The 72,089-nt window shown below is 44.5% G+C and overlaps 1 protein-coding gene and 1 long non-coding RNA gene across 2 annotated transcripts in view; one reads left to right on the top strand and one right to left on the bottom strand.

Annotated features, from left to right (window-relative positions):
- LOC116985126 overlaps positions 1-12,193 on the bottom strand; it is a 13,256-nt gene extending 1,063 nt beyond the window's left edge. Inside the window, exons 1-2 of the long non-coding RNA XR_004415209.1 lie at positions 12,166-12,193; positions 11,548-11,549 (exon numbers count right to left, since the gene is read on the bottom strand). This is a non-coding gene — a long non-coding RNA (uncharacterized LOC116985126). The remainder of the gene's footprint in view (positions 1-11,547; positions 11,550-12,165) is intronic.
- Positions 12,194-23,381: 11,188 nt separating this feature from the next.
- Positions 23,382-62,788, top strand: cd9 (CD9 molecule). The gene is made up of 8 exons (XM_033039590.1): positions 23,382-23,668; positions 45,298-45,400; positions 51,081-51,178; positions 52,909-52,983; positions 54,073-54,177; positions 56,203-56,292; positions 62,008-62,091; positions 62,197-62,788. The coding sequence occupies exons 1-8, from the start codon at positions 23,606-23,608 to the stop codon at positions 62,260-62,262; spliced, it is 684 nt and encodes a 227-aa protein (XP_032895481.1). The 5' UTR covers positions 23,382-23,605; the 3' UTR covers positions 62,263-62,788.
- The last annotated feature ends 9,301 nt before the right edge of the window (positions 62,789-72,089 follow it).

Here is a 72,089-nt window from a genome sequence, read left to right as displayed (position 1 = left end):
ATTCTTCCCATGACCGGATGAGTTTTCCCCCACATTCTAAAGACATACGAGGTTCATTGACTAGTAAAAAATTGTGAATTGTCCCTATTGTGTAGGATAGTGTTAGTTTACAGGGTGATTGCTGGTCGGCACAGACTCGGTGGGCCGACAGACCTGTTTCTGCGCTGTATCTCTAAAGCCTAAAGTAAAGACAGTGTCAGCCTGGATTTTGTGGAAGGAATGCAAAGTAGGACTGTCAACCATATTGGACAAAGTCTTGCTAGTTACTGTATCTGACGGGGGGCTGCAACAGGGACCATTGCTTAAATGGTCATATAACTCAATGAAATCACACCTCTTTTATGGGAAAGGTCTACTGCGGTAAAACAAAATACTTTTAGTTTATTTTAGAAATGCAGCATGAAACAAGCCCTTTGATCCAGAGTCCACGCCGACCATTGATCAAAATATATGCCAATATATAGGAAGGTGTCTGAAGAAGGGTCTCGTCCCAAAATGTTACCTACTCCTTTTCTTCACAGATGCTGACTGACCCACCGTTACTCCAGCATTTTATGTCTATATACCATTGATACTGTTTAATTCTCATATGAAACTGAGATACCAGTGAAGCCAGTATTTAACATTTGTAGAAACAAAGAACTACAGATGGTGGTTTACAAGAAAGGACACAGAGTGCTGGAGTAACTCAGCGGGTCAGGCAGCATCTGTGGAGAACTTGGATAGGTGACATTTTTGGTCGGAATCCTTCTTCAGACATTGGTATTGTTTTTACAGAGCATAAGTGATGCAAATGTGTATTTACAAATTTTAACGAGACAAACATTCTCAACTATTAACTTTGCACCGAATCACAAACTTGTAGTTACGAAATGTTGCATCCTTTGTTTAGATTGTGTTTTAAGACCAAGTTTGAAAATGTCACGTGTGTGACATATTCCAAATGAGCTTACAGCTGGTTGCTATCCCTACAGTCAAACAGACCAGACATCCTGAAACTGTCTGCGCCCAAAACATACAGTGTTAGTGAATATAAGCAAGATTTTATAAGAAAGAATTCTATAATGGTGGCACCATACTGTATATCCCAGAAAACACAGGAATAAACAAACACTTCATGCCATGAGACTGTTCAGTCATTCAATGTGACTGTGGTTGAACTGGTTATGCTGAGCCACAAACGGGCTGCATATAAGGATTGCCCAATAGGAAATTGTGACATATATTTAGATTGCAACCGTTAGGATCTTTGTTGATTCATCCAATGTCTTCAATTCACAGTTTAGTTTAGATATCCAGTGTTCAACCCCTCAAATCACTCTCATCATCAATCAATCACTTAAAATAAAGGGGAGGCCATTTAAGACTGAGGTGAGAAAGAACTTTTTCACCCAGAGAGTTGTGAATTTGTGGAATTCCCTGCCACAGAGGGCAGTGGAGGCAAAATCACTGGATGGATTTAAGAGAGAGTTAGAGCGGCTAGTGGAATCTAGGGATATGGGAGAAGGCAGGCGCGGGTTATTGATTGGGGACGATCAGCCATGATCACAATGAATGGTGGTACTGGCTCGAAGGACCGAATGGCCTACTCCTGCCCCTGTTGTCTATTGAAAGATTTCAAAGAGGCATCTACAGTAATGTATAGAGCTTATCTTAGAAATAGCAGGGAAACAGGCCATTTCACCCGCTGTCCATGTCAACCATCACTCACCCATTCACACCAGTTCTCTGTTATCCCAATTTCTCGCCCACTCCCTACACATTGGGGGCAATTTACAGAGGACCAATCAACCTATAAACCCGCATGTCTTTGTGATGTGGGAGAAAACTAACTGGAGAAAACCAACACGGTTAGAGAGAGAACATGCAAACTCCACACGCAGAGAGCATCTGAATCCGGGATTGGACCCGGGTTTCTGGCACTGTGCGACAGCAGCTCCACCAGTTGTGCCACCGTGCCGGCCTATATGGAATTATTATTCTAATTTTTAATGCACATCAGATTATCAAAATCATAATATCAAAATATCTGCAGATGCTGAAAATCTGCAAGGCCAAACCACAAAAAATGTTGGAAACAGGAGAGGTAGCATCTGCAGGAAGGGAAACAGTTAACGTTTAAGATCAAGAACTTGAACAGAGAGAAAACAAGTTGTTTTTTGGAGCAGAGAAGGTAATGGGGTTACCTTCGCACAGTGGTGCAGTGCCCGAGACCTGGGTTCAATCCGTCACCTATTCATGTTCTGCACAGATGCTGCCTGACCCGCTGAGTTACTCCAGCACTTTGTGTCTTTTCTTCGTTTACTCACCTGCCTTGTCTGCTACTAAAAAATAAAGTGTTTACTCTCTTTAGATGAAAGGCCCTGGTCATAAAACTGCAAGTATTTCCCTTTCTGCTAGTGCTGCATGGTTGGCAGCATTTTCTGCTCTCGTTTTGCATTAAAATCAGAATTCGAGTTCAACTTCATGTCCTCACATCTGCAACAAAAAAAGCACTTGTTTAGCACAAAAGGCCGTGTCAAGATCATGATAACTATTTCACTCTCAAGTGAGAAAAGGGATTCCAGGAATACTTTGCGGTGTAAGTTCTGCCCATACACACACCCAGCTGCTCCTGTCTTTGTGTGCGGTATCTATTGTGCTAATCACAAAACTCTGGCGTTGTATAAAATCCTAACAACCCACAACAGACCAGGAGACCCAATCACTTTAACGCCTACTCATCCACAGCATGGTGGCGCAGCGGTAGAGCTGCTGCCTTACGCCACCAGAGACCCGAGTTCGAACCCGACTATGGATGCCGTCTGTACAGAGTTTGTACGTTCTCCCTGTGACCGCGCGGGTTTTCTCTGGGTGTTCCAGTTTCCTCCGACACTCCAAAGATGTGTAGGTTTGTAGGTTAATTGGCCTTAGAGGTCTTAGGTTAAACCGTCTCTAGAGTGTAGGACAGATCTAGTGTATGGGGTAACCGTTGGTCCGCATGGATTAGATGGGTCGAAGGGCCTGTTTCCTTACTGCATCTCTAAAACTAAAACTAAATATAAATGTAGCTACTTGACTGTAACAGAAAGTAAATTACTGCCGGCCGTAAATATAACATGCATCTAGAATGCGAATAACACATCCTGTTTTGATTCAAGGCAGAACATGTTCACTTCGACTCCGAAAATAAACAAGAGGATGAAATTTATGTCCTGGATTCTCTGGGGAAACCGGGTGTAACCTGCTGGTTGAGTTTGTTTTGCAATAAATAAATATTTTATAATAATTAAATGCATAATTTTACAATAGGGCGGCACAGTGGCACAACAGGTAGAGCCGCCGCCTCACAGCGCCAGAGGCCTGGGTTCGATGCTGACCTCGGGTGCTGTATGTGTGGAATTTGCACGTTCTCCCAGTGACCACGTGGGTTTCTCCTGGTGCTCCGGTTTCCTCCCGCATCCCAAATTCGTGCAGGTTCGTAGTTTGATTGGCCTCCGTAAATTGCTTCCAATGGATGAGAAAGTGGGATGTGATAGAACTAGTGTGAATGGCTGATCAATGGTTGGCATGGATACAGTGGGCTAAAGGCCCTGTTTCCATGTATCTAAACGAAACTGAACTGATTAAATTTTGCAATATTAATAAAAAGGCAGTTAAATATGTTGTTCTATTCCACTGCTTTGGTTGGCTTCATTTAACTCCTTATCACCAGGATCAGTTCCCACATAGAAAAGACAAGAATGCTAGTATTTATGGCAAGGGTTTCCCAGCCTCAGGGTGTGTCTGAGTGATTAACAGGCAATGATGTGTTGTTGAATAGCCATCATCGTTGCATTCGGACAACACGGCAGTCAACTTGCATGCAGCAAGTACCCACAAATAGCAATCCGATAATATTTACACTGATTGTTTTCAGGGGGGACAGGAAAGAGCAGATACTGTAAAATTTAGTTTGGAATTTTGTTCAGTTTAGAGATACAGCGTAAAAAACATCTCCCTTCGGCCCACCAAGGCCATGCCGAGCTTTGATCACCCGTTCACACTAGATGTTATCCCACTTTCTCATCCACTCCCTACACATTTGGATCAATGTACACAGGGCCAGTTAACCTACAAACCCGCACGTCTTTGGGATGTGGGAGGAAAACGGGAAACGGAAAACAGACAAACTTCACAAAGACAGCACCCGAGGTCAGGTTTGAACCTGGGTCCCTGGCTTCCATCTTTGCCCCATCCCTTGCCTCTACCTCTATTTTCCAGCTTTCTCAGGCAACTGAACCATTCTAACACCAACTAAAGAGTGGTCCTGTCCTATCATCCACCGTTGGAGACTATTTAACTATTTTTAATGGGACTTTACCTTGCACTACATGCTATTCTCTGTATCCTGTATCTGTACACTGTGGGTGGCTTGATTGTAATCAAATGTCGTTTTTTAGCTGACTGGATAGCACACAACAAAAAGCTTTTCACTGTACCTCTGTGCACGTGACAATTAAATAAACCAAACAAATAAGTGTCCAAACCCGATTCATCATCTATTCATTCCCTCCACGGACACTGCCTGATGCATAGAGTTTCTCCAGCAATTAGCATTTTGTTCAACATTCCAGCATCTGCTGTTCCTCATGTCCCCATTGTAAAAGTTACATCTACTGTAACTCTTCTGATCTGCAATTTCTTTGAACTTGGTTGGCAAGATGCTTAAAATCTACATTTTACTTCCTGTGAAGGATGTCCATACAGGATTTTTCAAGCTATCTCTGCAAAACCACTGCATAGGAAAGAACTGCAGATGCTGGTTTAAATCAAAGTTCGACACAAAATGCTGGAGTAATTCAGCGGCACAGGCATCATCTCTGGAGGGAAGGAATGAGTGACGTTTTTGGTCGAGATCCTTCTTCAGACTGATGTCAGGGGAGCGTGCGGGACAGAGATAGAATGTAGTCGGAAACTGGTGGGAGAACTGGGAAGGGGGAGGGGATGGAGAGAGAGGGAAAGCAAGGGCTATTTGAAGTTAGTGAAGTCAATGATCATACCGCTGGGGTGAGTGAGGCCCAGTGCAAATTGGAGGAACAGCACCTCATATTTTGTTTGGGTAACTTACACCCCAGCGGTATGAACATTGACTTCTCTAGCTTCAAATAGCCCTTGCTTTCCCTCTCTATCCATCCCCTCTCCCCTTCCCAGTTGTAGCTTTTGAACGATTTAACGTAGTGGATTTTTAAAATTAATTGCGTTGCCCGAGCACCAAATCCCTTCAGCTGTACCTGCAACTGAAGCTATGGGTGGAATAGTAGACCTTGAAGAGGCATTGACACTTTGTTTTTATGTAGAGGAGTAATAGAGAAAGGCTCTGGACCGCAAGCTCACTGACTGAATGATACAGACGTCCTGACTGAAAATCACACCCTTCCGATCAATTATTTTAGGATAAACCTTTCTAGAGAACATGCTACTTTTTGCTTTGCCCATTTTCAAAATATAGAATTTTGAATTTGGCGTTTGATTGGGACAAGGAGACTACAAAGCTCGTAATATATTTTTTTACACACTGTAACTTTCTACATTTCTACTTTTGGGTACGTATGTGGCAATTATAGTTCATGGAATTTTCTCCCACACTACTAGTTATATTCATAACAACATATTTAAATACGTGATGTTTTCGATCTTTCCCAACCCCTTAAAAAATGCCTGAAGAAGGGACCCGACCCTAAACGTCACCTAGCCATTCCCTCCAAAGATAGACATAAAATGATGGTGTAACTCAGCGGGTAAGGCAGCATCTCTGGAGGGAAGGAATAGCTGACATTTTGGGTCGAGACCCTTCTTCGGACCCTCCATAGATCCAGCCTGCCCTGCTGAGTACTCCAGCACTTTGTTTTGCTCTTTAAATAAATCAGTGGTCCGTTGAAGAAACAACACGGAAGTGCAAGTTTTGCTGTACACTTCATACTGTAGAACACATCATAATACACCTTGAGTGAATTAATAGGGGTAGATTATTTTTTTAAATCTGTTTTCTAGAATTAATTGATACCCAACCTATGTACCTTATATCAGATTTAAATCGGAATTCCGATTTATTTGTTTTCCTATTTGTCCATTTTTTGTGCCCGATTATTTGGCGGCCAATTAACCGCTGTCTCTAAGGGGGTTGCATCCAATTACCGACCAGCTACCCTTAAAATTCCCGTCCAATCAACAAATCGGTCTCCTCCCGTCCAATCAGCCCATGTCTCCAAGGACATTGTGTCCAATCATATAATGCAGTTTAATGGTAATCAGCTACGGTAAAGGTTGGAAGCCAGCAGAGGTACTGACAGTCAGACGAGAGCAGGAGAGATTCACACAGTGTATAATCCATAGCTTCTTAGTGTACAATTTCATAATATATACCAAATAACAGGGCTGACAGGCCTTGGCTGGGAACCTGGGGCTCACCAAAATTGTTCCCAATTGGGCCCCGCACCTCCTAAGGCCGGCCCTGCATGGGTAAGATCTGGCACTAATTCCTGCTGATTGAATGAGACATTCTAAAACCACATAAGTGAATGTTGCTGATAGGCTGTTTTCGTAAACCTCAGCCTGGTGCTATCTGGATAAATGAATACGTAATCTAAATTGCACTTCAATTTTTGAAATTTGAACTTGCTTTATTAAATAAATCTCTTGAGAGTTGAAATTAGCCTAATGTCGTCACTTTCCCGTAAATAATACTTATTATCTTTTTGTGTAGGAAGGAACCACAGATGCTGGTTTAAACCGAAGACATACACCAAAAGCTGGAGTAACTCAGCGGGTCAGGCAGCATCTCCAGAGAAAAAGGATCTCCAGACGAGGAAGGATCTCGACCTGTTGTTACTCCAGCTTTTTGTGTCTATCGTCTGATAATCTGTTTCCCCAGCTCCCAATGTAAATGCAGAAAATGAGAAAGATATATGACGATCTGTAAATATGTAAATGGTCTTTGCTCCAGTCAATAACATCTGATTAATTAGTGGGCAATTCGTGGGTCTTGACTAACAGAAGGGAAAATCAACACATTAACATTAAATGTTGCCCCTTGTACTTTTATCTCAATATTCTTTGAATTGTTTGACAGTTATGAGAAATACCAGACACGAAAGAAATCCTTGTCAGATGGTCCGTCTGTTTTGAAGTGTGTGTAGACTACACTTTGAAATATGACACACTTCAATGACATTTTGTAAATTAGTCCCCCGACTTCAATGTTCAATTGGAAGTTTTTTTTTAAAACTTAAACAAGGCAGGCTGCCTCAGAGAGAAACAGTTACAGACAGGGAGAACTAGATACCAGAGTGGACGCACGACTTATCTGCACCAACAGTCAAATGCCATTTACTGCTCTCCTGATGGAGCTAGGGGACTAGGAATGTTCTTCATGGCCTTTGATCACAACCTCTCTCCAGCTCCTGCGTGGTAAGTGTCTGTTCCAATTCCCAAGCCCTCTCCTTTGGCCAGTCTAGTCCAGCGCTGCTCTCAACCTGGTAGATGCAGCCTGCTTCAAGTTCACAATTACTCCAGCATGTTCTCAAATGTCTTCATCTGCTGTTTCCTGCCACCGGATTTATCATCCCATGTCTGAGTAGCCCGTGACTCTACCCCACCCCTGGTTGGGCAAGGGAAGAGAAAGATTATCACAAGACCTTGCCAGGCTGCCCATATGTTCACCCAGCTGTTTGTTAAGGCCTGTGGTTCCACAGCCTGCAAACCAGTCCAATGGTGTTGGGTTTGGCATTGAGGGCTAGGCTCCAGAGTTTGCTTTCCATCAATCCAAGATTGAATGTCAATAAACTAAGTGATTTGAGTTTAGCAAACCTTGGAACCATAGGGGCAGCACAGTGGCGCATGCGGTAGAGTTGCTGCCTTACACACCAGAGAACCGGGTTTAATCCCGACTATGGATGCCGTCTGCATGGAGTTTGTACGTTCTCCCCGTGACCACATGGGTTTCCGTGCTGTATCTCTAAAGTAAACTAAACTAAGAATAGTGAGCATCTTCAGGGACTGTGTGCTCCATGTTTAACCTACAGAATTACATGGATAGAAGATATTAATTAAAACAAGTATCAATCTTCAACAGGGAAAAACACCGTTTTTAATTCGACTTGCAAGGATACTTTAAGGCTTTTGACACCATGTACTGATAGTCTACCACTGAGGACAACAGATGAATATTCCTGATAATTACCCCTCAATTAAACCTTCATGGTGAGACCAGGAGATATTAGTCCATCGGGTGGCGCCACTGCAGTGGCTGCCTCACCAGCAGCTGTTAGTCCTTTCACTCTTTTTGTTATTTTGAATGTGCCTAAATATATGTTTTAAATGTTTCTCAGTATGTCTTATGTGGGGTGTGGTGGGGGGGTAATAGGGGGAAACTGTTTTTCACTCACGTTACCTGGACGGAGATGCGTCTTTTCTCTGTGTCTCATCTTCGCCCCCCACCTCGTGGCCTACTGACTGGATTTGCACGGCCTTTCCAGAGCTTCAGCAGCGGTATCAGAGCTTCAGCAGTGGAGGCCTGATATCTTTTGCCGAGGATCACCAGTGTTGGAGCTCCGTCTAGCTCAGACTGTGGACTTCGGAAGCCGCGGTCTCCGGTAGGAAGCGGCCGATTCGGAAAATCCAAGCCGCAGAGTGTGTTCCTCCGTTCCGACGTCGGAGTTCCGATCATCCTGACGAGCGGGCTGTACATCGGGCCGTCCATAGCAGCGATTGCAGAGGGTTCAAAGGCCCTGACCACGGGTGAACAAAGAGGAAGATGACTGAACCTTATTGCCTTCCATCACAGTGGGAAACGTTGATTCCGCTGTGCTGGATGTCTATGTTAAACTCTATTGTGTATTGTGTTCTTTTTATTTGTATGGCTGTATGGTAACTCAAATTTCACTGCACCAATTGGTGCATCTGGCAATTGATAAGTGGCCATCTCATGTTCGGCATGAATATAGTGGGCCGAAGGGCCTGTCCCTATGATGCACTGTTCTAGGCTCCAGGCTTGGCTTGGGGCATAAATATCATTGAGAAAAACTCACCATATTGATTGTTCTAGTCGTCTTCCGACGCAGTGTGTTTACATTAACACGTTTCTCTGGGGTGCCTTCCCTATGGAACTTTAGCAGTGAGACTCTGGCCCACTTTGTAGAGGAACATCCATCGATGAGTGGGATTGGGTTAGCTCAGCCTGTGTTGCGCAGTCATAGTGTTGTATGGCACTGAAACAGGCCTGTTTGGCTCACCTTGTCCATGCCGATCAAGTTGGCATATTGAGCCAGTACCATTTGCCTGCTGTTAGCCCATAGGCCTCTAAACCCTTTAAAAGACAGCAAAGTCAACCACCTTTACCAATCTTTGAAGCTCCGAATGACTTGAGGTCCTGCTGTTGCAACAATCCAGAAAGCAGAGTAGACAATGCAATGAGTGACCTTACATATATTATGCTTCAATGGCCTCCCCTGTTGCTGCTGTCAAAACCTTCCCACTGTTTCCCAATGCGTAAAGACGTTTGGAAGCACTTGGAAAAATGTCAAAGTATATTTTACAAATGCATTAAACTTCTGTTGCTTAATTAGAAACAGACATGTGCAGTCAAATAAAGAAAACAAAAACCTGATCATTATTACTATTTCAGTGAAGGTTGAGGGCCTATTTCAAGGAATGGAGCTGCACTGTATGCATGGGTGGAAATCTGAGGAGCCAGATGTGAAGTGAATCCTGCCCCTTGGTACAGTGACTTAATGGACGCAGCCCAGGCAATCACACAAACTAACCTCCCACCCCATGACTCCATCTACACTTCATGCTGCCTCGGCAGGGCCACCAGCATAATCAAAGATCAGTCTCACCCCGGTCACTCCCTCTTCCCCCTTCTCCCATCAGGCAAGATGTACAAAAGTGTGAAAACACTCACCTCCAAATTCAGGGACAGTTTCTTCCCAGCTGCTATCAGGCAACTGAACCATTCTATCAACAAATAGAGGCGGTCCCGAGCTACCATTAACCTCACAGGAGATCTTCGGACGATCTTTAATCGTACTTTACTGGACTTTATCTTGCACTATACATTATTCCCTTTATCCTGCATCTGAACACTGTGGCCGACTCGATTGTAATCATGCATAGTCTCTTCATCTCTTCACCTCTGCATACCCTTAGTCCCATGTCCCCCTCCCCTTTGCATCTCTGTCTTACTGCTCTATTTTGTTTTGTTCTTGACTCACCATGTAAAGCGACTTTGAGTCCTTGAAAAGCGCTATACAAATAAAATGTATTTTTATTATTATAGTCTTTCCGCTGACTGGATAGCACACAACAGAAAGCTTTTCACTGTATCTTGGTACACGTGGCAATAAACTAGATTAAAACTAAAACAGTTCATCTGACTACTAGTATTGCTGACTACCATGCTGCATCATTCCCAAACCTGTTGTCTTGCCCACAGCAACTCCCATTGAGTTTACCCATCAGATAACCATACGCTCCAGCCCAATATTTGACACACATGGTGTGAAGAATTAATAGCATGAACACCAGCGCTAAAATCTGCAAAAGTTACCCGAATGCTTCAAGGAAGCAATGTGCAGGAAGGAACTACAGATACTGGCTAACGGCTAAGATAGACTCGGTGCTGGAGCAACTCAGCTGGACGGGCAGCATCCCTGATGAAAAGGAATGGGTGACGTTTTGGGTCGAGACCCTTCTTCAGACTGAAGAAAGGTCTCGACCCAAAACGCCACCCAATCCTTCTCTCCAGAGATGCTGCCCGAGTTACTCCAGCATTTTGTATCTATCGATGCATCAAGGAAGCAAAGTGGTCTTGAAAATATGTCAGCCCCCAAGCTGGTACTGATCACAGAAAGAGAGATTGCATTAAGAACGTGATGAGTCAATAATCAACAGCTGTTACTGTGGGGAGATTTACAAATAATTTAAAACCTTAGAGATTAATCTAATCAGAAAGCTTATTACCTTCCAGACACCCCAGAGATTTTATTGTGAAACATTTTCTCTGGTAATTTGAGGTTCCTGGTATCATGGTTTGTATTTATCACAGATGTCTACAAAAGGATCACAGATATTTAAATATAAAATTAAAATGGTTCTTCAAAACTTCTATTGCTAGGTTTTGGTCCTTTCATTTTGAATGATAACCATTGCTATATAATGCCAACTAAACCTTTACAAATAGATATCTATAACATGCTTAGCAGACTGCGTGTTTGATAAAACAAGCTCATTGCAACAAATATCTCTGTCAAGAGTCCATTGGAACTTTAAACCTGGATGATGACTAGGAGCCATTCATGCTTAGGCTAGTTACTGTTAGCATATTATGTTATTTTGTCTAGATATTTCTTGCTGAATTATTTTGTACGCTTGGGGGTGGGCTTTTGATGATAGGGGGAGAGGGACCAACCAGATCAGACCAGCCACGGGATTTGGAGAGAAAACAGTTTTTACCAAATAGTAAGAACGGAAAGCTACAATTTGTAAAAGAATAAAGAGGATCTGGTATGTCCACTTTTTTGTCTGTACATCTACTTCAATAAAGAACTACTTAAGCTGGAAATAAAGACTGGAAGATCCGTTTTTGCTTTGCTGCGTACGATCACTCCCACCTGCCCGTGGAGTAATGGCAACGGAAAGCTGAAGATTGGAAAAGGTTAACATTGCCATTACATTAAATATCTAAATCCAAGGTGCACTGATTTCACTACCCAGTCCAATAAATACTTACCTTAATTAGTTTCAGCCAGAATGACAGCAAATGCTGGAACCTTGAGGAAAACACAAGGTGTTAGAGGAAATCAGCAGGTCAGGCAGCATCTGTGGAGGGAACGTTTAGGGTCGACATTCTTCTTCGGTCTGATTGTAGTAGGGGGAGAAAGGTGGAAGAGAGGTGGGGGCAGGACAAAGATCGACAAGAGATAGTTGGATACAGGTAAGGTGGGGTTTGATTGGCAGATGGAGTTGGGGGGGAAGAATTAACCCAACCCCATTTTGTGTCTGAAAAAGCTGAACCCAAAACGGCATCTGTCCGCTCCTTCCATAAGTCCATAATATCTATACAGTAGGAGCATAGCTAGGCCATTCAGCCCATCAAGTCTGTTCTGCCATTCAACCGTGTCTGATCTATTTTGTCCTCATCCCCACTCTCCTGCCTTCTCCCCATAACCTTTGACGCCCTTACTTAACAAGAACCTAACAGTCTCCATTTAAAAAAATACCCAATTACTTGACTTCCACAGCCATCTGCAGCAATGAATTCCACAGAATCACCAACCTCCGGCTAAATAAATTCCTCCTCATCTCCATTCAAAAGGTACGTCTGAGGCTGTGAGGCCTCCACAGATGCTGCCTGACCTGCTGAGTCCCTCCAGCAATGCATGTTTTGCTCAGGTAGAGAATTGCTTCACTTTCACAAACAACAATGCAGAGCATTCTTTTGTTGACTTTGCACAAGCCATGACTGGATTTTTGTGATTTAATTACTGTTATCCACTATTTTCGAACCCTTCCAATACTTCCCTATTCTGACTCGGACTTTGCACAGCTGCTGCCTGCTTCTTCATTTAAAGATTTACATCTATCTACTCTGTAGCGTTTTCTATATTAAACTGATCGGTGACCTCTAAACTCAATGAACGCGGCTGATCTTTCTTGTGAAACATAAACGAATTTGCCACGCGGAGGTGATTTATGCCGGAGGGTTAGATTTAAGTCATTAGCAAAGTTCATTTTTTACTAATTACAACATTGTCAGAGGGGAGAGGGTCATATAGCAGCTCATTCAACACGAGAATACTCCGCTTACTAATTTCCCACTCAAAAGTCCAACTATTGCCACACTTACTGGGTCAATGCTGGCTTGTGTTTTACTGACTGCTAAAACCTGGCTTCACAATGGAATTTTCACTCGAAACATTGGGACATGTTAATATTACATAGAGTGGGCGGTGGGCATATGGAACAAGGTAGTTGAGACAGAAACTATAACAACATTTAAATCCTAGCAACCCACATCAGGCCACCAGAGCCAACAACTTTGACACCTATTTTTCCAAGGCAATGTAAATGTAGTACTTGATTAGATTACTGTCAGTCGTAAATATAACATGCATCTCCAATGCTATAAACATGATTCAAGGCAGGACATAGTCACTTTGACTCAGAAAATAAATGATATTTAAGAGGATGGATATTAACATGAATATTCATCTGTTGTCCTCAACGTTAGACTATTGGTACATCCCATACCTTACGCCCCAGCAGTTATGAACATGAAGTAGGTCAGGCAGGTACTATTGCAACATTTAAAAGATACTCGGACAGATACATGGATAGGAATTGTTTAGAGGGATATGGGAGTCCAAGTTCATAGCTCACTGAAGGTGGCAGCACAAGTAGATAGGATGGTAAAGAAGGCATATGGTATGTTTGCCTTCATTGCCAGGGCCATTGAATAAAAGACTCAGGAAGTCATGATGCTGCTCTGTAGGATCGTGGTTAGGTCATATTTAGAGCAATGCGTGCAGTTCTGGTCATCCCATTACAGAAACAATGTGAAGGCTTTGGAGCAAGTGCAGCTGTTGACCAGAATGATGCTGGGATTAGAAGGTTTCAGCAACAGGTTGAGTTAGAATGGACTTGGATTGGTTTCTCTCTGGAACATCGGAGGTTGAGGGAAGATTGGATAGAAGTATATATATTCATGAGAGGTATGTATAGGGTGGACAGTCAGAACCTTTTCCCCCCTGGATGGAAATGTCCAACACTAGAAGGCATAGCTATAAGGTGAAAGGAGAAATGTTTAAGGGAAATGTGCGGGGCAAGGTCTTTTTTAACAGAGAGTAAAGGCGGGGGCCTGGAATGCATTGCAGGCAGATATGATAATGGTGTTTAAGAAGCTTTTAGATAGGGACATAGATATGCAGGGAAAATAGGGATATGGATCATTTACAGGCAGATGAGATCAGTTAACTAGGCATCATGTTCAGCACAAACATTGTGGCCAAAGGGCTGGTTCCTGTGCTGTACTGTTCTATGTTCTAAGTTTATGGGAAAATGCTTATATGAGGCAACTTGCTTGGCATGGAAGAGTTGGGCCGAAAGGTCATTTTCCATGCGATATGTCTATGTTCCTCTCTGAGTGGCCTCAACAAGGAAATCGGAACCGATAATACCACAACAATTTCAGTTTAGGTTATGAAACCACATAATGTAAACTGGAGGCTGGAAATACTTCTAGTTTCTACTTTGACGCAATAGGGAAAGTTTGCCCAACATTAACTTGAACTTACATAACTGACTTCTCTTCATTTCCATGTGGCAATTCTTTTGTGTTTCACAAAGAAAGATCAACATGGCTCATTGATAAGCCTCAGGTGTTTTTAGAAAATTAATTTTAAGTTTGTGATTATGCAAATCTAACCAGTGAAACCAGTGTAGAAAATAGACTTTAATTAAGTAAAAACACAAAATACTGGAGGAACTCAGGCATCATTAGAAATGCGTGCGACAAAGGCAAAACCGTTATAATGGGTGACTTCAATCTACATATAGATTGGGTGAATCAAATTGGCAGGGGTGCTGAGGAAGAGGATTTTTTTGGAATGTATGCGGGATAGTTATCTAAATCAACATGTAGAGGAACCAACGAGAGAGCAGGCTATTTTAGAATGGGTATTGAGTAATGAGGAAGGGTTAGTTAGCAGTCTTGTTGTACGTGCCCCCTTGGGCAAGAGTGACCATAATATGGTTGAGTTCTTCATTAGGATGGAGAGTGACATTGTTAATTCAGAAACAATGGTTCTGAACTTAAAGAAAGGTAACTTTGAGGGTATGAGACGTGAATTGGCCAAGATTGACTGGCAATTAATTCTAAAAAGGTTGACGGTGGATATGCAATGGAAGACATTTAAAGACTGCATGGATGAACTACAAAAATTGTTCATCCCAGTTTGGCAAAAGAATAAATCAGGGAAGGTAGTGCATCCGTGGATAACAAGGGAAATCAGGGATAGTATCAAAGCGAAGGATGATGCGTACAAATTAGCCAGAAAAAGCAGCATTCCGGAGGACTGGGAGAAATTCTGAGACCAGCAGAGGAGGACAAAGGGCTTAATTAGGAAAGGAAAAATAGATTATGAAAGAAAACTGGCAGGGAACATAAAAACTGACTGCAAAAGTTTTTATAGATATGTGAAAAGAAAGAGATTAGTTAAAACAAATGTAGGTCCCTTGCAGTCAGAAACAGGTGAGTTGATCATGGGGAACAAGGATATGGCGGACCAATTGAATAACTACTTTGGTTCCGTCTTCACTAAGGAAGACATAAATAATCTGCCGGAAATAGCAGGGGACTGCGGGTCAAAGAAGTTGGAGGAATTGAGTGAAATCCAGGTTAGCCGGGAAGTGGTGTTGGGTAAATTAAATGGATTAAAGGCCGATAAATCCCCAGGGCCAGATAGGCTGCATCCCAGAGTACTTAAGGAAGTAGCTCCAGAAATAGTGGATGCATTAGTAATAATCTTTCAAAACTCTTTAGATTCTGGAGTAGTTCCTGAGGATTGGCGGGTAGCAAACGTAACCCCACTTTTTAAGAAGGGAGGGAGAGAGAAAACGGGGAATTACAGACCAGTTAGTCTAACATCGGTAGTGGGGAAACTGCTAGAGTCAGTTATTAAAGATGGGATAGCAGCACATTTGGAAAGTGGTGAAATCATTGGACAAAGTCAGCATGGATTTACAAAAGGTAAATCATGTCTGACGAATCTTATAGAATTTTTCGAGGATGTAACTAGTAGCGTGGATAGGGGAGAACCAGTGGATGTGGTGTATCTGGACTTCCAGAAGGCTTTCGACAAGGTCCCACATAAGAGATTAGTTTACAAACTTAAAGCACACGGCATTGGGGGTTCAGTATTGATGTGGATAGAGAACTGGCTGGCAAACAGGTAGCAAAGAGTAGGAGTAAACGGGTCCTTTTCACAATGGCAGGCAGTGACTAGTGGGGTACCGCAAGGCTCTGTGCTGGGACCCCAGCTATTTACAATATATATTAATGATCTGGATGAGGGAATTGAAGGCAATATCTCCAAGTTTGCGGATGACACTAAGCTGGGGGGCAGTGTTAGCTGTGAGGAGGATGCTAGGAGACGGCAAGGTGACTTGGATAGGCTGGGTGAGTGGGCAAATGTTTGGCAGATGCAGTATAATGTGGATAAATGTGAGGTTATCCATTTTGGTGGCAAAAACAGGAAAGCAGACTATTATCTAAATGGTGGCCGACTAGGAAAAGGGGAGATGCAGCGAGACCTGGGTGTCATGGTACACCAGTCATTGAAAGTGGACATGCAGGTGCAGCAGGCAGTGAAGAAAGCGAATGGTATGTTAGCTTTCATAGCAAAAGGATTTGAGTATAGGAGCAGGGAGGTTCTACTGCAGTTGTACAGGGTCTTGGTGAGACCACACCTGGAGTATTGCGTACAGTTTTGGTCTCCAAATCTGAGGAAGGACATTATTGCCATAGAGGGAGTGCAGAGAAGGTTCACCAGACTGATTCCTAGGATGTCAGGACTGTCTTATGAAGAAAGACTGGATAGACTTGGTTTATACTCTCTAGAATTTAGGAGATTGAGAGGGGATCTTATAGAAACTTACAAAATTCTTAAGGGGTTGGACAGGCTAGATGCAGGAAGATTGCTCCCAATGTTGGGGAAGTCCAGGACAAGGGGTCACAGCTTAAGGATAAGGGGGAAATCCTTTAAAACCGAGATGAGAAGAACTTTTTTCACACAGAGAGTGGTGAATCTCTGGAACTCCCTGCCACAGAGGGTAGTCGAGGCCAGTCCATTGGCTATATTTAAGAGGGAGTTAGATGTGGCCCTTGTGGCTAAGGGGATCAGAGGGTATGGAGAGAAGGCAGGTACGGGATATTGAGTTGAATGATCAGCCATGATCATATTGAATGGCGGTGCAGGCTCGAAGGGCTGAATGACCTACTCCTGCACCTAATTTCTATGTTTCTATCAGGTAGCATCTGGGGAAGGAATGGATATTTGATATTTTGGGTCTGAAGAAGGGACCAAACCTGAAATGTTGTACGCCCCTGGCCACGTCCTTAGAAAAATGCACGGACCAACTAGTTCAGAGACATCTTTCATCTCTCCCTACTCCGTTCTGTGGTACCCACCTGCTTCAAGAAGACCACTATCATCCCGGTGTGAAGAAAAGCAAGCTCATGTCTTAATGACTACCGTCCAATAGCCTTGACGTCCACCCTCATGAAGTGCTTTGAGAGACTGATAATGGAACGTATTAAATCCAATCTACCAAATAGCCTTGCTGTTCGCCTACCATGACAGATACCATACCCCTGGTCCTTCACTCATCCCTGGAACATCTGGATAAGAGAGACACATATGTCAGAATGTTATTCATATACCACAGCTCTGCCATTATCCCATCCAAGCTCATCAAACACGTGGAACATGGAGTCAGCACTCATCTCTGCAATTGGATCCTCAACTTTCTGACCAACAGACCCCAATTAGTGAGTATAAGGGACAAATCATCCTCTACAATAATCCTCAACACTGGTGCTCTGCAGGGATGTGTTATCAGCCCTTTTCTTTACTCCTTGTACACCCACGACAGTGCACCCAAGTGCAAATGCAATTCAATCTACAAATCATGGATGACACCACCATTGTGGACCAGATATCAAATAATGAGAATAATGCAAGAAGAAGATTGAAAATATTGTAACCTGGTGTCAAGACAACAACCTTTCTCTCAATGTCAGCAAGACAAAGGAGATAGTGATTGACTTCAAACTCCAGAAAATGAAGCGGTATACATATCACATATTGACAGCACTGAAGTAGAGATGGTCGAAAGCTTCAGGTTCCCAGGAGTAAATATCACCAACAGCTTGTCGTAGACTGCCCACAACGATGCTATGGCCACGAAATCACACCAACATCTCTACTTCCTTAGAAGCCTTAGGAAATTCAGCATGTCCCCCAATAACTCTCACCAACTTCTACAGATGCGCCACAGAAAGCATCTTACCGTGATGTATCACAACAGCTCCATCCAACACCACAAGAAATTGCAGAGAATTGTGGGCGCAGCCCGGACCATCTCACAAACCAACCTCCCTTCCATAGACTCCATCTACACCACACTGCCTCGGCAAGGCCACCAACATTATACAATACAATACAATTTATTTGTTGTCATTTGAACCTCATTGAGGTTCAAACAAAATTTGGTTTCTGCAGTCATACACACAAGAAAAAGAACCAAGACACAGCACAATTTACACAAACATCCATCACAATGAATGGAAGGCAAAGTCTTATCTCTTATCAAGGATGAATTTCACCCCGGTCACTCCCTCATCTCCCCTTCCCCAACAGTCAAGAGGTAGAGAAGTATGAAAACACACACCTCCAGGTTCAGTTTCTTCCCAGCTGTTATCAGACAACTGAACCACTCCATCCACAACTAGAGAGCTGTCCTGAGCTACTATCTACCATCACCTCATTGGAAACCCTCAGACTATCTTGAATTGAACTTTACCTTTCACTAAGCGTTATTCCCTCTATCATGTATCTGTACACTGTGGATGGCCCGATTATAATAATGTATTGTCTTTCCGCTGACTGGATAGCACGCAGCAAAAAGATTATCTGTACCTCAGTACACTTGACAATAAACTAAAGTGCAACTCCTCTGCCTCTTTATGTTTCCTACCTACATCACCAGCAAGCTCTGGAGAGAGGCCCCGAGTGGATCTGGGACTAGATGAACTATGGGATAGATGAGCAGTCCCCGGAGATGGGGATACTGCTAAATCCTGGTCTTTGAAATCATATCCATGCATTCCCAGCAAAGTTCTATTAGCTTCAGTGTGCTGCAGCAGCAGTTTATTCTTGCAATTGAATCGTTCACTGCGGAGGAGATTGAAGAGTCTACAGATTCATTAGTTTTTTTTCTAATAAATTCCCAAGAGACCCGTGAAAAGAACACCTCCCCCATTTTAGTTGCCGGGAGGCAGCAGACACCATCTGTGCTGAAATACTATCTTTCAACAGCCCACTATGTCCTAATGCTGCTTGCTAATTGCTCCCGCAAGAGAAAGTGTAATGTTATTAGGCGGTGGTGCTCTCCAGATCTAGTTGTTGCAGCCAGTAGGTCATCGAGCCACTAGCTTCTTTGTTTACCGTTCAATCTCTTGTACTTTCAGCTGGTATTTCCCATTCACAGCCCTGGTGATAATAGAACAGGGCCCCAGGAAACTCTGCGCATGTATGTTTTTGCTCATGTTGCGACAGGTCAGCCTGAATAAAGGAAGGGTGCAGATTTATAACCCAGATCGAACACAAATAACCTTGCCAAAGCACCAGGCTGTCCTGAACTCGCACACTAAATCAGATAAATCCATGCCACTTCACAATTGCCATATACCTTACACACAATTGTCCTTAGATCTACCACCCACGAATAACATTTACTATAAGACATATGTAACAATGCAAAAGCTTTTCATGGTATTAACTCTGCTCACATTTTATTGAATAGAGATTTAATGAATGCAGACGATGAACTGTGGTAAATCATTAACTAATTTCATTGAAGTGTTGCACTGCAATTCTGTGAAAGGATAGATTCCAATTAACCCTTGAATGATCTTTCACTGAGTGGTAAGACCATAAGACGCAGGAACAAAATTAGGCCATTCAGCCCATCGAATCTACTCTGCCATTCAATCAAGGCAGACCTATTTTTCCCTCACTACCACCTTCCCCTGCCTTCCCCCTGTAACCTTTGATGCCTTTACTAATCAAGAACAAATGCAAGATAAAGCACCATTAAAGTCAGCAATGTAAAGGGCTGCTTCCATTTTAGGGTAGAACGGCAAGGGTTAATGGATGCTAGAAATTCCATCAAAGCCTCACGTGAAAATAAGTGGGATATTTTCCAATTGATACGGGATGATGGAACTGATAAAAGCCACAGGAATTGCCATGGAACTTTGGGACTCTGGTCACTCTATGAAATTCGAATGCCCATTTGTATAATCAAGGAAGCATTCCTAAATGACTACCATCCAGTGGCTCTGACATCCTGTACAATTAAGTGCTTTGAGAGGCTGGTCATGACGCACATTAACTTCAGCCTCCCAGCCAGACTTGGTCCACTGCAGTTTGTCCACTGATGCAACAGATCCACTGCAGACACCATCTCTCTGGGCCCTACACACATGGCTCAAACATTTGGTTAACAAGGGCATCTATATCAGACTTCTATGTATTGACTCTAGCTCTGCTTTCTACACGAATAATCCCAACTAAACTCCCTGACCTAGGAGCCAGCAACCCTCTCCCACTGAATCCTTGGCTTTCTGACCCATTGACCACAATCAGTAAAGGTAGATGACAACAACTTCCACACTAATTCTCAACACAATAAAATGCATTCTCAGCATCTTACCATGCTCCTGATACATTCACAACTGTACAGCTAAATTCTGCTCTAACTCCATTTACATGTTTGCAGTTGACACCACTGTAGTGGCCTGAAACGCAAACAATGATGCGACAGTACAGGAAGGACACAGAGAGATTAATAACATGGTGTCAGGACAAAACCACTCCCTCAACGTCAACAGGATGAAGGAGATAATTACTGGTGTTGGAGTCCATGCCCCAGTCAGGATCAATGATGCTGAAGTGGAGAGCTTCAAGTTGCTAGACATAAATATCACCAACAACCAGCCATGGATCAACCACATTGAAGCTGTGTCCAACACATGTACTTTCTCATAAGACTAAGGAAGTCTCCCACAACTCTTATCAACTTCTACAAATGCAGAATAGAAACCACCCTATCGAGGTGTCTCACAGCTTGTTTTAGCAACAGCTCTGCCTTAGACCGCAACAAATAGCAGAGTTGTGAATGTTCTTTTTGTTTTTTACTTGCACTTCCTCCATAACCGTAACACAATAATGTAATAATGTTGTAACACTATATTCTGCACTCTGGTTTCTTTCTCTATACACTACCTGTTGTATTTGTATAATTGAAGGTAGACACAAAATGCTGGAGTAACTCAGCGGGACAGGCTGTTTTTGTATAATTGTGCGATTGTACTCCTGCACAGTGAGATTTGAGTTGGCTGGGTAGTACGCAAAATTTGTTACTGTATCTCAGGACACGTGACAATAACAAACCAATACCAAAATGGCATTTCAAGGGAAAGTAAAGTGTCTGCCTGGAAAGCCATACCAGAAAAAAAAGAATTCAGCAGAAAAATGCATTTCACTCAGGAAGCAGCCTGCAGGCACCATCTTGGAGTTTGATGAGTACCTTGAATGGTTCTCTGAACAAAGCAATCACCAAGTAAGCACCAGGGGCTCACTTGGTTGGCAGCGAGAAGGACTTCCACTGTCAGATCCTTCATGCACAGCCAGGGATCTAATTGTACTGCAGAATGTCCTTACGTTGTCAGGGAGTTGATGGGGTGGTCATCTTTCTCCTTGGAGGGCTGTGCATTTGACAAGAAGGCATAAAAAACAGATCCAATTAACCTGGTCAGGGTTCACCCAAGGACTGCAACCTTGATTCTAACACCACTGGGCACTGATCTCTCAGCTGATTCACTGATGGATGAAGTTATTAAATTACTGATTCACTTATGTATGAATGCATGTTGGCACCTTGTGTGTGTGTGTGTGAGCAAATGTATTCAACTGAATGTATACAGAGTCATGGAGTCATACAGCAAGGAAACAAGGTCCTTCATGCTGACCAAGATGCCCCATCTACACTAGTCCCATTTAGCCACATTTGGCCCATATCCTACTAAACCTTTCCTGTCCATGTACCTGTCCAGATTTTCCTCATCTCAGTCCTAAATAGCCTACCCCTTTTCCTTAAACCACTCTGTACACCTGGCTCACTGTGCAGGTGATAAGATCACTACACCAGTAATGGTTAAGGCACCCTGCAGTCCAATTCACCTTCTGTCTCCATTGCACCACGTATAAAGATTTGCCAATAAAGTAATGTATGCACGTAACTCAAATTTGTTTACACAAAACTTTTCAGGCAAACTAAATATGATTTCTGATTTCAAGAGTCCAGAGTGTTTTATTGAAATATGTACTGAAATGGGACAATTAAATTCTTACTTGCAGCAGCACAACAGATTTGTTAACATAGTACTCTGTTATACCATAATAAACAATATATATATATTGTTTATTATGGTATAACAGAGTACTATGTTAACAAATCTGTTGTTATGTTAACAGTGCATATATATATATATATATATACACACACACATATATATATATATATATATATATATATATATATATATATAGGAAAATATAAATGGGAAAATATAGATGGGGATTTTCCTCATATTGATGAAGAAAAACTTTTTCACCTGGAAAGTTGTGAATCTGTGGAATTCATTGCCACAGAAGGCAGTGGAGGTCAATTCACTGGATGTATTCAAGAGTGAGTTGGATATAGTTCTTCGGGCTTACGGAATCAAGGCACATGGGGAGAAAGTAGGAACGGGATACTGATTTTGGATGATCAGCCATGATGGCCACGGGCCGAACGGCCTACTCCTGTACCTATTTTCTGTGTCTATATATGTGCCGACAGTGATACGCAGCAGTTACACATTATATACACACACGAGACGGCGACCCTTCCACCAGCCCGTCCCACTAAGCGTCTGAGAACAAAAATAATACCCGCATCTCCATGGAAACTAATCTGTGACTCGCCGACCGCAGCGGGGCCTCGCCCCATTACATCGAGATAGATAGAGAACAACAGCAGAGGAACCTGCGGCGGAACTACACCCTGGCCAAATCCTGCCCTTGTACAATACAATACAATACTGTTGCCTGACTCAGCTCAGCCCAGCCCGCTTCACCTCAACAGCACAGCTCGGCCCAGCCCAGCCTACCGTTGCCCAGTTCAGTCCGACCTCAGCCTTGGTTAGTTTACCCTACGCTGCTCAACTAGGCGGCCTGCCTGGCTCGGTCCAGTCCTACCCTGCTCTGCTCAAACCAACCCAGTGACAGACTCGCCTTACGCTGCCCTACCCTATCCCGGTCTCGTCCAGCCTGCACCCTGCCCTAGTCCAGCAGTAGCCTAGCCTTGTCCTGGTCGTAGTCCCGGCCCTAGTCCAGCAGTAGCCTAGCCTTGTCCCGACCCTGGTCGTAGTCCCGGCCCTAGTCCAGCAGTAGCCTAGCCTTATCCCGGTCCTGGTCGTAGTCCCGGCCCTAGTCCAGCAGTAGCCTAGCCTTGTCCTGGTCGTAGTCCCGGCCCTAGTCCAGCAGTAGCCTAGCCTTGTCCCGGTCCTGGTCGTAGTCCAGGCCCTCGGCTTCCCCGCACCTGCGAGTAATCACGACCAAAGATCGCGACAAGGGCGAGGTCGCATTCCACGCGTGCGCAGAGCCAGCGCCCCGGATCTGCAGTGTGAGAGTGAGAAGCAGGACCGCGTGTGTGTGTTTGTGTCTCTGTCTCTGATCCCTGATCCGCTCCCATCGCCACCATGGTGCAGGGCGGCATGAAGTGCGTCAAGTACCTACTCTTCGGCTTCAACTTCTTGTTCTGGGTGAGTGCTCTTCCCTGTTCCTTGTACGCGTACAGACGAGAAGCGTTTTCCAGCCACGGCGGGCAACGCGGCCGCCTTGTTTGTCTCAAAAGTTCAACCATCACAAGGTTGTCCTCTTGAGAGACAATCCGCGCCGCCAGCGGTGGTGGGACTGTAAACTAGGAGTTACTCTAAACTAGTCTCACGGTTTAAAGTTTGTCGTTTGAGACTCAAAAATTCTCCCATTTGAAGTTTGTGGTTTGAGATTATCATGTTTGTTTTGGATCCGGAGGCGCCGTCGGGTGTAACGCTGTCAGGGTAAACTCCCTAGTTTAAAGCTTGCTTTTGGTGAAGTATTTCACGCAGAGCTGCCCCGCCGCTCCCTTCTCAACCCCAGGGGTTGGACACACAAGTTATCCAGGTGAGTCGTCCACAACATGGCCGCTCCACGTCGGCACGACAGGTATCCCCCTTTTTAGATGGAAGATTGGCTGAACCTACTGCAGAATGTGTATTGGTCTGCAAGTTTTGAGCTGAGCCTAGCCGGATTTGTCCAACTTGTGTAAAAGTGTCGATCAGTTGCACTGAAACCCCGTCCCTGGAACGAAGTGAGATATCAACTCCCACCATCTGTAGCTCCGTGTGTCTCCAAACAACTCGTGTTTATTATTCAATGAGCCAGCTTGCAAATTCCTGACCTTTTCACCCCTCCCTCAACTACTCTGGGTATCTCCATTTTCCTTCACCCCACTGTCCTGCCTTGGGCTCCCCATTTTGTCTCTGTTCCACTATCTGCATGCACCCTTCCTTCTCCAGCCTTGAATACTTTCTGCCAAAGATCCTGTAGCGGAGCTTGCTATTGGATCTTTGCTTTCTGCTACCTTCTCTCCCAACTTGGCTCGCCTGCCAGTCAACCCCTCCTCCACCTGGAGCTACCTATCGCCTGGCAACTGGCCCTACCTCTTCCCTTTACATCTCCTGAGGTCAGTCAGTCAGAACTTTGTTTTCCCCTTGGGTGGAAATGTCAAAGTCTAGAGGGCATAGCTTTAACGCGAGAGGAGTCAGTTTGTTTTAACATCTCTTGTTCTGCCAGGGGTGTGTGTGGTGGAGACGGATATAGTGGCATCTAAGAGGTTTTAGATAGGCAGGGAATGGAAGGATATGGATCATGTGCAGGCAGAGGAGATTAGTATAACTTGGCACCACGTTTGACATTGTGGGCCGAAGGGCCTGTGTCTGTGCAGTTCTTTGCTGTTCTATTCCAGTCACTAGAAGAGTCCTGACCCGAACCATCGTCTGTCCGTTTCCCTCCGCGGATGCCGTCTGGCCCGCTGAGTTCCTCTAGCAGTCTGTTTTATTTTTGCTACATGTTCCTGTAATTCAATTTCACCCCTCCATTGATGGAAGCTGCAGCTCCTGTTGGATGGGGGGATGGGGGGGGGGGGGGGGGTAAAATAATGAAATGTCCTTGCAACATCTTTCTTTGTGATTGTATTCTGTTGCAGATTCTATTTCTGACCCTTTTTTATTTTGTTGCCTTTAAAGTCAGAATTACACAACACAGCAACAGGCCCTTTTAGCCCATTGTGTCAGTGCCAAATGTTTGCCCGCATGCACTAAATCCAATTTCCCAACAGTTGTATCATTTTATGCCTTGCCTATTGTCTGTCTAAATGTCTTCAAAATGTAGCACTCATCCACCTTCCATATCTCAAGCAAACTGTGGAAGGATTAAACTTCCCCTCAAGTGGCATGGTGCCACAGGGGTAGAGTTGCTGCCTTACAGTTCCAGAGACCCAGGTTCGGTCCTGACTAAGGGTGTTGTCTGTATGGAAATTGTACATTCTCCCTGTGACCTGCATGGGATTTTTCTGGAATCTCCAGTTTCCTCCCACATTCCTAAGACCTACAGGTTTGTAGGTTCGAAACATAGAAAAATAGGTGCAGGAGTTGGCTATTCGGCCCTCTGAGCCAGCACTGACATTCAATATGATCCAAAATCAGTACCTCGTTCCTGCTTTTCCCCAGATCCCTTGATTCCATTAGCCCGAAGAGCTAAATCTAACTCTCTCTTGAAAACATCCAGTGAATTTGCCTCCACTGCCTTCTGTGGCAGAAAATTCCAGATTCACAACTCTCTGGGAGAAGACGTTTTTTCCCATCTCAGTCCTAAATAGCCCACCCCTTATTCTTAAACTGTGACCCCTGTTTCTGGACTCCCCTCAACATCGGAAACATTTTTCCTGCATCTAGCCTGTCCAATCCTTTAAGAGCCTGTCCCACTTAGGTGATTTTTTAGGCGACTAGGCTGTCGCCACACGATCGCCGGGGTGTCGCCTGTATGGTCATGAGTAGTCTCATCAGTCGCCCAAAGAGTTGGAGCGTTTTTCTGGTCGCCGCTGGATTTTGAAATGTTCAAAACTTTTCGGCGACTGTGGGTTTGTCGTAGCTTGTCTTCTTCTGACGTCGGTGCTGTTGTAGGTTGTTGCCAGGATGGCGTAGGTTGTCGCCAGGTGGCATAGGTTGTCGCCAGGATGGCGTAGGTTGTCGCCAGGATGACGTAGGTTGTCGCCAGGATGGCGTAGGTTGTCGGTAGGATGGCGTAGGTTGTCGCCAGGATGGCGTAGGTTGTCGCCAGGATGGCGTAGGTTGTCGCCAGGTGGCATAGGTTGTCGCCGGTGCTGACTTCGGTGAATTCCGTTGTCATAGTCGCCTAAAAAATCGTCTAAGTGGGACAGACCCATTAGTCCAGTCGCTAGGTTTTCAGCGACCTACTATGACAGTCGCCTAAAAAATCGCCTAGTGGGACAGGCCCTTTAAGAATGTTATGTGTTTCTATAAGAATCCCTCCCATCCTTCTGAATTCCAGTGAATATAAGCTGTCGACCCATTTTTTATTCATATGACAGTCCTGCCATTCGAGGAATTAACCTGGTGAAACTACGCTGCACTCCCTCAATAACAATAATGTCCTTCCTCAAATTAGGAGACCAAAATTGCACACAATATTCCAGGTGCGGTCTCACCAGGGCCATGTACAACTGCAGTAGGACATCCTTGCTCCTAAACTCAAATCCTCTTGTAATGAAGGCCAACTTTCATCTTAGCTTTCTTCACTGTCTGCTGTACCTGCATGCTTACTTTCAGTGACTGATATACAAGCACACCCAGGTCTTGTTGCACCTCTCCTTTTCCTAATGTGATACCATTCAGATAATAATCTGCCTTCCTTTTCTTGCCACCAAAATAGATAACCTCACATTTAACCACATTATACTGCATCTGTCATGCTTCTGCCCACTCACACAACCTATCCAAGTCACCCTGCAGCCTCATAGCATCCGCCTCGCAGCTCACACTGCCACCCAGCTTTGTGTCATCTGCAAACTTGGAGGTGTCACATTTAATTCTCTTGTCTAAATCGTTAATATATATTGTAAATAACTAGAGTCCCAGCACTGAGCCTTGCGTCACCCCATTAATCACTACCTGCTATTCTGAAAAGGACCCATTAATTCCTACTCTTTGCTTCCTGTCTGCCAACCAGTTCTCTATCCATGTCTAAGTCATGTCTATCCATGGTTAATTGGCTTGGTATAATTGTAAATTGTCCCTAGTGTGTGGGGATTGCTGGTCGGCACCGACTCGGTGGGCCAAAGGGCATGTTTCCAAGTTGTATCTTTAAACTAAACTAAGTCTCCTTTAAAACCCCTTCCTCTCACCTTAAAAATATGCCTTCTTGTTTTTGATAACCTTTCTGTGGGAAAGAGATTCTGACTATCAATGCCTCTCATAATCCAATATTGCTATGAGATCACCCTTCAGCCTCTCACAAGGGAAAACAAGCCCAGCCTATCCAATCTCTCCCAAAACTAAATTTCGATCCAGACAACATTCTGGTAAATCTCCTCTGCACTCTATCTGATATAGTTACCTCCTTATAATGTGGTGACCAGAAAAGCGATCTTGTTTTGTTTTGCTAAAGATTCTGGAATCCACAGTCTCTTCATCTTCCACATCCTCTTTGAAAAATGAGATGTTCATTTTAGGACTTGGTCCACATCACTTGGATCAGATGCAGATGATACCTCTTGGTCTCTGCAGGGCTCTCGCTTAACTTTTTTTCCCTGTTGCCAGCCGGACAACCTTGGCAGCTTTTTAGGTTGCCAAATGACAGTTTAGGTGGTCATTTAAGATGGCTTGCATGACGCGTGCGATAACGTGCTCGGACGAAGCGCGTAGTTACCAGTCAGAATTATACTCAATGAAGCATTCACATATTATTTCTGCTTCAAATAAAACCACAAACTAAACATTCACCAATCAAGACATGATATATCCCACAATGACATGCAGCAAAATTATACGACAGTATCTCAACTCTTTTTACACATTGCAATGAATGCAATTTCTATTAGTTCTTTCCACTTCCAAACAAAAATGTGGTTGGATTATTCAGTTTATGATCAACCTGTGTCAATAAATCCTGGACCATGGTAACATATATGCGTACGTATAGTTGTGAATGTTGCTCATTAAATAACTACAGTACTGATACTCCATATTAAGAGCATTGATTTGCCGTTAAAATGAATTCTGTAATAACGTGTCAATGGTAGCAGTGACAATCGAACACTGCGGTTTTAATGTTTCACGTGTTCACAATTTAATTAATCCATCTTTATGGATTAAAACAAATAATAACATTGGGAATTAAAACACATTTGATTGCATTCCGTTATCAAACATAGTCAATATTCGCTCTGAAGACGTTTCCAGGACAATAGGGTCAGGGAAGGGGGTGTGTGTGAATCAGTCCGGGGTGGATAGATGGCGGGGGGGGGGGGGGGGGGGGGGGGGGTTAGAAGGCAGTCGGTGCAGAATGGATGGATTGAGGCAGGTGAATTAGTACGTGTTGGTTTGAGAAGGTAAAATTGTGAGGGGAGAGCACGGGGGATGTCAGTGATGTTGAATGGGGGGGTTCAGTACGGGATGGGTGGGGGTAGACAAAAGTGGAGGAACTCAGCGGGTGAGGCAGCATCTATGGAGCGAAGGAAATAGGCAACGTTTCGGGTCGAGATCCTTCTTCAGAATGTTCCCCCCATTCATCTTGAATGGGAGCATCAGTACAGGATGGATGGGGGGGGGGGAATCAGCGCAGGATGAATGGGGTGGGGAGATCAGTGCAGGATGAATGGGGGAGGGTCAGTATAGTGTGGATCAGAGGGTCTGTGCAGGATGAATAGGGATTTACTACAGGATGGATGGGGATTTACTACAGGATGAATGGGGATTTACTACAGGATGAATGGGGGAAGGTGCAGAGTAAATGGAGGGTGGGTCAGTATGGGATGAAGGCGTGGATTAGTACAGGATGGATGGGGGATCAGTACAGGATGGATGGAGGAGAAGTGCAGGATGGATGGGAAAGGGGTAAGTACAGGGTGAATTGGGGAACCAGTGTAGGATGGATTGGGGGGGGGGGGGGGTGGCGGCAGGAGAATTAATGCGAGGTGGATAGGGTGATCAGCTCAGGATGAATAGATTGGGGAGGGGAGCACAGGGGATGCCAGTGAGGACTGAATAGAGGCGGGAATGGGGATCAGTGCGGGATGTAGAGGAGGGTTCCCAGGATAAGTGGGGGGGGGGGGAGAGAGAGAGAGTGAGAAAGGGGGCGAGGTATGGAGGAAGGAGGGTCAGCGCTCCCCGGACAACATCGCCCGCTGCCTTGGCCGTTGGGAATTCCTCGCCACCGCCTCCCTCCTCCGCCAGCCAACAGCAAGGTGCGGGGCCGAGCGGTGCAGCTCAAAGATCCTATAGCTATAGGATCTATGTTGCAGCTGCTTCAGAAGTGTCGGAGCGAATGACGGGTCCCGCACAGCAGCGGCAGCAGCAGCCACAGCGGCTTCATCTCCTCCTCCCGCTGCTTGTAAACCCGCTAACGGCGCACTTTCAAAACAAACCCTCCCGCATGCCGACGCCTCCCCCTCCCTCCTCCCGGCCTCGGCGTGCGGGAGGGTTTGTTTTGAAAGTGCGCCGTTAGCGGCAAAGATCCTATAGCGGAGCTCTGCTATAAGATCTTTGGTTAGCGGATTTGCAAGCAGTGGCCCTTATCAGGGCGGGCGGGGTGCGGGAGGAGGAGGAGATGGAGCCGCTGTTCGGGACCCGTCATTCGCTGCGACCCTTCGTCACCCGCACCTAGTATCTTTCCCACGCAATACAGCCGTCACCGCCGACACAAAACGTCGCGTTCCTTCTCTCCAGAGATGCTGCCTGACCCGCGGAGTTACTCCAGTTTTTTGTGTCTATCTTCGGTACAAACCAGTATCTGGTTGCCAAGCCGGGCAAAATGACTCGGTGTTTAGTTGCCCGGCGGCGCTTTGAGTGGTCATTGGCACGCGGGCAACCGTTAATTTCGAGCCCTGCTCTGGGTAGCCCTTCTTGAAGCTCCTGATGAACTCCAGATATCTTCAGATTCTCCTCAATTCTACTTGCCATGGATGTTTCATGACGTCTTTCTGTCGTTCTAATTTCTCTCTCTCTTTCACACTCTATAATCTTCAAGAGACTCCCTTGAACTTTACTGCCTCCACTTGCCATCCGTGTCCTATTTCCCTTGTCTTCAATATTCTTTGTCTTCTAAAGTACTCTAATCTTCCCATTTCAGCCTTTCGTCCTTACTAGAACATGGTGGCCCTGAACTCTTACTAACTATTTTAAAATATTCCCACTTGTCTGATGTTATTTTACCCAAAGTATTTGCTCCTGATCTGTTTTGCCAGGTCCTCTCTCATGCTGTTGAGATCAGCCTCCCCTCCCAGTTCAACACCTTAACCTGCAGAGCAAACTTGTCCCTTTCAATAATAGCCTGTAAAGTCACAGAGCTAAGATCAGTTCCCAGGGTGTTCCCCAACCAACATTTCCAAAATCTGCCTGATTTAATTTGGTGCCAGGGAGCCCAGCAACAGGCCCTTCAGCCCATCTCTTTCATGCAAACCAAGATGCCCCATCTAGGTTTGACCCATTTTCCTGCATTTGGCTTGTATCCCTCTAAATATTTCCTATCCATGTACGTGTCCAAGTGTCTTTTAAATGGTGTTGTTGTACTTGCCTCAACTATTCTTGCGGTTAATACCATATACCCACCACGCTCTAAGTGAAAGCGTTGCCTCTCAGTTTCCTAGTAAATCTTTCCTCTCTCACATTAACCACATGCCCTTTGTTCTTGATTCCCCTACTCTGTATTCGGTAAAATATGCATCGTCCCGTTTAATTCCCCTCATAATCTTATATACTTCCATAAGATCCCCCTCATCCTTTTGCGTGCCAAGGAACAAAGACCTAGCCTGCCCAACCTCTCCCTGTAGCTCAGGGCATTGAGTCCTGGCAAGATTCTTGTAAATCTTCTTTGCGCTTATTCCGGCTTAGTGGCAGAGAAGATTTCCTAAGATGAGATGGAGTATCGATCGGTTTCTAGTAGAAATGTATCTTCTTAATCATGTCTTAAAGCTTTCTTGGATGCTCTGTGCTTCCTTGGGATTTTCTGTCCCAATACCTCATTCCTCTGTCATGGTGCTCCTTGGCCTGATGCCCAGGACGACTTGGCTAACTGCAGTACCAGGTGATGTGAAGAACAGTGCAGTGAGGAACCAATTACACATGTGATTCAGGTCCAGTGCTGGTACAATTGAGCTCCTCTCTCGTGGGTTGGTAAATCAGCTGGCCACTGTAATTTGCCTCTTGTGTGCAAATGAGTGCAGTTGACGGGATGTGTGTGGGGTGGAGGGCTGCATAAAATAAGTGGTGTCATGGGTATTTGATGGTCGACGTGTACTGAAGGCCCAATTTCATTGCTGTAAAAACAAAGAACTGCAGATGCTGGTTAATACATAAATGGACACAAAGTACTGGAGCAACTCAGCGGGTCAGGCAGCATCTCTGGTGACGTGGATCGGTGACATCTTGGGGCTCGACCCTTCTTAAGACTGATTGTAGGGAAGGGAGAAGAAAGCTGGAAAAGCTCTGACTTTCTACAGAACTGCAATATTTATATTTTAATAACGGAATCAATTGTCGGTGTCATCCCAACTGCCCTCTTGCCTCCTTCAGTCTTCCCTAAACTTGATGTAACTTACAGCAAATTTCTTGTGACTCACACCGATGTTTACTGACCTGTTTATGATGGACCAGGTCCATCCATGACTTCACTTCTGGTTTTGTGTTCAGAATGCCTCCCCGTGCAATTCTCCATCTGTCAGGAATTATGTCCGTATATCTTTCATCTCCTTTGTCCAAACAGTTCCTTCCTCCATTTGTGCCTGCTGAGGAATTCTTTCTGTCGGTATACTTTCAAGATGTTTCAGCCATGCCTTTAGTCACTCCCTCTGCCTTGGGGTCTCTCTGAAGGGCACTGGAAAACAGTTTGTAATCAAGGATACAGTGGATACAAGCTAGAATACAGTGGGTTTTGCGGTATTTTGCTTCTGCTGCAATGGTTGTGTTGCATCGAGTGTTGTGGCCACAACACCCTTTCTATCTGCCCACCCAATGTCAGGCTCCCATCTTGACTGTCTCAGCAGCAGATCATACTGCTCCCAGTTGTAGGAATGAGTCTCAATGGACCAATGGATGTTTCTGGGTGGGGGAACTGCTGTGGGAAGTAGACTTTGTTTTTGAAAAACTACTCACCAAGTCTTTATGCTCTGCACGATGTCAATAGACAATAGGTGCAGGAGTAGACCATTCGGCCCTTTGAGCCATTCAATGTGATCATGGCTGTTCATCCCAATCAGTACCCTGTTCCTGCCTTTTCCCCATATCCCCTGACTGCTAGTTTTAAGAGCCCTATCTAGCTCTCTCTTGAAAGCATCCAGAGAACCTGCCTCCACCGCCCTTTGAGACAGAGAATTCCACAGACTCACCACTCTCTGTGAGAAAAAGTGTTTCCTTGTCTCTGTTCTAAATGGTTTGCAGCTTATTCTTAAACTGTGGTCCCTGGTTCTGGACTCCCCCAACATCGGGAACATGTTTCCTGCCTCCAGTGTGTCCAAACCCGTTAACAATCTTATATGTTTCAATAAGATCCCCTCTCATCCTGTACAAGCCCAGCTGCTTCATTCTCTCAGCATATGACAGTCCCGCCATCCCGGGAATTAACCTTGTAAACCTACGCTGCACTCCCTCAATAGCAAGAATGTCCTTCCTCAAATTGGGGGACCAAAACTGCACACAATACTCTAGGTGTGGTCTCACTAGGGCTCTATACAACTGCAGAAGGAGTTCCAATCCACAGGTGAGCCTGCCCGATAACCTCCACAGTTAAATACAACTTGTCTGTATATAAATCTTGTACAACTCAGCAGCAATTCTTTGGTTTATCTTGTAGTTTAGGCAGGTAACTCAACCAACAACAAGGATTTGTTGTGAAGCTTGTGGTGTCAACATTGTGTTTTGCTGTGTCTATCTCCACAAAAACAATCTTTAGTCCCCCAGCAGGCACTGCTACAAGAACAGTGTTGGTCGGATGGTGTGATGTTTTTTGCACTACCTCCCAAAATAATGTCAGATGTACTACGTATATTTAGCCTAATATTAATCTTTGATTAGCCTTCTGTGCGGTGTTTCTTAGCAAAGCTAACTAACTTAAAAGCATACACAGCTTAGCAGTAGTTTTCATTTCACAGGAAAGAGAAGGGTGGATATCTGGTCTTGAATCTTGGAAAAAATGCCTCTATTAGCTATGTGTAATTTCCTTTTAATCCCTGGCAAAACATTTACTAACAATTAGTAGACAGAAGCAACTGCAGATGTTGGAATCTTGCATAGAGCGCAAAGTGCTGGAGTAACTCGGCGGGTCAGGCAGCGTCTCTGGAGAAAATGGATAGGTGCCATTTCCGATTGGGATCCTTCTTCAGACATTTAGTCGCCACTATCTAGCATGATGTTTGACTCAGTCCTATACGTGCAGGGCATAGAGGGATGCAGGCTAAGTGCAGGGTAAATGGATTAGTTTAAATTGGCAGAGACATCATGGACTGAAGGGCAGATTCCTATGCTGTACTGTTCCTGACCATTAGGTTTCCATTTTGAGTATGCTAACTGAATAGTTTCCTGATGGTGCCAGATTAGAGGAGCAGCCTTGTCTCCTGCCATTGTTTCTCCATTAGAGAGCAGTGGGGTCATGCAGCAATAATGGACCTGCAGCAGATGCATGCATTACCCAGCAGTACTTCGCACCCAACAACAATCTGGCTCTTGAACACTACACAACACTAACCTCAGCAACTGTGAACATATGGGCTATCTTTGGTTGCACTAAATTGAGTTTAAACTTTACAACTAGTATTAGTACAGCTAACTATTTTATATACGAGTACTGTGTTTACGGACCTTTAATGCTGCTGCAAGTAAGAATTTTGTTGTTCCGTTTGTCGGTACATATGACAATTAAACACTTTAGACACTCTTGCTTCCGTTTGGGGCGGGGGTCCCATTGATCAAGGTGGGGGTCCCATTGATCAAGGCGGGGGTCCCATTGATCAAGGCGGGGGCCCCATTGATCAAGGCTGGGGTCCCATTGATCAAGGCACGTGGGTCCCATTGATCAAGGCACGTGGGTCCCATTGATCAAGGCACGTGGGTCCCATTGATCAAGGCACGTGGGTCCCATTGATCAAGGCACGTGGGTCCCATTGATCAAGGCGGGGGTCCCATTGATCAAGGCACGTGGGTCCCATTGATCAAGGCACGTGGGTCCCATTGATCAAGGCACGTGGGTCCCATTGATCAAGGCACGTGGGTCCCATTGATCAAGGCACGTGGGTCCCATTGATCAAGGCACGTGGGTCCCATTGATCAAGGCGGGGGTCCCATTGATCAAGGCGGGGGCCCCATTGATCAAGGCACGTGGGTCCCATTGATCAAGGCGGGGGTCCCATTGATCAAGGCGCGTGGGTCCCATTGATCAAGGCGGGGGGTCCCATTGATCAAGGCACGTGGGTGCCATTGATCAAGGCACGTGGGTCCCATTGATCAAGGTAACCCTCGGCTTTGCAAGCTCTCCCACCAGTAAACAAACCTGCTGTTTTTGCCAGGATCAGCTGGCACAGCTTGGATGTGGAGAGGATGTTTCCATCAGTGGGAGAGTCGAGGACTAGAGATCATAGTCTCAGAATTAAAGGATGTTCTTTTAGGAAGATGAGGAGAAATGTCTTTAGTCAGAGGCCGGTGAATGTGGAATTCTTTGCCACAGAAGGCTGTCGAGGCCGTCAGTGGATATTTTTAAGGAAGAGATGGATAGATTCTTGATTAACACAGGTGTCAGAGGTTATGGGGAGAAGGCAGGAGAATGGGGTTAGGAGGGAGAGATAAATCAGCCATGATTGAATGGTGGAGTAGACTTGATGGGCCGAATGGCCTAATTCTACTCCCATTTTTTATGACCTTATGGCACAGGTACAGCAGGCACGTTAAAATCAAAGGAAGGGATTGGCTGCTGCAGGGCAGGTAGTTTAAATAAAATCAAAACAGAGTACTGGAAATATTCAACGGGGTCAGGAGGTGTCTGTGGTGAAGAAAATGGTTGAAGAAGGGTCCCAAGCCGAAAATCACCTGTCCATTCGCTCCACAGATGCTGCCTGACCCGCTGAGTTACACCAGCACTTTGTCTTTAGAATGAAAGGGTTAAAGTTTCCGAGTCATGAACAGAAGAAGGACAAGTTTACACATTGGAGGGAGAGGAGTTGAGAGAACAAAGGGAATGTGTGCTCTCAGTGTGGAGATCGGGTGAGACCCTGATCTCAGAGTGGTTTACCTCACAGATGAACGAAGGCAATGCTGGCAAGGAGAGAGGCAGGACAGTGCAGTTCCCGGAACAAGGAAATCACAAAAAATGCTGGAAATACCCAACAATTCAGGGAACTTCTGTAGAGTTAGTCTGAAAGACCTGTTATCGGAGCTGGTTGATTGTGAAACACAGGAAAGGCTGGTTATCTGAAACGGAGGAATTCAATATCGAGTTCCCAGACAGAAGATAAAGTGTTATTCTTGTTAAACTTGTGTGGTCTTTGTTAAACGCTGTAGCACCGAAGCAGGAGTAGGAAGGAGAACCAAAGTAACAGGAGACTGCAGCTGGGTGTTGCCTGGTTTGGTTTGCTTCACTGTAAATTATTCGGTGGTTGTTGACAGAATAACTTCTACGTCCAGCACAGCTGCTCTCAACCCTCCTCCTAGCCAAACCAAGAGTGGACCTTCTCCTGTCCTCACCTTCTACCCCACCCGCCTCCATATACAACTGATCGTCCTCGATAAATTCCACCTCCTTCGTGGTAATTCCACCACTGCACGCACATTCCCATCCACAGTAGCCTTTCTCGCTTTTCAATCGCTCCCCTCTGCACCACATGTTCCCCCTGCATCATCTGCCTTTTCATCTCAATCCCTGCATCCAGTCCAGTGGTCATTCTGGGGAAAGCAGTTGCCTCTATTCCACTTGGTGTGTTACATTTGGTGCTCAGGATATCTCAGGAGGTAGAGAAACCAAACCTAGAATGGGTGGACCGCCCTCCAAAGCTGTAGATGCAGGAAATGTAAAATGGAAATACTTAGTATGTCAGGCCACATCTGTGGGAAGAGGAACAGTCGGTGAATCGGGTCATGACCTTTATCAGGATGGTGATAGATTAGTCCACTGCTTTGCAGACCACATGATCAACCGACGGCAACAATCCTGCTCTTGCAGTTGCCTCAAATTCCCCCACCATAACTATCCACCTATCATTTGCCAGGCTTAGTCCTGACCCCACCTCTCTTTTCCAGCATTCTCTCTCCACCCTACTCCAATCAGTCTGAAGAATGGTCCCAACCCGAAACTTCTTCACCTGTCCATGTCCTCGCAGATGCTGTCTGACCTGCTGAATTACTCCAGCATTTTGTGTCAACAGTTTGAACAGAGCAATCTTTCCTTAACAGAAATGAAACAAAGACCATGTCTAAAGGAGGGTCCAGACCTGAGACATTGCCTGTCCATTCCCTCCACAGATGCTGCCTGGCCAGCTGAGTTCCTCCAGCATCTTGTTTTGCTCGCAGTTGCCTGGTGCTTTATTTTCTTTCCTTCCACTCCCACTCTGACCAAAAGTGACCTCCTCCACATCCAACCCAACCCTACATTAGTAGGGGAACAGCAGCCCACACTTTTAGCTCCTGTTCTCTGCATTTATATTTTACATTTCTTATCTTGTTTCCTTTTGCCAACCACTCTTATTAATCTGGATGAATTGTGGCAGCAAACCAAAACCATCACACAAACCAACCTCCCTTCCACTGGGTCCATTAACACCTCATGCTCCCTCGACAAGGATAAGTCGCACCCTGGCCACTCCCTCTTCTCCCCTCTCCTATCAAGCAAGAGGTACAGAAGTGTGGAAACGTACACCTCCGGATTCAGGGACAGTTTCTTCCCAGTTGTTAACAGGCAACTGAATCATCTTATCAACAATTAGAGAGCAGTCCTGAGCTACCATCTACCTGACTGGAGACCCTCTGACTGTCTTTAATCAGACTTAACTGGACTTTTGCACAAAACATTATTCCCTTTTTCCTGTGTCTGCACACTGGATGGCTCATTTGCAATCATGTATAGTCTTTCCGCTGACTGGTTAGCTTTTCACTGTACCTCGGTACACGTGACAATAAACTAAACTAGGCAATTTTGTAAGTGGTGGATCACCATGGTAACCCTGGTGGAACCTTTAGTAAATACTTCCTTTGTCCCTCCTCTGCTTCCTGCAACTTAAAATATTTTTTTCCCACCTTGCCAGTTCTGATGGAGAGCCGTCAACTTGAAATGTTAGTTCTTGTGTCCGTGTTGCTGACCTCATTGTTTCCAGCATGTTGTTTTTATTTTATTTTTCCAGCACCTGCAAGTCATTTGATATTCATCCAGTCTCGGCATGTTCCAACTGCTGACTTTGCTGAGTTCAGCATTTTACGATAACCAGCTTTTCCGATGTGTGTTAGGACTGGCCAGTTCTGACATGAAGTCATTGACATCGGTTGCATGGAATTCTCTCTCCCTCCAGGTTACTGCCCGACCTGCTGAGTATTTTGTTGTAGATTTCCTGCAACCTGCTGCTTTCTGCCTCCTGTGTTTTTTTCACTAATTATCACAGTGGTGCAGCAGGTAGAGCCGCTGCCTCACAGCGCCAGAGGCCCAGGTTCGATCCCGACCTTGGGTGCTGTCTGTGAGGGGTTTGCACGTTCTTCCTGTGGCAGCGTGGGTTTCCTCCGGTCACCATAATGGTCACCAGAGTTGTTTCCCCCCCCCCCCCCCCCCCCCCCCCCCCCGCCTTCCCCTCTCTGCACCAGATCCCCTCACCTGCTCACCCACACAATGGGCACCATGCAGGTAGAAGCAGTGCGGTTGGGACACAGGCAGCCTGCTATTTCCTCTCCCCTGTTTTGGGTCAGTGACCTGTCATTCTAACTATCATTGATTAACGCACCACAGAAAAATTCCAGTCCTGTGTCAATATAAAATATAGATCTATTTCCACCGCCCTACTTTTTCTCTGGAAGCTGCAAAGATCTTTTTTTTTTACCCTATTGCAAGTTATACCCCATGCCTTCCCTCCACCTCAGTATGGTCACATTTCACACACCCCCCCCCCCCCCCCCCCCCCCCCATCAACATGCTCCCATGTACATTTGTCTCTCATCCCCAAAAATCACCCCTTTTTGTCCCCTCCCCCTCTTTCACCTTCTCCTCCCCCCTTCCACTCTTATCCTTCACTCTGGCTTTATAGTTTACTCCTCTCCTTATCTGCAATCGCCCTCCCAGAGTGGAAATGTCAAATACAAGAGAGCATAGCTTTTGATAGAGGCTTTTTGATAGGCAAACAGATATGAAGGGAATGGCGGGATATGGATCAGAGCTGAGAAGATTAGTTTAACTTGGCTTCATGTTCGGCACGAACATTGTGGGCCAAAGCGCTTGTTCTTGTGCTGTACTGTTCCACAATTAAATGCTACCATTTTAGTGTTCTTTAGCTTTGTTGAGTGAGAATTACAATCTGTGTTACTGTGCGTTATTTGATACTTGGGTCACATTTGATAACCAAATACATTACATGACAACCAAATACACAGCAATGCAACTTGACTCCTGTATGACTTTTTAAAATCAAAATGGCGAATGACCATTTCATCAAATGCAACGTTTCCTGAAAACCTGACTGGAAATGCAGATACTGATCTCAAGCGTCTTCGGGGGGGAAATCCTTGATTTATAATAGCTTAATTGATTATGAGCTCATTTCCTGTAATCCATGTAAAATCTTTACGCCTGTGCCTTCTACCTTGGTTATTTAGATTTTGAGGTATAATATGTGATAGAATGTAAATAGCACACAGCAGAGCAAGTGTTTGTCAACAACATGAGAAGGAAGGAACTGCAGATGCTGGTTTAAACTGAAGACAGACACAAAAAGCTGGAGTAACTCAGCATCTCTAGAGAAAAGGAATAGGTGACGTTTCGGGGGGGAAGTTGTCTCGACCCGAAACATCACCTATTCCTTTTCTTTAGAGATGCTGCCTGAGCTGCTGAGTTATTCCAGTCTTTTGTGTCTATTTTCAACAACATGATAGATTCCAAATGTTGAAGCAATTCAGCGGGTCATTGCAGCTCGGTTACTCCAGTATTTTGTGGCTTTACCAGCAACTGCGGTTCCAATGTTTCTACAACAACAGGGGATTAATTGCCCCTGTCCAACTATAGAGTACCTTCCCCAGGAAAACTGCAGTGGTTCAAGAAGATGCTGACACTATATGTCAGCTTTAAGTGGCTAGAGTGAATATTCGCAGAGATCACAACCACTTTCTAAGAAGAAAATGTAATAGTTCAGAGTTTTTTTTGTCACGTTTACCGAAGTACAGTGAAGAGCTTTTGTTTGCATGCTATCCAATCAAATCAGATAACACTATCTGATCTGAAGAAAACAATCAAGTGAAAAAACAAGTACAAAATGGTAGAGTGAAGCGAAAATGACCAGAGTGATTCCTAAGTGGAAAAGAGATGCAAAAAAAGTGGAGTGATTGTGTTCGGAGTCACCATACACAGGTGCATCTTGAAATTGTACTATCTGCTGGGCAAGAAATGCTAAGAACAATGCTTTCTGTTCATGTAATCCGCACCAATAATGTACTCAACATTGGCAATAGTGAGTCAGAAGAAGGGTCCTGATCCGAAACATCACCTATCCGTGTTCTCCAGAGATACTGCCTGACCCACTGAGTTACTCTAGCACTTTGTGTTTTCATTAGGAACAGTGAATTGGTGTTGAATAACCATAATCAGCCACAATTTTTTTTTCTTGGTAAGAAAGAAAGCATGTTGGACAATTGTTATAAACTAAAATAAACATCTCTTGATTTATCTCATATTCACATTGCACATAATAGTGTGCAGTGTATTTTTAAAATGCTGAATCCCACCGAGATATTGTTTGTTTCAGACACTTGTTAAGTCCCGGCAGCACTGCAGCTCTGGGTTCTAATCTATAAATGTTACTCAGTTGCTTTGGAATTTACATACGTTAGCCGGTCTCAGTTTTTAGCCACTTGAAGTTATTTATGGAATTATTTTTTTAACTTCACTGCAGAGAGGGGAGTGATAGGGAAAACATACATCCAGTAGAAGTTTGTGATCGCAGGAGATGTAGGTTTGGAGTGAAGAAGAAGGGTTGGGATTGCAGGCAAAGTGGCTTCCTTGTATTCGGGAATGTGATCTGCTGAGCCCTGTAATTTGCCAACATTATGAACCTTAGTGGGATGGAGTGACACAAGGAGAAATAATCCTCAACTTCCAAGATGAAGTAAAGGGAGTATTTGAGAAGACAAGCCCAAAGCACAATGTTTTCGGTGTAGGAAGGAACTGCAGATGCTGGTTTATACCGATAATGGAATAACTCAACGGGTCAGACAGCATCTCCAGCATTTTATATCTATCCACAATGTTTTCTGACTGTCAGTTGTTTGAGGAATGGCTGTCAAGTAGAGGCAGTGCATAAAATAAATGTTCTTGGTGTCAGGATAACACTTCTGGCATTCCTGACCAGCGATGGCGATTCCCATTTGGAAGCTTTTCATGTGTAGGAAGGATCTGCAGATGCTGATTTAAACTGAAGATAGACAAAATGCTGGAGTAACTCAGCGGGGCAGGCAGCATTTCTGGAGAGAAGGAATGGGTGACGTTTTGGGCCAAGACCTTTCTTCAGATAATGCCTTGCTTGCTGGCATGTGCTGGCCAACTTTGGGACTAACTACAAACCCAACAGAAAGGGATGAAATATCTTCAGAACAACTAAAATTTGGGGAGGAGACATTGAAGAAACGCGATGAATGAAACAAAGATGTTTACACCAAATCTCTTTCTTAATTATTAGTATTAAGAGTCGAAGGCATTTAAATATCATATGTACTATCAACAGTACAATGACTTTCATGTAGAAACAAGGAACTGCAGATGCTGGTTTATAAAAAAAGTGCTGGAGTACCTCAGCAGGTCAGGCAGCATCTCTGGAGAACATGGATACGCGACATTTCTGGTCAGGAACCTTCGTCAGAGATGCTGCTTGACCAGTTGAGTTACTGCTGATCTTTGGGTCCTTTTTTTAAAAACAATGACATTTTCACTTTCTGGCGCTTAACAGGCCCATAAATGCAATAACAGGTAAATATATAATTATCAATAATATAATAAATTAATAATCCTAATACTAGATAATCATAATAGTGTAAAAATGCAAATTGCTTGATTGACTCGGGCGGGGTGGCAAGTGCAGGGTAGCTTTATTTTCTGTTTTAATTCTTTAACCATTGTATTAGGAATCATTGAGTGGTGTCAGACTTACTGCTTTTCCAGTTATACTGGTTTTATTTTTGTTGTGGCTTTGTTTTGAGCAAAGGAAAATAAGGAACTTGCCAACGCAGGCATTGTTATCACCTTGAAGTTCCTGGTGGTACATTGGGTCCGATCTCTTGTCGTTAGACCATTGAGAGTCACAATTAATATGAAGAGCTAATAGGAATTAGATAGTTAGATAGAGCTCTAGGGGCTAGTGGAGTCAAGGGGTATGGGGAGAAGGCAGGCACGGGTTATTGATAGGGGACGATCAGCCATGATCACAATGAATGGCGGTGCTGGCTCGAAGGGCCGAATGTCCTCCGCCTGCACCTATTTTCTATGTTTCTATGAATGTCGGTGCAATGCAGATCCGTGCATTGTGAATACTTGTGGCTGCCCACTAACTCACCACCACCCGCATCGGGTCCTGACCCAAAACATCGCCTGTCCATCTTCTCCAGAGATGCTGCCTGACCTGCTGAGTTAGTCCAGCACTTTGTGCCTTTTTTTTGTAAACCAGCTTCTGCAGTTGCTTGGGTCCACACACTGGAACTTGTTTCCCTGAATTCATTAGCCATGTAAATAGACAGTAGGGAATGGTGCAGATTAAAGTCTAGTGCCAGATGGGCATATGCCCAACAGAAAGTAGGCGTTGTCAGTATCTGCTCAAGTCTGGTACACTTTGTTTTTGACGGGAAGAGCTGAAATGCTATTCCCACTAATCTTTGATTAATTATTAACCTAACTTGTAATTGGACTGCTCTCCAGATTCATTCTTATTTGCCCATTCAGAAGCTGTTTAACAGTTAACATGGTTTGGGTTTTGGGACCCACAGTCAATGCTGATGTGTAAACCTCTGTAGTTATGGATTCCTTGCATTAATTACACATTCTATTCAAAGGCCATCACAAATGTTGTTAATAAATGCTGTTTCTGTTTTAACACGGGAATCCATTGAAGAGTTTGATTAAAGAAATCTGTCGAATGAAAACCACAAAATCAGTTCTGCAGTTTTTTAAACTTTAATTTGTTCAGGATATGTAAGAAGGAATTGCAGATGCTGGTTTATACTGAAGATAAACAAACTGCTGGAGTAATTCAGCGGGTCAGGCATCTTCTCTGGAGCATAAAGAATAGGTGACTTTTGATTTGATATTAAGCTTATTATTACATTCTATTTTTTTTGCTAAGTGATTGAGGAATCTTGAGCAAATTTTATCTGACCATTCACGAAGGATCCAAAACACAAATCCAGGCTTCTGATTAACGAGTGCTGATTCATGTTCATAATTTGTTCTTGTTCATAATTGAAAGTTACCATGTCGGGACCATGGGCAATTAAGGCCAATAGTATATTGGCCTTCATTCAAACAGGATAAGGGAGAGTTCTTTGGGGAGATATTTTGGTGAGACAGCATCTAGAAGGGTCATCTTCACTGAACCTTAGATCAGATTGCCATGAAGGTTCACTAGATTGAACGCTGAGATACCAACAGTTTATCATTGTTATCTCCTTCAAGTTCCTCATGATACATTTGGACAGGTCATTCCTGGTTAGACTCTTAATGTTGAGTCCCTCTGAGTATAAGAGGTGTAAGAGTACCCGCAAGAGGATTATCAGGAGTAATTCGAGTCGTACAGCATGGAAACAGGCCCTGCAGCCAAACCTGCCCAGGCCAACCAGGATACCCTACCTACACTAGTCCCACCTGCACACGTTTATCCATATACCTGTCCAAATGTTTTTAACAGGATAGTACCTGCCTCAACTACGTCCTCTGTATACATACGTCCGCTATATACATACCCCTTTGTGTTTAAAAAAAAAAAAAAGTTGCAAGGACCACCTTAAACCCATGTCATTCCGGTTTGTGATTCCTCTGCTCTGTGCATTTAACCAATTTATTCCTCTCGTAATCATTTCCGCCTCTTTAAGATCACTCCTCATCCTACTGTGCTCCGAGGATTAAAGTCCTAGCCTGCTCAACCTCTCCTTATAGCTCAGGCCCTCAAGTCCTGACAGCATCCTCCTATATCTTCTCTGAGCTCAAAAATGGGACATAAGATGGGCTTGGCAGATAAGGCAAAAGGGAGTCAGAGGAGCTTTTTACAAGTACTACTTCCTCAGGAGTTTGGAGATGTTTTCAGCATGTTGCCAAACTTGCATCAAACTTCTACCGGTGTGCAGTAGAGAGTATATACTGACTGGTTGGGGTGGGTAACTTGTATATTACAAATGAAGGAGTTTACAGAGAGAGGTGGACACGACCCGATGTATCACTGGAACTGATCACCCCACCATCAAAGGGATCGACAGGAAGCACTGCCTCAAAAAGGCTGCAAATATCATCAAACTCCCTTGCCTTCCTGGCCTTGCTTTCATCACCCTACTCCCATCAGGGATACGGTACAGAGGAGCCCGAGAACCATTATCTCCAGGATCAAGGACAGCTTCTTCCCAGCAATGATCAAGCTCTTGAACCAGGAAGAAGAGTCCCAACCAAAAACATCACCTTCCCATGTTCTCCAGAGATGCTGCCTGACCCGCTGAATTGCTGCAGCACTGTGTGTCATTTTTGGTAAACCAGCATCTGCAGTTCCTTGTTTCTAACTCCTGAACCAGTCTGTGCAACCCTACCTCAGCACCGAACTGCTATGGATTTTGGACCAGCAAACTTGCACCGCACACTTTAACTTGCACTATCGTGATCTAGATTACCAAGAATAACTTCTAATGTATTACTTATTATTTACTGTTGTTGCATTTAATGTGCCTTTAAAGCTGCAGCAAGTAAGAATTTCATTCTACTGGTCACGATTTTAAAGACAGTTAAACACTCTTGACTCTTGAAGTATATTAAGGGCAAAAAGCGTAACTCGGAAGAGATTAAGGCCTCTTAAAGACAGGAGATGGCCAGGGTGCAATATTTCTCATCTGCAATTTCTGTAGGGTACTCGGAAGTTAATAACAATGGTGCGAAGAGAGTCCATGTTACAGAAGAGGAGACGCTGGATGTCTTAAAGCACATTAAGATAGACAAATTTGATCGAGTATATCCTTGGATATTGTGGGAAGCTAGAGAAGAAATAACAGGAGTCCTGGCAAAGATATTTGTATGATTTACAACTGCCAAAAGACTAGAAGATGGCTAATCTTGTGCCTCTATTTAGGAAAAACTGGAAGGAAAGACGTGGGGATTACAGTGGTGAGCATAATGCCAGTGCTGGGTAAATTATTGGAGGGGGTTCGGAGAGAGGGAACGACCACCATTTGGGAAAGGGATAGTCAGAAAGGGATTGTGTGGGAAATCCTTGCCAAGTTTTTTTTTTTTGAAGAAAAGACTGAGTAGATTTAGAGCAGTGCAGTGGACATGTCTATGTGGGCTTTAGCAAGGCTTTGACAAAGTCCCACAAGGTAGGCTGATCCAGAAAGTTAGACCCAGGATGAGCTGGCCAATTCGATACAAAATATCCTTAAAGGTGTCGACAGAGTGTGGTGCTAAAGGTGTTTTTTTTCAGAATACATCTATAAATATGATTGTATAAGCACTTGCATTATGTCATTTTAAATCGACTACCTCTGAAATCCATTACCTTGTGTTTTATTTAATCTGCTATTCCTTGAGCTCATCAGTGTTTTGTTTTTCTTCCGTTATGGGAAAGATGAAGCACTACAGTCTGGCAAGTCTAGCCGTGTTATAACATGTTTCTGCAAGTGTGGCGCATTCAATGTTCTTTCATTTCTTTCAGCTCGCAGGAACAGCAGTCCTGGCCGTCGGATTATGGCTTCGATTCGATCCGTCGACGAAGAGCATTTTTGAAATTGAAAACCAGTCTTTTACATTCTACAGGGGTAAGATGAAACTGCTTGTGTAAGAGAGGATACAGGAGAGTTTGTCCAAATTGATTCTGAGTGTGTTACATTTGTAGAACATGCGAACAATGGTGGTCAATGGAAAGCAAGGACTAACACATTTTGTAGGAATCTGAAGAAAGGCCTTGACAACATCACCTATCCATGTTCTCCAGAGATTCTGCCTGACCTTCTGAGTTCCTCCAGCACATTGTGTCCTGTATATTAACCAGCATCAGCAGTTACTTGTTTCTACATTCTGTCAGCTGTTTGAAAAAACAAACCAAACATGTAGATGTGAATAATTATATAAATGCAGCAAAAATGTTCACACGCCTGACACTAATTCTCTCGTTTGAATGTCACTTGAACCAGGTTATAACGTGTAACTTCACCTAGAGTAAGGTGATTTCCATCATCACTTCCTAATGTAGGCACAAGGAGCTGCAGATACATGTTTACTCTTGAGTTTCAATTATGAATAGAAAACTCAACCACCTAAAACCTTCAAGGAAACGCAGAGTGCTGGAGTAACTCAGCAGGTCAGGCAGCATCTGTGGAGGATGTGGAAAGGTGATGTTTCAAGTCTGGACACTTCTTCAGACTGATTGTAGTGAGGGGGAGAAAGCTGGGGAAAGAGAGGTGGGCATGGAACAAAGCCTGGCGGTCGATAGGTAGATGCAGGTGAGGGGGTATGTGTAGGAAGGAACTACAGATGCTGGTTTACATCAAAGATAGACACAAAATGCTGGAGTAACTCAGCGGGACAGGCAGCATCCCTGTAGAGAATGAGTGGGTGACTTTTCGGGTGGAGGCCCTTCTTCAGAAAGGGGTTTGAATGGCAGATGGATGAACAGAGGCTGGAGTTAGATATGAAAACAATGTGTAAGTTGAGAGAAAAAACAGTGAAATGTGAAGCCACCTCATGTTTTGCATGGTTTATCTTTCTGATTGATGAGGTGAGGTTTATAATCTGTATGACTATTTTCCTTTGGAAAAATGTCATTGAAATAAGGGTCAATCCTAAAATGTGATGGTGGCCCCTTTCTGCCAGCTTTGTCACATTTTTTAAAACCTTTTACTGTTACTTGTTCATTTCACTTGAAAGCACTTGTTCACTTTATGGAGTTGATGCGCTACGATGCTGAGAACTATATTCTGCAATCTCTATCTTTGCTCTACCTATTGGACTTGAGTTTGGCTTGGTTATATTTACGTGGAGTCTTATCTGATCTGACTGGATAGCTGGCAAAACAAAGCTTTTCACTGAGACGCTGTAAATGTGACGGTAATAAACCTAAACTGGGAAGTGGGTCACAGAAATCATGCTTAAATGCACATCAGTCACTTCCATTTAAATCCTGGATGCTGGTTGATCCACTGAGTTACTCCAGCACTTTGTGTCGTTCCATTTAAGTCCTATCATGCTGCATTTGAGGGTGGAGCTTGTATCACTCGTTCCACTCGTGCAGAGTGATTTATTGCACGTGCTGCAGGAGATTATTTGAAACATGCAGTGTGGTGCCAGGGTGGGCAGAGGTTGTGATGCACGGGTGCCGGGCTCAATGCCCAGAGGTTGCGATGCATGGGTGCCGAGCGCAGTGCTTGGAGATGCGTTCCCGGGGACGCTGCTCCCAGTGGAATCATTGTATGACTCCAGGACTGTGATTCATTCTAGCGTGGAGAAGTGTTATTGTTATTGACAGCACAGCTGTGCCAGAAACCCGATGCCATTCCCGGCCCTGACACTCCCTCATCAATAATCGGCCCATGGTTGCTGTGAGGAGACCTCTGAGGACTGGCCTCAACGGTGAGATGTGGGGCTTGGCTCAGCAGTCTGGCTGGCGCTTGTCCCACTCTGTCTCTTCCCATCAGGTCATACTTCATAGGGGCAAAATAAAGAGCCTGTCCCACTTTCACGACCTCTGCCGCATACTTGCATACTTTTTACACTGAGGCCATGCCCTCTGCTCCTAGACTCTTGCAGTAGTAGAAACATCCACTCCACATCCCCTCTATCCAGATCTTTCGAGGAAAGGCTGCACATTCCCGCCGGATGTGAGGGAATGGTGGTGTCTCTGGCTCTCTTTGTTCACACTAGTTCTAGATGTCCTCACTCTCGCATCCACTCCCTACACACCAGGGGGCAATTTACAGAGGGAAATTAACCTACAAACCCGCATGAAATTGGGATGTGGGAGGCAACCAGAGCACCCGAAGGAAACTCACACAGCTGCAGGAAGAATGTATAAACAGCACTATTCACAACCTCAGCAGAGGAACTTTCAAAAATTAAAAACCAGCCTGTGAATATTTGCTCTGAAGTCAGAGAGCCCTGTAATGAATTAGTGCAGTGGGTGCAAGAGTATTGGAAGCAGTAACTGGTAGATCTATGAATGAGGTCTTAGACCTAGGTCCTCTGTTGGCCAAAGGGCCTGCTCCTGTGCTGTACTGTTCTAGACATGAAGAAGAAAAGCTGTAATTCCTAAGCTGTTGCCACTGTCACATCCGGTGAAGGATCAGGCAGCTACTCATGGATGGGTTGTGAGGAATTGGTGTAGGATGGTAATTTTCAGATTGGGGTGGGAGCGCCATGTGTCCGGCAGTGGATGGAGGAGAGTGTCATTGCCGGTGAGTGGGCTGAGCACGGAGGCTGAACGGTGGCCGCTGGTGGTGATGGGCGGTGTGTCCGTGGGCCGACATGCCCGGATCAAGGCATTGGTGGAGTGGGCCGCTGGAGGCCCTGAAGCAGCCTGGGGCTGGATCAGAACGGGACCACTCCAAGAGGCTGAGCATGTGGGGCAGACATGGCCTGCAGCGGCACGGAGCGGCAAGTGGAGGACATTGACAACATCACCAGGCCTGGCCCAACCCTGCAAGTCCAGCCCAGTGCTGTCGACAGGCCATCCCGCCTTTATGGCCAAGATAAGACTAAATTTTTAACAACTTCGAACTTAAAGGATACTAAATGGAGCCGGAAACGTGGCGAATCTTATTAACTGCCTCAATGTAATCTACTATTCTTACACTCTTGTACTTTGTATGATCGTGCCGCTGTGTAGTAAGAATTTTACTGAACTGTATGCCAAGGGGGAAGTTCACTGTACCTCGGTACATGTGACAATAAAGTGCCATTGAACCATTGTGCCTCGACAACCTCTGACCTTGCAGGGAGGTTAACCAGCACCGTTCCTGTTGCCATGCCAGCGGACAACTCCAGTGTTTACGGGAAGGGCCCAGGTTCTCCAAGAGATGTCTCCAAAGTGAACGCATCGCCTTCTATCTCCTCATAGTTTGTTCTGGTTAGTTCCAGCCGGTGTTGTTCAACTCTGTAAACTCCCAATTCATTGCTGCCACTGAAAGCTTGGACCTCATTGGTGAACCAAATGGGCAGAGAATACAGTGAGGTTATTGTTTCTTATCTCATGCAGCTGAACTGCTGGTACTAGCCTGCACAGCCTTGTCCCACTCCAACTTTGGCAGGCAGAGCAGTATGTGTGCAATATGCATCTACACCCTTGCCTGCCCAGCCCACTAGTGTCCCTTCACACAACGTCCTGTACCATTGCAGAAACAAGGAACTGCAGATGCTGGTTAATACGCAAAAGGATACAAAGTGCGAATGAGAAATTGGGATAACAAAGAACTATTGGGAACCGGTGACCGATGGACAGCGTGGACTCGGTGGGCCGAAGGAACTGCTTCCACGCTGTATCTCTAAACACTGAACCCCTGGTGATTCAAGCTTTTGAATTAAAATCAAACTAAAAATGCAGTTTTTATATATTTGGGGGGGTTTAACTATTCCAAACAGCCAATTGTTTTGAAAACAGTATCTGCAGCTTTATGCAGCAATCTGAAGGCAAGTCCCGACCCGATACATCGCCTATCCATGTTCTCCAGAGAAGCTGCATTATTTTTGAGCTACATCCAAAGATGGTTAAAGGAATAATGTAGAAGTCAGAACGCACTCTGGTTCATGCTTCCTTGACTCCAGACTTCAACTTGTGGTTATGATGTTGGCTGGTGCAGCTAAAATAAAACACTGGTAACTACTAGTGTACTGGTGAGCCAATGTTTTCGGGCAAGGAGGAGATGCATGTGGCTTACTCATCTTATAGAATTGGGACAGCGGCCTTGCTTGGTGAACTTGGTTATATGGAATGGTTGACGTTTCAAAGAAATGTTATAGCGGAGCCAAAGGAACAAATTCATTCTGGTGGGTGGAATAAGAAGATTGTGTAAATAATGGAGTTTGGATTGGATTCACTCCTAGTACCACACACAACATTCTTCCGTGGAGAGACTAGCATTACAAGCAAAGTACTAGAAATTTTTAGTAGGTCAGGCATCGTCTGTCAAGATGGAAACAGTTAATGAATGGATGGAAAATATCTAAACCAGAAGTGTTTTGAATGTTCTACCACAATGTCTGTTGCTGGTCATATCAATATCTGGCTTCCTTTGTGCCCTGACCCAGTTGGTTTTATTTTTAAAGTTTTGTGGAAGCTTGGAATTTTTTCCTTGCATGCGAGACTTCAGCCCTTGAAATGTCATCAGGGTTATGGCTGATTTTAATGGTAAGGATATGTGCCTTGTTAAATATAGAGCAGCCTTGTACATTAGGCACTTCCTGCTGCTTCCCACTGAAAGATGGCTTTGTGGAGAATGGTAATCATTTATCGCAGCGTACAATTGTGAATTGTATCTCTGATGCAGATGTGTTCTGTGCAAGTAGCACATTGTTTTGGCTTCGAAGATGTTGTAATTTTAGGGGGGGGGGGGTTTCTGTGGAAAGGCTGAGATCAGATTAATTTCTAAATGGGGATTGTTGATCAAGGTGCCGTTTCCTTTCTGCATTGTGTTATTTAATGGGAGACTCATTTGCATGTGTAAGGGCATCCATCAATAGTTCAAAGTTGACACAAAGTTCTGGACTAACTCAACGGGTCAGGGAACATGGATAGATGATGTTTTGGGTAGGGCGCTTCTTCAGATTGCTTCATTGAGCTTCAGTTACAGCTTTCAAAATCTATTGCTTGGAAATTTTAACTCCCACCTTTATCTAAGCAGGGGTTCAGCCACAAATAACGTCTGTATGTAGGTAGCAAATCCATGTGAGAATCGGGTAGATGTGGGTGCCTAGGCTTTTCACTAGTCAATTTAAATGGAAGGTTGTCAAACGTCAAAGGAGGAAACTTAAATTGCAAATACTTGGTGCCTTTAGTGCACTGAAAATGTGATTTGCTGTCTCAGGCAGCATTTAATGCCTATTGCTTGTTCACATTTTAGAAGTTGGTGTTGAACTGCGTGTTAAACTGAGATTGTCTATCTGCAAGGACCTGCAGATGCTGGTTTACATTTTTTTTTTTTAAACCTAGTGCTGGTGCACAGGTCGGGCAGCATCTCTAGATAGGGTCTCGACCCGAAACATCACCCATTCCTTCTATCTAGAGATGCTGCCTGTCCCGCTGAGTTACTCCAGCATTTTGTGTCTATCTAGATAGACGATGTTTTGGATCGGGTCCCCTCAGTTTGTGTGGAGTCTAAAGTTGGGTAATGCTGTTGAGCGAGAAGTCCTAGGATTTTACCCCAATGAAAATGAAGGACGAATATCGACACTGACAATTATTGCTCCCAAGCCGGATCTGCCACTCATGCTTCATGCTTTTTCCTGCAGGTGTCTACATTTTGATCGGAGCTGGTGCACTGATGATGATTGTTGGGTTCCTCGGATGCTGTGGGGCCATTCAAGAGTCGACTTGCATGCTTGGATGTGTAAGTAGAACAACAATGGTGCAGCGGTAGAGCCCCGGTTTCAATCCTGACTACGGGGGCTGTCTGTACGGAGTTTTTACTTTCACCCTGTGACAGCGTGGGTTTCCTCCTGTTGCTCTATTTTCCTCACACATCGGAATTTGTTGGCTAATTGTCTTCTATAAATTGTCCCTAGTGTGTAGGATAGAGCTAGTGTACGGGTCGTTGCAGACTCGCATGTTCACAAGTTAGAGGAGTAGAATTAGCCCATCGAGTCTACTCCGCCTTGAGGCCCGTTAGTTGAGGTTCCAAATAAAATCTGCGCCTGCAATGTTTTCAGTGTGTTTGGAGGACCTGAAGCTCTAGATCAATGAAACTATACATGACATTGTTGTTCAGAATGCTGTAAAGTTGAAAATGGAATTTACTTACTCTGTTCTGTCCTCACCTCCTTTCCAGCTTTCTTCCCCCCCCCCTACTCCAATCAGATTGAAGAAGTATCCCAACCCGAAAAGTCATCGGTTCATTCCCTCCGCAGATGTCGCCTGATCTGTTGATTGCCTGTGGATGAATTTATCCAAAAGGGCTGTTAAATAACAAGTAATGTTACTGGAAGGTAGACACAAAATGCTGGAATAACTCAGCGGGACAGGCAGCATCTCTGGAGAGAAGGAATGGGTGACGTTTCGGGTCGAGACCCTTCCTCAAATGTTACTGGTCCAGCGTCGAGTCCCAATGCCACAACAGTGGACTGATTTGTTGGAGGAGATTCTTCCTGCCTGTTTTGTGTTTTCCTGAAGAGTTTTGGTTATGTTTTCTATTCGTAATTAACTCAAGAGGCAACTGGACAGGAAGCTGCTCCATTACAAATAGTATTCCTTTCACCTTATGTTTTTGGTAAATTTTTCTTCATCAGTCAGGGCATTGAGTATAGAAGTTGGGAAGTTATATTTCAGTTGTACAAAGTGTTGGTGAAGCCGCATTGTAGGTTTATTAGCCTCTGTAAATTGCCCCGAGTGTGCAGGGATTGGATGAGAAAGTGGGATAATACAGAACTAGTGTGAAAAGTCACCTATCCATGTTCTCCAGAGATGCTGCCTGACCCACTGGGTTACTACAGCACTCTTTTTTACACCAATATTCAAATTTGGACTTGATGTGCTTTGATTTTCAATCAACAGTTTTATTGTACTTCAAAGGCATAGAACTGTACAGCTCTAAAACGGGCCTTCCGGCCCGCCTTGTCTACCGAGTCAGCACATTGGGTTAGCCCCAATAGCCTGCACTTGGCTCATAGCCCTCTAAAGCATTCCTATCCACTGATTGTAACTGGATTACTCACCTTGGAAATTTATCACCTGCATAATCTTTAATTAGGAAATAGAAAGCAAAAAAAATGTGGGAAATTTATTCTTCAATTTTGGTGCAGTATGGTTTAGTGTCTCACCTTTATGTTGGAAAAGGACGAGCGCCAAACCGCACTAGCTTTGAAGAATAACTGGGATATTCAACAGGTGACCCTCATGATACAATTGTGAGGTGAGGCAGGGAGAGAGAGATTCCCCTGCAAATCAGTTCCATGTTGTCGTGATGGGACTCGATGCTGGACTGGTCACATCACTTGATGTTTATCAGTTCTTTTGGATAAATTCATCCTCAGGAAAAAATGGAGTATGAGTGTTTTTTTAAACCGGACTGAATTTTATACTGATAGAGTTTGTGTGTTTTAATGTAACAATCTTCTATTTCAGTTCTTCGTGTTCCTCCTCATCATCTTTGCAGTCGAAATTGCGGCTGGAATATGGGGCTTTTTGAATAAAGATAAGGTATGTTGAAAGGTTTTACCTGATGGCTCATTGCCACCTAAAGGATGTTGCCACTAATGAATTGAGCATTAACTTTTCTTGGCCATCTATTGCCATCGGCAATTCCAAGTCAAACGTTTCTCGCTGACGACATTGTACCAGAGCAGTGTTGCCGTATCACTTTGAGGTATGTGCTAACTTTCTGTTTTACACATAATCCAATCAAGCTACAGTGCCTCCAACTGCAATTTGTCTTGAATTGGATTGAAAGAGTGTAACCATTGTGGTGGGCAGAGGCAATCCTAGTTCTCCTGGATTGGGGTTCCTGTTGACAGTAGAGAGAGAGAGAGAGAGAGGGGCATTCACCCGAAGATGTCTGGACTGAATTTGGATCCAAGAGTTGGATATCTTTAACGACCTTCAGATCCATTTGGTGATCCTTCGCTTTTGTTCTTGAAGGACTCTTGAACAAATGAGAAAGTTCATTACATTGATAACAATATAATCAAAGACTTGTCCCACCCGGGCCCCCCCATTTTCTTCTCGCCCCCGTTGGCCAGAAGGTACAGAAGCTTGAAAGTGCGCTTCATCAGAGTCAGGAACAGCTTCTCCCCTCTGTTATCAGGCTTTTGAGCAGTCCTTCCATAAGCTAGGGTGCCGTTGATTTGCCTCTTCCCCATAACGGACATTGGACCTTGTCTATGGAACTGACGAGCTACAATGCTGAGAACTCTGTTTAGCACCCTTTGCTCTCCCTAATGTATTTGAGTTTGAAGTGGTTGTATTTATGTAGAGTAATATCTGATCTGATAACACACAAAACAAAGCTTTTCACTGTACCTCAGTACACTTGACAATAAGAAACCTAAATAGTTCTTCGGTGGGTTAATGTTTCAGCATTCCTAGGCATTTGGTTCCTGGCTCTTCCTCCTGTGTCCTTAGCTCTGGTCCAAACATGAGTACGTGTACTATTTTGGGATATTGAAGGTTGCCTGCATTGTTTTTATTTCTGCACGCACGATTCTGCTGGTAACATTTGTTGTTAGAACTGTTAAAATTTAATCTGTCCATACAAGTAAATAAGTGATATTTTCTAATTGTAACCCACAGGTCACTGAAGAAGTGAAGGAAGCATACACGTCCTTGTACACTGAATATCTCACATCATCAAGAGATGAAAGCAAGAAAGCAGCTCTAATTGGGATACAGAATGGAGTAAGTCATTAATGTGGCTAAAACAGTTTTAATTATAAATGTTCTATTGAGAAAATTGTGAAGTTATATGAAGTTATGAAGAAAATATATTTGAAGTTGCATGTTGGTGTAATAACCATCGGTGTCTGTACGCTGCTTTTGTCCTCCCATGGACAATACGCAGGTCTATTGTGAATTAGTAAGGCACAAATTAGCAGCAACGCAATTTGCAAAACACTCCTCGATTTCAACACTGAACTCGAATTTGACTTCCTTTGTGTGAGGGTGTTAGAGGGTGGGAGGGAGATGAACTAGCTTGGCATCAGTTCTACAGCAGTGTTGCAAATTCTTTATCTCTACATTGGGCCAAATTCAGATTCAGATTATTTAATGACCACACAGTCAAGCTGGTGGAATTCAGGTTCAGTACAGGATGTTACACAATAGGCTGATTCCCGTCAAACATAACATAAAACACAACAACATACAGTATACAGTACATGCACGAGGTGGCTATGTGATGTTGTCATAGAGTGTTCAGAGTTCGAATTGCATATGGGTAGAAACTGTTTTTAAATCGTGATGTTTTGGCGGGCAGTGAGCTGTAGCGCCTTCCTGACGGCAGCAGGTGGAAGATGTGGTGAGCTGGGTGGGAGGGATCAGAAATGATTTTCTTCACCCTTGACACGGACCGTTTGAGATTGAGTGATTCTATTGATGGGAGGGGAGTGCTGATGATTTTGGATGCTCTGTTGACAATGCGCTGTAGTTTATTACGGGAGTGAGTGTCTAAACTGCTGTACCAAACTGTTATTGATGAAGTGAGCATGCTTTGGATGATGGCTGTGTAAAATCGGATTAGGAGATGTTTCCTCACTCTGAATTTCTTGAGCTGACGGAGAAAGAAAAGTCTTTGGTTGGCTTTTTTTATAAATGTGATCTGAATTGATTTTCCATTTGAGATTATTGCTTATGTGAGTGCCAGGAAATTTGAATGAGTCAGTGGTGGATATGGGTTCGCCGGAGATGAGTAGGGGGGTCTTGGGTTGTGCCTTACGTCTGAGATCAATGATAAGTTCATGTGTTTTTGATGTGTTGAGTAGGAGGTTATTATCTGTGCACCAAGTGACTGCTTTGTGTGTTTGAGTGCGGTATTCTGTTTCGTTGTTGTTAGAGATGAGACCTATGATGGTTGTGTCATCTGCGTATTTATATTTTTTAACTGAACTATACTGGGATGTGAGTTGATTTGTGTAGAGTGAGAATAACCAGGGTGACAACAATTGACATCACTTCACACTCAAGATAGACACAAAAAGCTGGAGTAGCTCAGCGGGACAGGCAGCGTCTCTGGAGAGAAGGAATGGTTGACGTTTCAGGTCGAGACCATTCTTCAGACAGTCTGAAGAAAGATCTCAACCTGAAACGTCATCCATTCCTTCTCTCCAGAGATGCTGCCGGTTCGGCTAAGTTACTCCAGATTTTTGTGTCTATCTTCGGTTTAAGCCTCCATCTGCAGTTCCCTCCTACACATTACTTCACACTCACTGGCTGGCATTATTGGTCAGTGTAATTCTTTGGATTTTTTTTCCCTTCTCCCTTTCTCTCTGCTAGTTAAGTGGAGTGATTGACTCCGTACACCAGTCCACAAATTTGAAAATGTGATTGACCATTTAAAAAAAAATCTTTCATCGTCTCTCCACCTTTTCAATTCAACATGAAGAATGCCACTTGATGTCTTTCACGGGGTCTTGGCAGTGATTTCTCCAGCATTTGTTCTTGGCTGGGATTTATGGGTGGTACGAGCAAAAATAAGGAACACCGTTAACATTTAAATGCTAACATTGGGAATGCTATGTTTAGATGGAAGTCGTTGTAAACCCTTTGATTTAGCATGCAGTTTTTTTTTCTTTTGAAAGGGGAAACTAAAATACTATTTAACTGTTTGCACGCGATTGAAAATATTTGACTTCACAGGTAACCACTTTTCAGCACGAGTTCATTTGTATAAAGAAGGTATGATTGGAATAAGTTATTTTATTTCAGCTGAACTGCTGTGGAATTGGAGGTGCACTGGAAGTGCTTATCCAAGAAACCTGTCCGAAAACAGGATTCCTTGACAGTATAACCAAACAGGTATTGTAATTTTTTGGATTTGGTCTAACACCATGTTATTTTAATAATGCTTTTTTAATCATACTAGCACCATTTTAATCATGCTAACACCATTTATTTAAACCATGTTCACATCATGCCAGTTTAACCATGCTAACATGCATGGTCTAACACCTGACCATTTATTTTTCTAATGCTCTTCTAATGAACTGAAACTAATGCGGTTGTGTAGCCTTGCTGGTTAGAAACATAGAAACATAGAAAGTAGGTGCGAGAGTAGACCACCAGGTCCGTCGAGCCCGCACCGCCATTCGCTCATGGCTGAACACTAAACAGACACACTTACCCACAAACGGTAGACACAAGACACAGAACACAAGACACTACCCTCCCCTTTATACCGCTATCACCCCTCTCCACCCCAAGAACCGCGTGATCTCCTGGGGGAGGCAAAAAACCGGATAAAAACCCAGGTCCAATTCGGGAAAAAAATCCGGGAAATTCCTCTCCGACCCCAATCCAGGCGATCGACACTTGTCCAGGAGATCACTCAGGTCTTACTATACTACCCATACCTAGGTCCATATCCCTGCCCTCTCCCCGTAGCCCCTTATCCCCTTGGCAGCTAAAAAACCATCTATTTTAGACTTAAATATATTTAACGTTTCTGCTTCCACTGCTCCCTGGGGCAGTGAATTCCACAAACTAACCACCCTCTGGGTGAAGAAGTTCTTCCTCATCTCAGTTTTAAAAGAGCCCCCCCTCACTCTGCAACTATGTCCCCTAGTTCTAGCCTCCCCGATCATTGGGAACATCCTCGGTGCATCCACCCGATCAAGGCCCCTCACGATCTTATATGTTTCAATGAGATCGCCTCTCATTCTTCTAAACTCCAAAGAGTAGAGTCCCAGCTTACTTAACCTTTCCTCATATGTCAATCCCCTCATTGCAGGAATTAATCTTGTAAACCTTCGCTGCACTGCCTCCAGGGCTAGTACATCCTTTCTTAAGTATGGACCCCAGAACTGTACACAGTATTCCAAATGTGGTCTCACTAATACCGTGTACAGCTGCAGCAAGACCTCCGTGTTTTTATACTCAATCCCCCTAGCAATAAAGGCCAAAACTCCATTGGCCTTCCTGATTGCTTGCTGCACCTGCATACTGACTTTTAGTGATTCATGTACTAATACCCCTAGATCCCTTTGCGTTGCATTACAACGCAGCTCCTCCTCATTTAGAAAATAACTTGCCCTATCATTTTTTTCCCCAAAGTGAATGACTTCACATTTATTAGTATTAAATTTCATCTGCCAAGTTGTTGCCCACTCACCTAGCTTATCTATATCCTTTTGCAGACTCTTCCTATCCTCCTCATCCCCTACTTTCCCTCCCATTTTTGTATCGTCCGCAAATTTTGATATATTACACTTGGTTCCCTCCTCCAAATCATTTATATAAATTGTGAACAACTGGGGTCCCAGCACCGACCCTTGCGGAACCCCGCTAGTTACCGGTTGCCATCCCGAGTATGAACCATTTATCCCCACTCTCTGCTTCCTATTTGTTAGCCAATCCTCTACCCATGCTAATATATTACCCCCAATCCCATAATTTTTTATTTTTTGCAATAGTCTCTTATGTGGCACCTTGTCAAAAGCCTTTTGGAAGTCCAAGTATACCACATCCACCGGTTCCCCTTTATCCACCCGGGTTGTTACTTCCTCAAAGAATTCGAGCAGATTCGTTAAACACGATTTCCCCTTCACAAAACCATGCTGGTTCTGTCTGATGAAGTCATGTTTATCCAAGTGCCCCGTTAGTGTTTCTTTAATAATTGTCTCTAACATTTTACCCACCACCGATGTTAGACTAACCGGTCTATAGTTACCCGCCTTCTGTTTACTTCCTTTTTTAAATATAGGTGTTACATTGGCCATTTTCCAATCCACTGGGACCGTTCCTGCCTCCAGGGAGTTTTGGAAAATTATCACCAATGCATCCACAATCCCCACTGCTATCTCCCTCAAGACCCTTGGATGTAATCCATCAGGCCCAGGGGATTTATCCTCCTTCAGTCTCATTAATTTCCCTAATACCACCTCCTTGGTGATCTTAATAGTATTTAGCTCCTCCATTCCTACCGCCTCCTGTTTATCCAGCGTTGGAATATTTTTTGTGTCTTCTATGGTGAAGACTGATACAAAATACTCGTTTAATGCCTTTGCCATTTCCATGTTCCCCACCAACAACTCTCCAGTCTCACCCTCCAATGGACCAACGTTCACCTTAGCCACCCTTTTTCTTTTTATATAGCTATAAAAACTCTTACTATTAGTTTTTATGTTGTTCGCTAAATTCCTTTCATAGTCTATTTTCCCTGTCTTAATTAATCTCTTAGTTATTTTTGCTGACCTTTAAATGCTTCCCAATCCTCTACCCTCCCACTAACTCTGGCTACCTTATATGCCCTTGCCTTCAGCCGAATACTATCCTTTATAGTTTTACTGAGCCATGGCTGACTGTTCTTACCCTTACCCCTTTTTTTCTTCATAGGAATAAATTTTTCTTGAAGGTTATACAGTAGATCCTTAAACGTACACCACTGCTCATGTACCGTCTTATTCTTGAGTCTGCTATCCCAGTCAACTTTGATCAGCTCAGTCCTCATACCTTCATAATCCCCCTTATTTAGACTAAGCACCCTAGCCTGAGTTTCAACCTGCTCCCCTTCTATTTGAATATGGAATTCGACCATATTGTGGTCACTTGTTCCCAACGAGTCCCTAACTATGACATTTTTAATTAATCCTGCTTCATTACACAGGACCTGATCCAAGATTGCCTCCCCCCTTGTCGGTTCTGTGACATACTGTTCTAGGAACCCGTCTCTAATACATTCTATAAACTCTTCCTCTAGTCTACCCTGCCCAGTTTGGTTTGCCCAATTAATATGAAAATTGAAGTCCCCCATGATTACAGCAGTTCCCTTTTTACATGCGTCAACTATTTGCAGATTTATGTTCTGACTAACAGCGTCACAGCTATTTGGAGGTCTATAAATTACACCCACTAGTGTTTTTTTCCCCTTGTTATTCTCTATCTGTACCCAAGCTGTTTCACTATCCTGATCCTCCAACGCAATATCCTTCCTCTCCATTGCCGTTATTCCCTCCCTTATTAAAAGGGCCACCCCTCCTCCCTTTCTTTCCTGTCTATCTTTTCTAATTGTCGAGTACCCCTCTATATTTAACTCCCAGTCCTGATCCCCTTGCAGCCATGTCTCCGTAATGGCCACGATATCATAACTATATACTTAATTGCACCGTTAATTCATTTATCTTATTTCGAATACTCCGTGCATTCAGATAAAGCACTTTCAGATTATTTTTACTACCCTTCCTTCCCGTTTTTGCCCCTTTTACATCTAGAGCTTTATCTTCACACATTCTGGATCCTCCTGTCACATTTTGATTTTCCGCTTCCCTAGCCTCCCTAGATGAGCCTTCCAATCTATCCTTCCAAAGCACTGCTGTAATATCTTCCCTGACTAGCAATGCAACACCACCACCTCTTGCCCCTCCAATTCTATCACACCTGAAGCAACGAAATCCTGGAATATTTAGTTTCCAATCACAGCCCTCCTGCAACCATGTTTCACTGATCGCCACAACATCATACTTCCAGGTGTCTATCCAGACTCTAAGCTCATCCACCTTTCTTACAATGCTCCTAGCATTAAAATATGCACATTTAAGAAACCCCCCGTCTCTTCTTCTCTGTTTATTTCCTTTTTTTTCTTTCTCCTCTTGTGTCCGAGTGCTTCCCTTTTCTGCTTCCTGCCTCCCATTCGGTCTACTAGCTTTCTCTATTTGAGTCCCTCGCCCCAACCATTCTAGTTTAAAGTCTCCCCAGTGACCTTTGCAAATTTCCCCGCCAGGATGTTGGTCCCCCTCGGGTTCAAGTGCAACCCATCCTCTCTGTACAGGTCCCACCTTCCCCAAAAGAAGTCCCAATGATCCAGAAACTTGAATCCCTGCCCTCTGCACCAGTCTTTCAGCCACGCATTTATCCTCCACCTCGCTCCATTCTTACTCTCACTGTCGCGTGGTACAGGCAGTAATCCTGAGATTGTTACCTTTTTGGTCCTTTTCCTTAACTCTCCTCCCAACACCCTAAATCCTCCCTTCAAGACCTCTTCACTTTTTTTACCTATGTCATTTGTACCAATATGTACCACGACCTCAGGCTCCTCTCCCTCTGATTTCAGGATATCTTGGATGCGTTGAGACACGTACGAGACCTTGGCACCAGGGAGGCAGACCACCATCCTGGTCTCCCGACTGCGTCCACAGAAACGCCTATCCGACCCCCTAACAATAGAGTCCCCAATTACTATTGCCCTCTTCTTTTTTTCCCTACCTTTCGGAGCAACAGGGCCGGTCTCTGTGCTGGAGGCCCGTCCGCTGTTGCTACTCCCGGGTAGGCTGTCATCCTCATCCGTACTCAAACAGGAGTACTTATTTGCAAGGTGTACCGACATTGGAGTACTCCCTCGTTCCTGCCTCTGCCCCTTGCCCTTCCTTAGCGTGACCCACATGGCCCTCTCCCGTGGTTTTGGAGTGACCACCTCCCTATAACTCCCCTCTATGACCTCGTCACTCTCCCTGACAAGACAGAGGTCATCGAGCTGCTGCTCCAGGAACCTAATACGGTCCCTTAGGAGCCCCATCTCTCTGCACCTGGTGCAGATGTGGACGTCTGGAGGGCCATCCGACACCATGACCTCCCACATCTGACATCCAGAACAGTACACTGCTCTGACTGTCATTCTCTCGCCTTACCCTGGATCCGATACCAGTACAATACAATAGAAACTGCTGGGAGAAATCAGCAGGTATCTGACTCACAACAACTGTTACCTCAGCTCTTCCATGCCATTGCTCTCCATGTAACATCGTCAAGCTTTTCCCATGCTTCAAACCCTCATCCATGCCTTGGCCATCTCCTGGACGAACTCCTGTTCACCCCGATTACTCTTGAGATGATTCATAATTCTGCCCATGACCCCTCTGCATCACATTGGCTTACTATAGCTCCAGGTCAAAAAAATGCAATGATTTCAAAATCCTCTTGGTTTTCAAATCTCTGTACAGGTTTGTGTCTCTCCTTTGGCTTTAACCACCTCTAGTCCTGTACCTACCCAAGACTCTGGGTTTATCTAATTCTAACCTCTGGCTAATCTTATCACTCTCTGCTGTTGTGAGCAATGCAATTGAGCCCCCCGTAATGTTATTTCAGTCACCTCTGTCCAGTGCATATTCCTTCCCCTGTTACAATGGTCTTGGTCCTCCACTGTCACCTCAGGTAGTGGTCACCTGTCTAGTTTCCCTTTCTGGGGACAATCAGCATTTATGAACGTCATCCGAATTATATGAATGCCTCAATGTCAATGAAAAATAAAAACTTTTTTTTTTTAATGTGTGGGTGTGACTATGGCTGGGAGGGAAGCTCGGGTGAAAGAATTAGAATTGCCTGACCCCCTGTGTAACCCCAGCATCATGTGCCCTAAGAAGCCAAAGAAGGAGAAGACTAACCAGATCTTCTGCTGTTCCTGAAAATCATTTTCCATCATAGCTCCAGTTTCCCACACTAACCCAGACGTCCACAGTTCGGTTAACTTGAGCTTCAAATGATTATATGAAGAACTTCATTGTTTTTGAATTTATTTTACAGTCGTGTCTAACGGCAATTGATGATTTGTTCAGCACAAAACTCTACATCATTGGGGCAGTTGGAATTGGAATTGGAATCGTAATGGTAAGTAGTGGTAGTGGTTCCAACCCCTGAAATGGGGAACTTAAGATGGCTTGCTTTTAATATGTGTATTCAATTTAATAACTTTTTTTTCCCCCCCCCCCCAAGGTATTTGGAATGATTTTCAGCATGGTGTTGTGCTGTGCCATTCGTAACAGTAGAGAGATGATTTGAGGATTGGTTCAAACAACTGTGCCTTTCAGCCACGGAATGGATTTTTTCCACCACATTTGCTTCTATTGTTAACAGCTTGACTTTAATAAACATATAATTTTTTTTCACATTTTATATTCAGTTTAAAATATCTGCATAACGTAACCTTAAACAAAACTTCATCTGTTTAGTGGGTTTACACTGCATTTAACATTTTGTATAAATTGAGTGCAAAGAGCAGTAAACGCAAATCCGAAGTTTTCTTTAAGGTTTTCAATAATTTTAAATGTATTTGTTGTATTGGCTGAAATTGAAAGTTCGAGGAGAGAGGAGACTTTAGATTTTGAATTTAAAGTGCCAATGTAGTTAAATAGCTATCATGTGTTAATCTGTGGCTCTAAAGAGCAGAATGCTTATGTTGAATTATGACCTGGTCAGAATTTAATCATTCCTTTAAAATATTCTGTTTGTGGAATTTAAAAAATGATGCAACATGTAGATATCTAAATTTACCCGTTCCTTTCAAAAAATAAAGTTTAAATTTGAACTTACAGAAATGTGTGGGTCATTTTACATAGAACTGTAGAGCACAGGAACTTCGGCCCACTATGTTTGTACCAAACATGATGCCAAGTTAAACTGATCTCCTCTGCCTGCGTGTGATCCCTCTATTCCCTGCACTTCCATGTGCCTATCTAAAACCCTCTTAAACGCTGCTATCGTATCTGCCTCCACCACTGACCCTGGCAATTCGTTCCAGGTCTCTACACCCTCTGTCCAAAAAAACCTTGCCCTGCACATCTCCATTCAACCTAACTCCCTTTCACCTTATAGTTATGCCCACTAGTGTTGGACACTTCCACCCTGGGGAAAAGGTTCTGCATGTCTACTATATCTATGCACTTCATAATTTTATATAAGTATATAAATTTTCAATGTAAATTCTAGCTGTCATCTAAGAGCAGAGTGTTATTTGGTCCATAGCACTATCATTATTTGGTTCCTATGTGCTACCGTTATTGATTGACATGGAATCATACAACAAGGAAGCTTGCCCTTCGGCCCAACTCGTCTATGCTGACCAAGATGCCCCATCTACACTAGTCCCATTTGCCCACACTTGGCCCATATCCCCCTTGAACCTTTCCTATTCATGTACCTGTCCAGGTGTGCTTTACATGCTGTTATAGTTTCTACCTCAACTACCTCCTCTGGCAGCTAGTCCCATATAGCCACCAAACTCTGTGGAATAGGTTGCATCCTCGGGTTCTTATTAAATCTTTCCCCTCTCACCTTAAATGTGTCTTCTGGTTCTTGATTCCCCTATCCTGGGTAAAATAAACCACATTCACCCTATCCCATGATTTATTGAAGAATACACAACGGAAACAGACCCCTTTCGGCCCATCAAGACCATGCTGACCATTGATCTCCCATTCACACTAGTTCTTTGTTATCACACTTTTACATCCACTCCCAACACACTAGGGCAATTTGCAGAGGCAAGTTAACTTACAACCCTTTCGATGTGGAAGGAAATCAGAGCACCCAGAGGAAACCCATGCAATCATAAGGAGAACCTGCAAACGCCACACAAACGGCATTCATAGTCAGGATCAAACCCGGGACTCTGGTACCCTGAGGCAGCAGCTCTACTGCTGCGCCACACTTTCGCCTGTTTTGTATAATTATTCCTTGAGGTCCAAAGATGGGCAAAATCTAGGAATATTGGTAATTCCTAACCTCTGCCTGTTTAGGGAAAATGGTATGTCTTGTGTCATTTGATGTAAAAGTGACTTCATCTGACATCTATCCAGCTGATGGATGACATTACTTGATGAACGGTTTCTCGGAATCAAATGGGCAGAAATGTTATATTAAGCCTGACCTTTCTAAAAATTGTGGATTGTACAAGTTGAGGATTTGAACTGTTCAGAAATGTGAGCTTCATCTCTGTTAATTTGTTATGTTCCCTTTCCGTCTCGCTCCATGGACGTTATGATATCTCTCAAATGTGCTGGAAAAGCACGTGTGACTGGGGAAGTTTGTTGTTGTGATACTCAGAACAAACTCCCAAAAGTGGAGAGTGTTAGCACAGTGCAGATGGCGTCAGCTGTTTGGAGAGAGCTATCGAGGGAGATCTCGCTGCAAGTTGAGGGCAACACTGTGGCGCAGCCTGACAGCGCTGGAGACACTGATTCGGTCCCGGCTATGGCTGTTGTCTGTACGGAGGTTTTGTACGTTCTCCCTGTGACTGTGTGGCTCTCCTCCGGGTGCTCCGGTTTCCTCCCACATTCCAACGACGTGCAGGTGTGTAGGTTAACTGGCTCCTGTAAATTGAACTTAGTGTGTAGGATAATGCTAGTGTACGGGGTGATCACTAGTCGGTGTGGACTTGGTGGGACAAATGTATACAGTACATGCTAACAGAAAGTTGTGATCTTCAATGACTGCCAAACATATGTAGTCACCAGACCTTTATCTGGAGGAACTGTAGATGCAGGAATCTTGAGTAAAACACAAAGTGCTGGAGGTCGGGCAGCGTCATGGTTCGATGACATTTCAGGTCGGAACCCTTTATACCAGCCTGTTTGGTGACACTGGATTCTGCAGGTTCTGATTAACCTTAGTGTGATTTTTTTTTTTTTTTTTATGCAATGTTCCAGTACAGTAAGTTTGAAAACAAGAGTTCAATTTTTTTGAAAGTTTAACTTGACAAAAAGATGACATTTTTTAAAAATGTATCAATTAAATTAGGTGGTCAGTCTCTTAAACCCGTGAAGCAGCTTGTCGGACAATGATCTACCGTGGACACCAACCGCAAGGTACAAGATGCATCCCAACACCTTTTGTCTACAAGAATAGCACTTGTCCTTCTTAATAATCATGGAATCCGAGTTCTAATTTCCTGTTAAGTTACGGTATAACTGACCTGGAAAGTTGCATTTACAAGAAATTGAAGATGACAGCCTCCGTTTACAATTTTTTGTTAGAATTTATATTACATTTAAGGGTGGCACGATGGCGCAGCTGGTAGAGCTGGCACTACCTCACTGCACCAGAGACCTGTGTTCGATCCTGACCTCGGGTGCTGTCTCCGTGGAGTTTGCACGTTCTCCATGTGACCAGGTGAGTTTCTTCTGGATGTTCCAGTTTCTTCCCACATCTCAAAGACGTGCGGGTTTGTTAGTTAATTGCTCCTTGTAAATTGCTCGTAGTATGCAGCAAGTGGATGAGAGAGTGGGATCACTAGTGTGAGTGGGTGATCGATGGTCGGCATGGACTCGGTGTGCTGAAGGGCCTGTTCCATGCTGCGTCTGTCAATACATTTTCGGATCTGGAGGATGCATGGAGTATTTTACCCAGGGGTAGGGAATCTCTAAACTAAACTCAATACACATCTGGCAAAAGAACAGTAATACACAACAACTCAGTTAATGCCAATTGAATGCTCTAATCTGTTATTGAAAGCTGACGTTTTGCTGTGAAGGGAAATGCAGTATGATTGCTACTCTCAGCTGCTGCTCTATAATCAAGTCACAAAAATACTGAAATAATCAAAGTCAACTTTCCAATATTGCAATTTGCGGCTTGAGTGTTAACAGTTGCTGTGAGACTATTAAAAACTCAAACTGCACACTAGGAATTACCTCAGACCTGAGAATAATGAACTTCGGGGCTGGTGTGACAGTGCAGGGGAGCATGCAGAACTGTCAAAGGCTCAGATAGAATGCCACACCTACTCTCAGTGAAATGAAACCATGTAACAAATGCCGTACAACTGGTGGTGCTGCACATTCACCATCGAGTGATGCAGCGTGGAAACAGGCCCTTCGGCCCAACTTGTCCACACACTGGTCAACATGTCCCAGCTACACTAGTCCCACCTGCCCGTGTTTGGTCCATATCCCTCCAAACCTGTCCTATCCATGTACCTGTCTAACTGTTTCTTAAATGTTGGGATAGTCCCTGCTTCAACTACCTCCTCTGGCAGCTTGTTCCATACACCCACCACCCTTTGTGTGAAAATGTTACTCCTCCGATTCCTATTAAATCTTTTCCCCTTCACCTTAAACATATGTCCTCTGGTCCTCGATTCATCTACTCTGGGCAAGAGGCTCTGTGCATCTACAGTGCACACAACCAAGACAGCGCAGGAGCGGCTTCGTGACAAGCCTGCTAATGTCCTTGAGTCGCCCAGCCAGAGCCCGTCTCTGAAAATAGGTGTGCATCGATGCTCCCCATCCAACCTGACAGAGCTTGAGAGGATCTTCCGAGAAGAATGGGAGGAATATAGGTGTGCCAAGCTTGTATAGTCATACCCGAGAAGACTTGAGGCTGTAATCACTGCCAAAGGTGCCTCAACAAAGTACTGAGTAAAGGGCCTGTCCCACTCACGCAATTCTTTTCGGCGACTTGCAGGCAACCGTCATAGTTGCAGCCGGTTGCCGAAAATGTTCGAAATGTTGAAAATCTAGCGGCGATCAGAAAAAGGTACGACTCTTTGGGCGACGACTCATGACCAAAATAGGCATCGCCCAGCGATGTCGCCTGTATGGTCGTGAGTAGTCGCCCAAAGAATCGCACCTATTTCTGGTTGCCGCTGGATTTTCAACATTTTGAAAATTTTCGACGACTACCAGCAAGCACTATGACGGGTGCTGGTAGTCGCCCAAAAAAATCGCGTTAAGTGGGACAGGCTCTTAAAGGGTCTGTTGTAAATACTTATGTAAATGTAATATTTCAGTAATTTATTTTTAATTACATTAATTTCTAAACACCTGTTTCGTTTCTTCATTCTGGGGTATTGTGTGTAGATTGATGATATTAAAAAATGAATTTAATCCATTTTAGAATAAGGCTGTAACATAACAAAATGTGGAAAAAGTGAAGGGGTCTGAATACTTTCTGAATGCACTGTACCTGATCTATTTCTCTCATAATTTTATACACTTTGGTGCTGTTGGCACTAGATTTTCTGTATCCTCAGATGTTGGATATTCAAATTTTAAAATATATTGCACAATGCTACAAGAAAATGTTCAGGGAACTGGTCAGATTTTTTTCTACCCTTGGATATGGGACATTCAATTTTTAAAATATATTCCATGTTATTCTTTTCGTCTGTTCGAAATAAATAATAAAATTAAATTTAAAAAATAAAATATGATAAGAAATGGTCCAGTGAACCCAGCAGGCCTGACAGTATGTAAACCTTTGGTAATTGTGAATAATCAGACGGGGATTATCAGAGTTTTGCTGTATATGGCCAGAACTCCAGTTGTCATTCTGCTGGTATCTTCAGGAGGAAACTATTCTGCTCAAAAACCGTAAGGAACTGCATGGAATCTCAGGAGAACGTGGATAGGTGACGTTTTGTGTTGGGGCTCTTCTCCAAACTCCAGATAAATGAGTCTGGAGAAGCGTCCCGACACGAAACGCCACCACTCCATGGTTCTCCAGAGATGCTGCCTGACATGCTAAGTTACTCCAGCACTTTGTGTACTTTTGTGTAAACCAGCATCTGCAATACCTTGTTTCTACAATCTGAACATAATGAAATACCCTTCCATCAGCAAAGATATAGAATTAAAAAAGTGGGTGAATGTTGTCAATGTTATCGTATTAAGAATTCATACTGGGCTGAGCAGCAAGGACCCAGCTCTGGTTACTGTGAAGAGTGTGAGGGAACACAGAACTCAGAAGGCTTAAAAATTGTATTATTATGATTGAGAAGTGCAGTTAAAAGAATATTTTGGAACGGCTAGGTTGTTTGGAGCAGCAGAGGTCAAGCATATTTCTATATTTACTGTATACACAATTAAAGGAAGAGATGGAGGGCTAAGGATCATGTGCAGGCAGTGGAGGCTAGCTTATTTTTAGTGTTTAGAGATACAGTGTGGAAACGGGCCATTCGGCCCACCGAGTCTAGGCTGACCAGCAATCCCCCAACTAACACTATCCTACACACACAAGGGACAATTTACATTTATACCAAGCCAATGCATCTACAAACCTGTATGTCTTTGGAGTGTGGGAAGAAACTGGAGATCCCAGAGAAAACCTACGTAGGTCAGGTGGAGAACGTAGAAACTCCATACAGACAGCACCCGTAGTCAGGATCGATCTTGTCATTATGTTCGGCACGGCCATTATGAAAGGCCTGTGTTGTGCTTTTCTATGTCCTGAAAAAGTGCCTAGACAGACAGCACACCAAAGATCAACTCTCTCTATCAACGGACAATATTCAGGTTGTGAGTTAAATAATTGGTAAAAATATGTTCCCCTAAAGGGGAGGTTGAGAAGGATTCTCTTTCTCTCCATTGAGGGGACCAGAATTCACTGATCATCAGAGATAGAAATCCTCACCCTGTCTTTAAAAGTACTTGGGTGTGCACCTAAACATTGTGCTACAAGACTGCAGCCCATGGGTTGAGTGTTTTTAGGCTGGGTAACATTATCCTGGCACACAGTGATGGAAAAAAATGTTTAAAATCTTTGTTTTTGCATATTTGGCAGTGGAACAGAGTGGTGGTGGGGACAGTGTGGGTGTGTGGTTGGTTAGAGACATGCCAGCACAACGGTTAAAATAGCTTGTGTTCAAGAAGGAACTGCAGATGCTGGAGGATCGAAGGTACACAAAAATGCTGGAGAAACTCAGCGGGTACAGCAGCATCTATGGAGCGAAGGAAATGGGCGACGTTTCGGGCCGAAACCCTTCTTCAGACTGATGGGGGGTGGGGGGGAGAAGGAAGGAAAAAGGGAGGTGGAGGAGCCTGAGGGCAGGGGGATGGGAGGAGAGAGCTCGAGGGTTAAGGAAGGGGAGGAGACAGCAAGGGCTAGCAAAACTGGGAGAATTCAACGTTCATGCCATCCGGACGCAAGCAACCCAGGCGGAATATGAGGTGCTGTTCCTCCAATTTCCGGTGTTGCTCACTCTGGCAATGGAGGAGACCCAGGACAGAGAGGTCGGATTGGGAATGTGAGGGGGAGTTGAAGTGCTGAGCCACCGGGTGTTCAGGTAGGTTATTGCGGACTGAGCGGAGGTGTTCGGCGAAACGATCGCCCAACCTCCGCTTAGTCTCCCCGATGTAAATCAGCTGACATCTAGAGCAGCGGATGCAGTAGATGAGGTTGGAGGAGATACAGGTGAACCTTTGTCGCACCTGGAACGACTGCTTGGGTCCTTGAATGGAGTCGAGGGGGGAGGTGAAGGGACAGGTGTTGCATTTCTTGCGGTTGCAACGGAAAGTGCCCGGAGAGGGGGTGGTACGGGAGGGAAGGGAAGAATTGACAAGGGAGCTGCGGAGGGAGCGGTCTTTGCGGAAGGCAGACATAGGGGGAGATGGGAAGATGTGGCGAGTGGTGGGGTCACGTTGGAGGTGGCGGAAATGGCGGAGGATTATTTGTTGTATTTGCCGGCTGGTGGGGTGAAAGGTGAGGACTAAGGGGACTCTGCCCTTGTTGCGAGTGCGGGGATGGGGAGAGAGAGCAGTGTTGCGGGGTATGGATGAGACCCTGGTGCGAGCCTCATCTATGGTGGCGGAGGGGAATCCCCGTTCCCTGAAGAACGAGGACATTTCCGATGCCCTGGTGTGGAACGTCTCATCCTGGGAACAGATGCGGCGGAGGAATTGGGAGTAGGGGATGGAGTCTTTACAGGGGGCAGGGTGGGAAGACGTGTAGTCCAGATAGCCATGTGAGTCAGTTGGTTTGTAGTCGGTCAGAAGTCTGTCCCCTGCGATGGAGATGAGGTCAAGGAATGGTAGGGAAGTGTCGGAAATGGTCCAGGTGTATTGGAGTGCCGGTTGGAAGTTGGTGGTGAAGTGGATGAAGTCAGTTGTGTGTGGGTGCAGGAGGTGGCCCCAAAGCAGTCGTCAATGTAACGGAGGTAGAGGTCGGGAATGGGGCCCTGGTACGTATTGGACAAGGATTGTTCAACGTACCCGACAAAGAGGCGGGCGTAGCTGGGGCCCATGCGTGTGCCCATAGCTATGCCTTGTGTTTGGAGGAAATGGGAGGAGTCAAACGTAAAGTTGTTGAAGGTGAGGACCAACTCCGCTAGGCGGAGGAGAGTGTCAGTGGCTGGGTATAGGTTGCTCCTCTGGTCGAGGAAGAACCGGAGGGCTTTGAGGCCATCCTGGTGGGGGATGGAGGTGCAGAGTGACTGGACATCCATGGTGAAGATGAGGGGGTGAGGGCCCAGAGAGTGGAATGCGTGGAGGCGGCGGAGAGTGTCTGAGGTGTCTAGAACATAGGTGGGAAGGGATTTGACCAGGGGGGATACTATGGAGTCAAGGTATGTGGAGATGAGTTCGGTGGGGCACGAACAAGCAGAGACAATGGGTCTGCTGGGAGAGCCGGGTTTGTGGATTTTGGGGAGAAGGTAAAAACGGGCCGTGCGGGGCTGGGAAACGATGAGGTTGGAAGCTTGGTCGGGCAGGGCGTGGGAATTGATGAAGTCGGTGATGGTGCTAGATATGGTGACCTGGTGCTCGTCTGTGGGGTCATGGTCCAAGGGTAAGTATTAGTTAAAGGTTAAAATAACTTGCCGACTTCAGTGTCCTTGGATCTATATTCAGGGTTGTCACTGGTTCCGACGTGCCCAATGCAGATGGTGCTCATGACATCCACTTCAACTGATAGAGAACTGGTTCAGAAAGGTTGTCATAAGCAGCAAAACATCCCAGTGAAGAAATACTCAGCTAAGATCAAATCACTTTAAAACAAATTCCATTGCGCAAATCTATAATTCAGTTTAGAGACACGGCATGGAAACAGGTCTGATGAGGGGTCTCGACCAGAAACATTACCCATTCCGTATATCCAAAGATGCTGCCTGGCCTGCTGAGTTATGCCAGTTTTTTGTGTCTATTAAGGAAAGAGGCCCTTTGGCCCATCAAATCAACGCCAACCTTCGATCACACATTCACACTAGTTTCACAGTGCCCTCCATAATGTTTGGGACAAAGACCCATCATTTATTTATTTGCCTCTGTATCCCACAATTTGAGATTTGTAATAGAATCACAGGTGGTTGAAGTGCACATGGTCAGATTTTAATAAAGGCCATGTTTTATACATTTTCGTTTCACCATGTAGAAATTACAGCAGTGTTTATACATAGTTCCCCCCCCCCCCCCCATTTCAGAGCACCATAATGTTTGTTATCTGTATGTTATCCCATCTTCTCATCCACTCTCTGCACACTGGGGACAATTTACAGCCAATTAACCTACAATCCCCCAAGGTTTTTGGGATGTGGATCCGGAGAAAACCCATGCGGTCACAGGGAGAATGTGCAAACTCCACATAGCACCCAAGGTCGGGATTGAACCCGTGTCTCTGGCGCTGTGAGGCAGCGGCTCTGTGCTACTCCAGTTGGGGAATGCTGCATATTACTGCTCATTATTAATTGTGCTTGAGGGGAATAGTGGACTGTTCTCCCGAGTCCTGCAGTCTGTCTGAATGATCCCGCTGAGTCCGTTGGTGTACTAACCAGCATCTGCAGTTTGTTGTTGCTGCTGGGATCTGGGCGTGGTGTCTGACTGGTGTGGGCCTGGTATGTGGCTGAAACTAAAGTTTATGGAAATGATATTTGAGCCAAATAAAGGTTACCTCATGCAGAAAGTATGCTTTGATGCTGTGTGGTTTAGAAGGGCGAGCTATGTAAGGCTCCCTTTTGACGTAGTTTCTTCCAATTTTAGGTACCTGTCCCCAGATGCTCATGGGAGGGTCATAGTCGTACAGCACGGAGACAGGCCCTTCGGCCCATCTCATGCATGCCAACCAAACTAGCCTAGTTCGCCCGAGTTTGATCCATATCCCTCCAACCCTTGTCCTATCTA

The sequence above is a fragment of the Amblyraja radiata genome, chromosome 21, assembly GCF_010909765.2.
Source record: "Amblyraja radiata isolate CabotCenter1 chromosome 21, sAmbRad1.1.pri, whole genome shotgun sequence".
Lineage (NCBI taxonomy): Eukaryota > Metazoa > Chordata > Chondrichthyes > Rajiformes > Rajidae > Amblyraja > Amblyraja radiata.
This window is presented reverse-complemented; position numbering and strand designations above follow the sequence as displayed.

Excerpts from the sequence above, each read along its gene's own strand:
- cd9 (XM_033039590.1), top strand. The coding sequence starts at position 23,606 with ATGGTGCAGGGCGGCATGAAGTGCGTCAAGTACCTACTCTTCGGCTTC. Across the intron at positions 51,179-52,908 it reads CGACTTGCATGCTTGGATGT|TTCTTCGTGTTCCTCCTCAT; the intron begins GTAAGTAGAACA and ends CTTCTATTTCAG. Across the intron at positions 52,984-54,072 it reads GCTTTTTGAATAAAGATAAG|GTCACTGAAGAAGTGAAGGA; the intron begins GTATGTTGAAAG and ends TGTAACCCACAG.